Genomic DNA, 60,948 nt, shown 5'->3' with positions numbered 1-60,948 from the left:
ACGACTAGTACGAGCAAACAGCGACAGAGCTCTGCAGCAGGAGAGTATTTAAAAGAAAATAACTTTTGTTATTATCACTCATCCTGACCCAAAGAAGCCCTGCCGAAATTCACAGAGCCTTTAAAAGACGGGGAAAAACTGTGATGGTTCTTAACTTTACTGCTTCCTTAAATTCAAGCAGTATTCAGAGCCTTTGTAGGTAGAGAATGCATTTGTGTTCCTTTTAACCAAGACCACCAACCCGAGACCGCTGGGAGGAAAACATCCAAATGAGACTTGAAGTGTTGACGATCTTTCTACTTTCCTTACAACCTTTTGTATTCACTGAACTAGCTGAACAGACATTCAACTGCCTACTTTAATGGGTTTAGATTTGAGTGTTTTCCTGCACTTTGCTGGATGAGGTTTTATTTTGTTCAATTAAAACTGTATTGTTCTTATTTATATCAAATTAAAACTGAACAACTGATTCAAATGCTGATTTTTTTTTAATTAAATTGAATCCAATTGTACAAATAACTAAGAACCAGCTTAAAAACAATTGTTAACTATATATTACATGCTTCCAAAATACATACAAATGTTCTATAAAAGGTGGAACCAGTGTATTTACAAAATCAATATTTACACATAGCGTCATTCTCTTCAGAGAAATAGTGAGCACCAGTCCATGACTTCCAGCATGGATGAAATAATCGCGTAAAAAAAGCAAACAAAAAAAAACAAAGCAAACATGGATTTTCTTTCTTCCTGCAGTAACTGATCAGATGTGGCACTGATATACAAGTTAATGACTTCAGGAAATACTCAGTTGGTGTGGCAGAAGTATTTGGCTCAATCTGCCAGTGAGATAGACTGAATACTTGACAAACAAAAGTAAATCAAGCACTGTTGTGGCTATAAACAATACTTTGATAAAACTTGATCTGGTGACTTCAGGCGGTCATTGTAACTCATTATTTTAAATGAGTTCAGTCCTTCATTTTGATAAAGTCTTTATCAATCTTTTTTTTTTTTCAATCCTTCATGGTTACAGTGTTCATACATTTGTGAGGCAGTCAGAACGAGCCGTTTTGTTCATTGATGCTCAGTATCCTCTTACAGTGGCAATCCTTGTCCTTGGTTTGAGAAGTCTGCATCTCCATGAAGAGACACTGCTGGGTTAAGTCCACATTCCCTTTGGTGATACCACACAGTCCACAGCATGTCCTTATATAGTTTAAGTGCACAAGTACCATCACCCCAAACACTTGCAATCCAGACCTGTAGACGCTCATGTGGGGTTTTGTTATCCTGTAAAAACTGTTTTGTGATTTCCTTCTAGCGAACAGAAAATGAGAGGACTACATTCCCCTCACATGCTGCATTCCACAGAAGTTATGATACTTCATTCTTTGGATCATCTTGTACACAAAAACAGGTAAGTGCAGTTTAAGGCATAGTGACAACTTGTCAAGGTGAAAAATACTGCACAATGACAGATAGGCAGCTACACTATTGTTCCCGGTTTTGAGTCTTCTTTCCAGCAAATTTGGTCGTCTGGCTCCAGGTTACTTTCCATTTGGTTGACATCTATGTAAGATCTGTGAAAACACAAGAATTTTACCCATTAGACAGGTAGCAGAAGACTGTAGTTTTTGAATGGTTAAAAATAACTGGAATGAAGTAACCCTGGGCTTTCAACAACATCCTGCAATATTTTAGCCACTTAGTAGGAACTCAATTGAAACAACAAGGATTGAAATCATTTGTTTGCTTAGTTACCAAATGCCATTTAAATAGGTTAATAAAAATGTATACAAAGAAAAACCCAGGGTCATACATTCTCACCCAACAAAGCAGCAGATGCACAAATACATTATGCACACACAAAGCCTTCAAATGTGACATACAGGAGTCACCTTTGTTCCTCTGCCACACAAGCACTCTCCCACAACCACAAGACACCAAGAAGAAAAAGCAGGAGCAGTACTAATAAATGATGAGGAACCCTCTATCCATCTCTGCCATATATAGAAACACACATCACCATCACCATGATAACCAAGTGGGAAGTTTACAGTCTTGTCTCTCACCCTTTCTTCTGTGCTGTGACTTTGATAAGTGAGGGGGGAGGGATTTAATTTTCCTGGCCAATAGCATAGGAAACAGCACCACACTTCTCTAAAGGCCCCACAGGGCATGCCATCCTATCAAAGCTCTGCCACTCAAACTCTGGGGGACATCTGCGCATAAGAAGGGGCAAAGTCAAAGGTGAATAGAAGCACATGGGCAGGAAGCCTCTGCATATGCAAGAAAATATTAAAATGGGACGGAAACAAAACATTTTCTGAGGAGTGAAAGCACACTGCAGAGAAATCTGGTCAGGAGATGACAGTATGCTCTAAGAATAACTGGGGCAGGCAAGCTTTTTTAAAGCCATGCAGTTACCTTTTACTAAAATGCAAGCTCACTTCAAAACATCAACAAGCAGACTATAAAATCACGATGCAGACAAACTGAACGACGCAGAAGCACAGGCTCTAGCCATTTCTGTTTACTTACTATGAACTACCTTTCACAAAGGGCCCCTTACTGAGCCTGTGGACTCTGGAGGATTTTGTCTGTGCAGGGCTGGAGGCCACCTGTCTAACCAGACAGCCAGGAGAGTAGGAGGAAGAGGGAAAGGAGGAGGTGGAAGCTGAGGAGGAAGAACTGGCAGGGTGAAAAGCACAGTGCCGTTGGCCATCAGGGCTGTGCCATGAGCCCTTAAAAAGCTGGGAGGCACCGTATCTATAAGAAAGCAGGGGCCAGTAGACAGTTAAGGAGGGAGTAGAACTAGTCGGAAGCTCTGAGGAAGAAAACGTGGCTGCTGGCTGCAACGATCCTATAATCCTCCTGCTGGACTAAGATGTCATGTGAGGTAGATACATTATTTTTGTGTTCTAACTTAAGTCTGAGTTTGAAGACACAGTAACATTGGCTAAGCAGCAGACCACGGTATTGTTGTGTGTCAGGAATTGCAAACCAAACAGCAGCTAATATTTTCTGTGACCAGCCATTCAAGGCAATTAAAAAGCAGTGCTTAGCACTAGGGATAAGTAGGATCAAGGAGTGACTTATTGGATAAGAAGTTGAGTTGAGGCAAAGTTTTTTTTTCTTACCTGCTGTGGGCGGAGTGGCTGTAGGGTGCTGTACTGTAAGAGTAGGACTGCGGTGCATGCATGGGCATGTCATATTCCGACATACCACTAACACTCATGTTGCTGTGCCAGTTTGCACTTGAGGGCACTGAGGACACTGAAGAAAAACAAAGGTATAAGTCAGTACATGATCAACCAACATGAAATATTAGGGTCTACAACATAAAGCAGTAGAGACTTGTAATATAGGATGCAGTGATCCAACCTGTTGAGTAGGACATGTTACTGCTGTGGCTGTAGGGCGCAGGCATAGTCTGATAGCCCAAGCTCTGCTGGGAGCCTCTGTCGTAGTCTTGGTTGAACGGTGGCTTGTGTGCAGCGTTGCGGTGGTACCAGCCTCTCAAATGTTCGGCAACCAAAGCCTTTTGGATGTTCTTGCCGACGTGCTCGTTACTACGGGTCCCTGGACGGTTCCTAGGTGGCCTCAGTGTGGCGTAGGGGTTCTGTGACAAGCCGTCTATCTCATCAGTACCATAGTTACTGTGCATGACATGGCTGTGGTAAGCTGTTGGGGTTGCATGGTAGGCAGGGTTGACATTATAGTGTCCCTCCATCTCATTGTCGTACATGTAGGCACCATTTGAGTAAGGCTCTGGTTCTGTATAGCTGGGGTAGCCTGTGACGTAGTAGGCTGTTGTGGTAGGACGGGCTCGCGGCTGGTAGGCGTGGCAGCGGGTGTCTGGCTGTGCCAGATTGGGCATGCTACCAGTGTTGGCGTAAATGTCTTTTCTGTGTCGGCCACGAGCTCTGCGTCTGTGTACGTGGTTGCCTGGGATGGTGTACTCTACGCTGGACTGGCTTGTGTAGGAAGAGCCATCATCAAGGACCTCAGTGCTGTTGCTGCGCCGTTCTTGGGAGAAGGGGAATGCTTGCGCAGGCGGTTCGGCCTCCGTCAGGAACTGAGACTGGGACTCAAGACTACCACTGCGCTGCCGGAAATGTTGAGGGGCATCCTCTGACCTAAAGATGAAAAATATTTAATTGAAGCTGTAATTTGACTTACTTCCACACAGCAGATATTCAAGAAAAGAGAGGGAAACATTTTCCGAAATACATGTTGACTCTTTGAGGACCTACCGGAGGTGGGTGCTGCTGTAGGCATTGCGGGTGAGGATGGGGGTGGGTGGCATGCTCCGAGCATCACGTGGCTGCCTGGAAGCTGGTTTAAACAGGCTGTTGTTGCTTGATAAGGCATCACGGTGACTGAAGTGGAGTGGTTCATGGACTTGGTTGTAATTTAATCTAGAACAAAGATAACACATTTTCAGAGAGTTTGCCTCCTTAGGGCAGAACATTTTGTATCAGATGAAGACATTTACTTTCTGTGTACTTGCTCTCAAGACTGTAGGGGAAAAAAACTCTATAAATGCTTAAATTAATCACTTTTGTCATTACTTACACCATGAAGGCTGTGTTTACAAAGTCAGTGAATCTTTCTGTCATGCAACAGTGAGCATGGTGTTGCTTTGAATGAGATTTAAAAGTTTTAGCCTAGGGTAAAAAAAATCACACATTTAACTTGTACACAGTTGTTTAGTTTTCAGAATCACTTTCCACTTTCCCTCTCCCTTTCAGCTTAGAAGTGTCGTCTGCTTCTCCACATGCAGCTACATGTTCTGTTCCATCTATTTTTAAAGCCAGTGCATAGAATTGATAAGAGGTAGGATATTATAGAGGCCGGGGAAAAAAGTAGGAGGAGACTGGCAGGAATGTAGGTCTGGATCTACACTACAGGTCTCTACTAGCTCCATGCTTAGGGCCTCTTAAAACAACTCTCACACAAATACAGAAAATTGAATATGTCTTTCATGGGTGTAAGCAGGAGCTGTATACCTGCAGTCTGCATACTGGTCACTGGCAGAAGGCCGTCTGTCATTGTTATAATGGATGTCCAGAGTTTCTGCATGGTGTGGTCTTGGGGAATACTGAACTGATCGGGACTGCTGCCTCTGGGAAACTAGCTCATCATCTGGAAGATAAAAGTTATTGCCTGGTTAAAAATGATTTGAAATGCTGTGAAAGGAGAAGGAGTAAACACATGCACCCCGGGGGCGTGGCTACGCCTAGGCACTTACCATCATCCAGAGTGAGGCTGTCAGATAGAGAGCTGAGATCTGAAGGGTTGACATCATCTGATAACAGAACAGAGACAAGGGTCCTTAGAGACACCAACAATATTCCACTTTTTAAACTAAATGAAAACTGTTCATACTAATTATCTATCAATTATCATTTCAAGCTCACTGCTATAATCTGTGACATATACCTGCTAAGATTAGTGAGGCTCTCTGCGTCGGTTTCTGTCCTTTCCTTATCCTGTAGTTGTTTATATCACTCTCAATTTCCTCCAGCTTCCTCATTGCATCAAGACAGTTATTTCTTCTCTTCTTCTTCACTGTCTTGCAGAGGTCATCTTCATTTGATAACTTAAGTGCCGCTTCAACGATCTTCTGCTGCAAGGCGACCCTGCTCTCAAGGTTCCTCAGATATGGATCCTACAGAGCAACAAAAAAATCGAGCACAGTTTACAGCAACAGCAGTAGTTTGGAGAAAAAAAAGGACTTAACACATCTCACACTTCAAAGAAAAAATACTGGAAACTAAATCAATATATTTTCTTCAGTGTGCCAACATGTTCATATAGAAATGTTTATTGGGCATTATGCAATGTAAGTCTCAGAACACGTCAATCTCATCTGCCTTATCTCAAAAAGTCAAGTCAAGTCATGATATCCAGGCAAAAACAGTTGTGTTGGATATATATCACAACAAAAACACACAACAACAGCTATACCAACCTCATCGTAGGGGAAAAGGTCATCCAGCTTGAAGGCTGTCCCAACACGACGCCGCACATGTGGAGCCTTCTCACCTAATGCCAAGGGATACTCTTCAGGCAGTTTGCCTGTAAGCTCCTGCAATAAGAGTGATAACAGTTAGCTGGCAGTGTGGGTTTTACCACTGGAAAATTGCTGAATGAGAATGGCACTTACAGCTTCTCTCAAGCAGATCTTTTTCAATTCCTCAAGTTTCTGTGTCAGTGTGTCTTGAAGGTTCTTTTCTTTCTTCTTCAGCTCAGCGATCTTCTCTTTCTTCTGTTCCTCATTGACTTCTGAGTCTGCAGAACCTGGAATATACAAATGTCAAGTTCTAGTAATAATTGTTGTTAATCATTTAATGATATCACATTATGTGTCAACCTGATGTGGAAACGAAACAATGAGCTAATTAACTGTCTGTTTACCGGCTGAGATAAGGCTTCCATTGCTCGCCATGATAAGCTGATCTTTGCAGGAAAGTTTGCTGATCCGCGGAGCGCAGATTTCTGTGAGGTCGACAGCGATGTCGACTGAACTCCTGGTCGTGGTCATCTTTGACTGGAGGGGTGAGAAGAGACGGTGAGGAGGAGGAAACTGGGATGAGGATGTGGGAAAGGAGTAGTGAAGAAGGTATTGTATGCATTTCATTTTAATGATAGCGCACTGCAGTAGAGACAGCTCCATTTGCATGCTCTCATCAATCAGTGTAGGCTCTATTCCTGGATGAACACTGACACACCATCTGCCTTTGAGGCACACGGTGGCTGAATAACCTCATTTGACTACAGCTACACATACTCATCCATCTCTCTCGCGAAATGCAGATCAGACACCACTCATAATACATTATAATAATACAATAGTCTTAATGCTCAGCAAATATGCATCATCAGCAAACATATGGACCACTGTGTTAACCCTCAGACAAATGACAGCTCTACTACAACTACTGTTATGTTATTGTGCCTTCTGTATGGGAAAGTCTTTCTTCAGAGGATATTCATGTTTTTATCCATTCGAATTATAGCTTTTCAAGTTCCTGTAGTTTAGAGTGAACTGAGTACAGAGATTCTATTCCCATTCAAGAAAGTTTGCCATATATTTCCCAAAATAGGTCTGACCATTAGGGGACACTGAAACTAGAGGCATGTGATATCTGTTTGCGAAGCTATTTAAACAAGTCGTAATCCAAGAACAGACAGTGCATCACATGACAAACAGTCACTGTTACAGCAGGCTGTAACACTACAGTAAAATAAAAAGGCCACATTCAAACAAAGGAGAATGATGGGCACTCCCAAAGCTCAGACCTAAGAAAGTGTGTTTGTTATATTTCTAGTACAAAAAAATGTAATAATCATTATTCTAGGCAAGAAAAACTGCCCATGGGGCAAGTACCTTTTGTTTGTTATTTCTTTAAATTAGATATTTTTGTTAAATTAGTCAGTATATAACATTCCATGATTGCGTCATAGTCATATTTTCTTTAACTTCCTACAAGCAATTTTGGGCCTTGCTTTTTGCTTTTTATAATAAGTGTAATGAGATTTTGACTAGAAATTAGACAAATAAACTTCCTTAGATTTGAGTTCCTGAGTGTGAGCACAGATCAACGATATTTTTAATACTAAAAGTTTGAAATAGTATCAACCAGAATTACGTTTCTAGAGGGTCTAATTATTTGACAAACTGTCCAATGAAAAACAAAATTACACTTATCAACCAGTCATTCAGTCCTCAAGCATCTGTCTTTCACAATGTGACCTCACCTACACCAACACCTGACATGGATCTGGAGGTTGGTTAGTTATACAGGACAAACAACATGAGTCTAGTTCTCATCACAGGTCAAGCATAGTGTAAAAATAATTATTAGTCTGTCTCAAACTAAACCTGAGGCAGGAAATGTGTGAACAACGTAAAGGTGAGAAGAAAACCGATACTCACTTTGCTTTGCTTCCTGTCCAAGTAGAATTGGTGCTGACTAATGGCCATCACCCAAATGGTTTTAATCAGAGAATGGCTTGCATACCATGTGTGAATAACAAGACCAGTCTGTCCAAAAGTCCGCTTTGTCACTGTTCTGCTTTGGGAGATAAAAGACACACACTCAGTTCTTGTGCTGATAGAAGAGGCATATCTGTATACATTCTCTAAATAATTAATGGTACATTAATTGTAAAAGAACTTGGACTTGTATAGCGCTTTTCTAGTGTTCTCACCACTCAAAGCATGTTACACTGAGTGTCACATTCATCCATTCACACAACTTTCACACACTGATGGCAGTACTATTCCATTCACATGCCGCTGGCATAGCAGTGGGAGTAAATCGGGGTCTTGCCAAAGGACATTTCGACATGTGACTGCAGGATATGGGACTTGAACCCCCAGTCTTTCAGTTTGAGAGACCACAGCGCCACAGCCACCCCCAAAGTAAGGAGGACAATTAAAAAGAGGACAATTAAAAATCTTTATCCAATTGTGTATGTAATAATAATAAAGAGGAGTCGAACAGGGAGATCAAACTCATTCTCAAACAGATAGTAAGTGTTAATAACAGAGTTGGAAGCAATCAAAATAATAAAATGACATTTGAAAAAGCAGGAGAACAATCATTTAACACACTGGTTACAACTTATAATGTGTGTTTTAATTTGGCCACTGGCTGCAGATACCCTTCATAGTGTGTCCGTTGTAGGTTAAGGGCAGAGAAAGCAAGAGAGCAGCAGCTAAAATGGGAACTTTCAAAAACAGGTAATGGTCCTATTAAAATGAGAAAAATGAAAATAGATTAAGAGGTCTGCCTCCTCTGACCTGTGTGGGTCGTTCACTTCCACAGCAAATTTCTTCTCACGGAAATACAAATTTTCCAACTGTTTCCACTGAAACAACTGCAGAGAGAGAGAGAGAGAGAGAGAGAGAATTGGGGGAGGGAAGGTAGAGAGAGACATCACACTTAGTACACAAGCCGACACATGAAAATTGATTGCGAAGAGACAAAACTGTATCGAAGCAGAAAGATCATTTAATACAGGTGGTAAGAGACAAATTAAGTCTCAAAACAAGAAGACACAATATGGAGGCAGGTATTAAAACAACCTGCAGTTTGTATTACACAGTTCTTTTCTCATCACCTTGCAACAATGGCATAAACTACAAAACATCAGAAGCGATAAACGGTGTTCATCAGGCCAGTCAGAGATACGTTCAGGCTAACACAGTAGCATTTATAACACTTGTTTAACTGTAGGGGGCAACATTTTGCCAGCTTCTCATGTCATTCTGATGTGGAGGAAAACAGAGACAGAGAGTTTGTGTCAGTATCAAACCTCTGCTCCACTGATACTAGGATCAACAGACAGACATGGAGTCACTTATCTGCGATAACCCCCCCCCCCCCCCGTCATTTTGGGGACAAAAGTGATTCTCCACAACTGAAGAGCTGACAGAAATGAAAGATGTACTTTATTCCAGACATGAGGTGGCTGAAGTAACAAATTGGACAGAGGTGAAGAAATCAACTGGAGAAACATTTCCCTTTTCCCCCCAAGAAACATATTTGTTATGCAATTCTTACAAAATGAACCCATTTCTGTTCTTCCCTTACGGTTTCATTTGTAAGGAAGTGCAAGGATCTAACAGCGAAAGAGTAAAACACCACAATTAAGGGAAATTTAAACAATAAAACAGGAAGGTAATCTATCTATATAAGCTGAACAGGTAATATAGGCTTACCGTAAGGTTTTTTTTTCCCTTGTCAAATCCTCTCCTGGATTCTCTTGGGTTTGTATTGAATCCTTTGACTTTGAGTTTCCCACAGGGCTAGGGCTTCCTCAAACAATACTCTCTCTTGTCTATCTGGAGGCAAATAGGTGTTGCAAGACTTTCAGCTATACTGGCCACACCCCTTAAAGGCCCTCCTTCTCTGACATCACAGATACCTGCTGTCTTCAAGGCTCTTCACCCCCCTCTCTCCCACGTCAGCTCACTTTCATGTAAATCAGACCAGATCAGAAGTTTTTTCTTGGTAGTGTTTTTTTCCTTGTTTGAAGACATTTCATCTCTTCTCCACTTCTCTTCACAAACAATAAAATGATCAGTCCAACATAAAGTTTGAATAATCAGCTTCAATCTGGAATGTTTTCAGCTTTTTCATCTAAAAAAAAAAAAAAACATCACACAAAAGCACCGTTGTATAGCCAAATCTACTACACCCATCTAGCCTCCTAGGGAAAACATGTTTGGAATTTGTCACTTTTGTCTAATCATTAATAGCAGCGGCTCTCTTTGCTTTCATGTGCCATGGGAACACTCAGTTCGGCCACTTAAGACAAAAGGAAACACTATGTGTTGACAAAAACACTAGCCAACAAAAGTGAAACCTGAGTGTGTCAAGCTGAAAGTTTAATTTGGGTTTTAATGCATTCAGAGGAAGATCAAACTTTTAGGGTTGAATTTTAAATACTTTCATTGTGATTGTGGGCATGGTTGACCAATAGTATCATACAGTGAGCCTATCACTGATATAAAGACAGTGGTACTTTATAAACAATGACATCCAGCTGGTAAGACATTTCCAAATAGCTGACCCCATTGTAAAGGGAAGATATGGCAAGAAAACAGACCCTTGTTGCTATCAGTAGCAACATTTACATTTTAACAAAAGTCTGGGAAGAAACACTCACTTCTTCCAAATCATCCCCCAGTAAGAGAAACTTCACACCTTTGTGCCAACTCATAGATAAAACTAACTTGCTACTCTCCTGAGACTGATGCGCATGTCACACCCTAAATATTTGAAGGATGTGACACTCCTCAATCTCTACTTTACAGGATGAGTAGTTTTCATAAAGAGGAAACACTTGATAAAATGTATTCAACACAAAAGCCACTTCACATGAGTGACTCATCATTACTCCTTCAAAGTAAACAAAAAAAGTGACAACAATGATTGAAACTAACTAACTACTCTCCTTAGACTGCTGCATAATGCTTGATAGTCGATATCTTTAGTATTTATATCTCTCTATTTTGAAAAAAATATTATTCATAGCAGGTGGAAGAGATCCAGAAATGCCTGTGGTTTTAGATGAGCTCAGACTGTTCAGATCCAGCTCACACCCACAACTCAAGGACCCCCAGGGCCAGGAGTCTGCAAGATTATACTCAAATGAAAATCTGTCAAAGCACTGACTCACACGCCTATACAAAAAAAGATCTGCCCCACCCTTTACACAACATGTGATGCACCAGCACTGACTGGCAGGCAGCTCTGTGTGTTTAAAGCACACACACACACAAGGTTGAAATATGACGACAAGACTTTCTAGGTAGACTATGCAACGATCTATTTTGCTTCATGATGGAGGGAATTTGACTGAAAAAGGGGGCTGGAGATAGGATCGTTTCAGTCATAATTTCTATGTGTTTAACTTAATTGCCAAGACACTTTTTTATCTATTTTTGATCTCTCATATCTTGTCATTATAAGCCAAAGGCTGACACTGTCACCAATAAAAATTTGAAGAAAAAATGTGGTTCTGCTGGCTCCTCATTTATGTGGAACAGCACATGTCTCTCAGCGTTCCCAATACCCAACAGAATGAGGACAAAAGTAATTTCTCCTGATTTCATTCATAATTCATAATGAAAGTGGTCTTTTTTTAGCACTTTTCACAAATTAAGTTGTAACATTTTCTAGAAAATTTCAGGACATGCAGGCCCTGATACTGTACGGCACTTGCCTTTCACACATTAGTAGTGTCAGATGCACTCTCACAATCTTGAAAATCTCTGTTTGTTTGAAGTTTGGAGGGGGGTTACTTGCAGCATGAGGAGGAGGACTCCTTTGACTAGTTATGAGGAGTGCATTGCATTTGTGAAACAGACTTTAAATTGACAGGGCAGAAATGAAGGAGGCATGGGTTGGGTTTAAAACAGGGCTGTGAACTAAAGAAGTATGATGCTATTTGTCATATCTAGAGATCTAGAAGTATTTTTATTTTATTGCAGAAAATTCCGGAGGGATGCTAATGTTACTGTCGTCTTGTGTGAAGTAGGTGAGGGTAAAAAAAAAAAATGGTATTGAGCCCTCTCAGCACCCCAACAAGCTCACTGTCCAACAACTCGAAACATACAGCAACCCACCCGACTGGCAAAAGGCCAACCACAATCACAGAGGCCTGCTGCCTCCCACAGAGAACCATAATTACACTTTCCAATAGGAGGGTTGGTGAGACGCTGTGGCTGTTAGTGGCTCAGTGGAAAAGCACATCCTGCTATGTCAACAGGTTACTACCATAGATAAAAAGGGACTGGGGAGAAACACTTTGATGGGACACATAACAAACACCTCAGAAGCACTGGGCCTTGGTATAAAACAAGGATCACACAAGGATTTTTTTAGTCAAAGTATTTTTCACAGACACGTCATAACATGCAGTGTCAACCCTCTCAGACCAGATATATAGGTTAATATCAAACCTCCCATTACTGATTGATTCTTTAAAAAATGGATTTAATTCACATGTAGAGCTTGTTTCCCCAATGATATTAATTCTAACAATAAAAAGGGTCAATGCCTCACATGTTATTTGTTTTTTGTACATTTTCTCCTTACAAGCTTGTCAGTTTAACAGCTGTGTAATCATGATGACAATACATTCAACTGAGGCTAGTGCTGTATTCTATTTGCTCTTGCAGCTACGGCCTTGACTGCACACAGCACTGACTGATAAAGAAAAATATAGTTCCTATTTGTCTTCCTCTCTCCTGATTGGCATGGGAATCAGGGTCTAAATTCACTTATTTACAGTGTGGATGGATAATTAACCAACTAACAAGAGGCATGATGATGAAATCTGTTATAAGCAAGACATTTAAATGAAAAGATACATGTTATACGCTTGAGAATAATATGATAAAGAGGTAAAGAGGTGCACCTACTTTTCTTGGTTTGAGTTTGTCCTGCAAATCGTACTGTCCAATGCCTTTGTAGCTGACTCCTAGCCACCAGGGTATCCCTTGCTTGTCCTGATGAAAGAACACACACAACATCACATTAACCTTTAGTAGCTTTAATGTTTGGGGAAAAAAAACTAAAAACTAAATAGGCCTCTTGCCAAATTCATTTTGACTTTAGGGCTCCTATAATAACTCAAGAAGAAATCAAGTACATTAAAGTCATTGGATCTGGTCAGACCACTTTGACCAGGTTTACACCTATCAACATCCTTCCTGAGTGATCAGATCACAAGCGGACAGCTAAAGCACAGCTAAAAATGTATCATGAGGCTGGATTGAGATCTGATAACTCAGGCCACACATGCAGGAGGTCTGGGATGCATTTGTCCTCATTAGGGATATAATAATAAACTCAGCTCAAATACCAATACATATCACAATACTGGGTTCACAATATGATTTTAATCACACTTTTTTACGACTTTCGAGTTTTTATAAACACATAGATAAGTTTTCATTCGCAATTTTGTTGGATCATTGCAACTGGCTCTAATGTATTAACCATTAGCCCAATGCGTCCTGGTCGACATGAAAGACCACCCAATCTCCCCATACCCATGGCAATGATCACATGGATTAATAGACCACTCTTATCTCAAAAATGACAGATATATATTTGTCCACTTGTGAAACTTTTTTTTTTCAACATGTGAAGGTGTAGTTTATGCAGTAGAGCCAGGTCTGCATGAAATACAGGATATTGGTTTCCATATGTTTAAATAAGGGAGACTGTATTTAATATATTCGGAAAGATTCCATGAAAGACAAGGTAGAGGAGAGACTTGATCAACGAGGGGCCTATAGCTTCCAACTGTTTATATTATAATGCATAAACTTTGACTGACACAAGCCTAAGAGATAAGTCACAATATGTTAATCAGTTTATAATAGAGCAGTGTGTGTGTGTGTGTTATGTTAGACTCCACTTGCTGTGAATAAAGCTATCTCAACATGTGACCCGCAAGCAGTGCATCAGAGCAGTTCATAAGCACAATAAGGAGACGGCTGTTTCATAACGTGGATATGTGATCTTGTTGTCTGTTTTCACTGTAAACAGAGACTTCATTCTGCAGTGTATTTCTTTTAATTCACTTATAATCACTAAACTGCAGAGGAACATCATCAAACAAAGTTTTAGGTCCCATCATCACTTAAGACCGTATAATGACACACTCCTGTGCACATAAGCACATCTCTTCCCCCACCTGTGTGCTGCGCTTATGCATCACCTTTTTTCTATCATAACGTGTTTTTTAAAAGCTTAAGGAAGGGAAATAAGGCGCCGTATTAATTTCCAGGCATAGCAGAAAAGTCTGATCTGATCACAAGTGGTCTATGGCGACACATTTGGCGAGCATGATCTAGCCAGACTCTTACTGAGAGCTGTCCATGTGTGATCCCATCAGCCAGACCACATTGCTAATACCAGGTGTAAATTCCCCCCCATGATTGAATTTGGTTCGGTCGGTAAATAGAATTAATTACAGAATGGAAAATTACAGGAATTAACAGAAGTAAACATGCCTTAATAGCTTACTAGATTAGAAGTATTTATGGTGTAATTCTTCTACTAGATCTCGTGAGTGTTCCTACAGTAACTAACTAATAATGCGTATGTGTTTATAAAGAGGAAAAGACCTCATGATTTAAGTGTCAAAGCATTGCACGTAGTTAAAGTTAGTTAAATGTCTAAGATTTTAAGCAAAACTAGTATGAAGATATCAAGTCGACAGAAGCTTGTTTAAAGGTTAAGCTTCTGAATAGCTTAGGACAACACTCTTACCTTCACTGGGTAATAATGGACTCCATATGCCGGCAGGGATTCCACCAATGCCAGATATCTTCAGAGAGACAAACAAGTTAGCAGGAGTTCAGATACTTTCACTTGATCACTGTCAATCACTGGCTGTTGTACAACAGATGGAGTTCTATTTAAGCTATAGTCATTGAGAGCTACAGTCATTTGCAGTGGCAGGCTTATCGATTTTCTTCAGGGCCATGACAGATGAAGGGACAGTCAATTGATCAGTTCAAGGGCATCAGTTCAAGAGGAGGACTGGTATCCTGGAAAGGCCCACTGGTTGCCTATTTTCAGAAATACTCCTCTAATATATTAGTGCTTTCACACTTGCACAAAACTCCTGAAGTTTTCAGGGTGAGCCGCATGCGTCAACGCAAACAGCTGAATTGTTCACTGTGACTGCCACACCCTAGTATTATTCCACAGTAAGTCAGAGTGAGCTGATGTGAGAATGCAGCAGATTATAATCAGGAGAATTCAACTCAAACAAGTGGGAGGGGGTGGTGACATTTATTCCCTTAGATCGGTACACAACTATAGATTGAATGCACATGACCGATGATCTTCTCGAATGTATAGTTTAACTGCAGCATTACGTTTTCTGTTTGCTAGTTTGCTTTTCTCTGCTATTCTGTTGGTATTTTGAGTCAGTCTAAACACAGCATTGATATAAAGGTAAATAATATTATTACTATAGCGTCATGAAGCAGACTCTGTTGCTTCATCTCCCGCTATGAGTTGCATTTGTGAACAACCAGATCAGGCTTATTAAGGGACATTCCTCAGTAGTGCGTAATCATATGTGAAAACGGCTTTTAATTAACATACTGGCTTTTGACAGCCATCTCTTAAAAAAAGATTCTACAGTACAGATACTGTATGTGAGGTGGATGATGAGATTCTGGTGTAGGGGCTAGAGTACTGTCGCATCAAAGAAAAGTAGTGCATAAGGCACACTGACCCTAATTTTCAAACTCATTTTAATTATAGGATATATTTGTTGTTTTCAACTTACTGCACAATGGCTTGTCCTCTGGTCAGTCCCTTCAGTTTCTTGTAATGTTCTATCACCTTGTCCTCACTGCAAATGGATAAATACAACATTTAATGAATATTCCATCAAGTGTTACACATTCCATCCACAGTGTTGGTGAGAGGGCCCTTTTCTTTGACACATATTCAGCCTGCTCATGCAGAAAACGTAATCTGGCCTACTGATGACTCTCATCTAACTCTTCAGTAAAAGCATCCAATTTACTTCTCACTCTAAGCATCCCTCTTATAAGCATAGCACGATGGAAAATACAATGCAACTGAACAGACAGAAAGGGACTGAGCGAGACAGAATTGGTTGAACGCACTCATTCACCATAAAACAATAATATTAATTTTAATTAGGATTTTTTTTTTACTGATGTATCAGAAGCAGAGACTGCAGAAACATCAGAGGGCCATTAGCAAGACAAAAAAAGGGATTAAAAAAGGAGTGAAAACAGCAGCGTGGCTGTCTAAAGGATAGTGTTCCCTTCTATATGATTTTTCAAAGCTAATGGGCAAATGTAATTAAAGTAAAAAACTGTCCTCCAAGAATCAAGTAGGTCTAAAGACACTTAAACACTCACATATGTTCTTTTGGGAACATCCCTGATCAGTATAACCAGGTACAACCAGGTGTTTCTTACCTTTGAGGCCACCTGACAGCTGAATTGTTTGTGTGTACTGCAGAGGAAGTCCTTTTGTAATGATCACCACAATATCTATAATTCTCTGTGTGATCGTCCCAATCCCTCACCCTCAATCATTTTTTTAAATTCAAAAAACTTACCAGTATTTAAGAGATGGGTGCTCCCTTAATACGCTGGTGGGCAAAGCTGGGAGCTGTTTGAGGTCTGATCTGGCAGTCTCTGAACTGAAAAAAGAAAAGAAAAGTGTCTTCAATCTTTGTGCTTTCACAGTGTGGTTTCTAGTTCTTTCTTAAGGCATGACTGTAATAGTTGGCTTGCTTCATTTAAGTGAAAGTGCTCTGTCAGGATATTGATTTTACATTTCTTATCTGTGTGATATTTAAGTGATAAATAAATATTAAAGACTGCATATTTGCTATGACTTACAGTCTTAAAGTGTATCCCCTGTTTGGTTTCACAATAACTTTTAGCAACATGTTTCCTACTGAATCCAAAATGAAAACCAAAAGCAGTTTTTTTCTTCACTACTAAATTGGTACTAATTAATCTAAGTGTAGCTTAAACTTCATCAGACTGCAGTGAAATGGTGTAAAAGCAGGGCAAATATACACAGATTCCCATCCAATATTTAAAATATATGCAGGCTGAGTTAGAAAGCATTGCATGCTTACAATAAGAGTTGTATCACGATAAATTCAGACTTCTGCAATGTGTTTTTTGCAATTGCAATTAATTGTGCAGCCCTACTCTACAGTATAACGAGTTTTACTGTTTGGCAAGACTAAATGTGAGCTTCACTCATGTCTTGCCAGACTTAATTACAAAAGTCTGGCAAGACATGTGTCTGAAAGCACATAAAGATCCTTTAAGTCATAGGGAGCCTTTAGAAGGGCTTTGTGAAAAATCTATTTTCAGCATTTCATGCTTGTTTCAAAACAAAAATCATTAAGCTGTCATTTACTCTTGATAAACAACATTATAACAAGTCAAGTGTACACTATAGAAAATGATCACACCTTGAAACAGGTAACTGCAAGAGTTGGCCTTATTCACAAACGGCTCTAAGAAAGTTTGGTAATCTTGTGCATTCTGACTATTTTTTTAGGTTCATCACTGTCAAGGTCTATGATTGTGATCCCTGATCCATTCCAACATCATGTAGGAGGAAGTACTACGTAGTTTCTACTAGCTGGAAAAGCAGGGCTCTTGCTTGGTGGGCCATGCAGTCCAATGCAGACAGGAACAAAAGCCATTCCAAAACACTTGGCAGCGACTCCCTGTGCTAAGGAGTATTGTACAAGCCCTGATGCCGTTTCAAAACAGTCTGTGACTGCTGACACAGAACTCTAATGTGCAAGACAGATCCTATCTTAAATAAAAAATGCTCAAGAAATATACCAGCTATACCAGTCATCTCATCATGACTCAGGTAGTGGCCATATGATCTTAAGAAACTTTCCTGGGGATCAGTTTAAGTCTCTGTCGGATAAAAAAAGATAAAATAAAAAAAACTAGCAGCTGCTGACATTGTGGGACAGAAGCTTAGCAATCCAGTTATGTGAAACAGCTTACTATACAAAAAACAAGAGTGAGCCATTGCAAAGGTAGAGGCACTTGAATCACTCTTCACCGTAGCTACATCTCTTAGGTTGACTGCCTTTTGCTGCCATGGCACTTTGCTGCATGTTTGACGGTATATACTTTATTGGGAGCTGGAGCCTGGCGTTGTCGAGGTGATCTACTCTGCAGCCGTGCTGCTCTGTCAGCAATCTGGAATACATTACTTTCATTACTACGTCTGTTATCTCCCCACAGCTTGCGGCATAGGGGCAATTCCTACACCCTGTACAGACCAGCCCAGCCCAGTGCAGCCTACCCAGTGTGGGGGAGATAATACTCATGTCAGCAATTCCACTGGGCTGCAACGTGGTTACTGTAAAGGGAGTACAATGAGAGAGCCTGTTGCTGTGAATGAACCACTAACTACAAGCTACACCTGCAAATAGAACTTGTGACTACTACTGTCTGGGTGTAATACTGGTCCATGTGGACATAAAGACAAGAGAATAGACATATAGCTGTGCATATAGAGGCAGAGAGATTTAAAGTGGCTTGCAGACAATGTCTGCAAAAATGTATTTAAGTTCAAGAAGATCCCTGCTTCCAGAAACTGTTAAGCAACAATGCGAAAATCTATTAGATGATTTCCCATGTTTTCGTAATCTTTTCTATTAACTCCCAGAAGAAGAGTTTTACATTGTTGAATTGATCATTGGTTATAGCTGTAGCTGATCACCAATAACACTATCGTGTGAATAAGTTTGATCAGAGCAAGATACAATGTAAGATGTCACACAATTACTGACATAGCAAAGGGAACTCCCATACAAGTAACCCTAATGATTGTGCATTCAATCAATTCACAGCAGGGGGTGGCCCATAACACCATAATACCATGACTACAGTGAGTCCTCCTGCCGCCAAGTTGTCTACCATTGGACAGTTTGTAAGGCTCATCCGTCTTAAGGCAACTGACTGTAGTAGGAGGAGGAATCCCTAACTCCTCCACAGCTAATCTCACTGCTCCAGGGCCCTTTGTTGATACAGTGTAGAGAAAAGGCGTTTACACTGTATATGGCTTATGGGGGGACAATAATGAGAAATAGTCCCACAAGAAAGCAGGGGGTTCCTCAGTACAAATAAAGTGTTCGTACTTAAGTTACGGCAAGGTTCAAGTTTCAGAACAACTACTATTGCCATTAACGCATTTCTCCAAAGAAGAAAATTGGCAATAATATTGTGTTTTTAAAAACGTGAAAAATAATATCTAATAATCGAAACAGGCAGGGAAAAGCACTGTCTTGGCAGATAAAAGAAAATGACTGCTTGATTTGGAAACACTCCCACCATTGCTGATTGTATCAGATTTGTTGGCAGGTTGTCTTTAGTTGTGCTTTCAGAGTAAGGACAAAGTACAGCCCATCCCCACACCCACATGAGCACTCTGTAGACTGCACTCTAAGGTTTTAAATCAAAACACTGAGGTAAAAAGACAAAAATAAATTACTTGTATCCGGTCATTCAGGGCTGTAAGAAGTTAAGTGTGTAATACACACAATAAGATAAACACTCAAACTGTGTGTTTTTTTTTGTTTTTTGCAGTAGAACAAAGGGAATAGTTTGGCATGAGGTTGACCTGCATTTTAAGCATTGCTTGTATTGCTGGTCAAACCATACATGCACAATCTTTGTGTTCACATAAAGGACAGAGAGGCCCTTAGAGGCAAAGTACAGGGGAAGCATACAGGTTGTGCTGCTTCAACCTGCTCAGTTACTCACTCAGACATAGCAGTGTTTACTTATCACAACCAAGGAACTTTACTTCCATTGCAAAAACAACACACCTTCTCATAAGGTCAAGCCAGAGAGCACCGAAAATAAGATCAATGTGGAAGAAGTTATGGAGATTTTTTTACAGCGTCCAACCAGTGTCATCACCTGGGCCTAAATGCTTTGTCAATGTGAAAGTGTTTAACAGGACTCGTTTTTTCAGGATATTTGACCTTTAGTTAGAGGAGATGTAACATCTGCAAAAATAACTTGCTAGAATTGTGTTACATTTTAGGAGACCTTGAATTGATGCAACTTCCTTCAACGGGCAACAGTGTGATAGAAAAAAGTATTTTGATTTAATAGAAAGGTTTGGATCATACATATGGCAATGTGACACTGGGGGGTCCGATGTAATATCACAAGAACAAATCAAGGTAATCATTAACGTAAGAATGTCAAGGGAAAAAAATCAAATCTGAGCAAGTACTCTTAAACATTAACTGACTACAAAGGCATTATTTATACACTGAAGACTGACCAAACAACCTGAAAACCAGAATATGGTTTCTTGACACAGTACAGAAAAACCCAATACATAGTTTGGGTCAGGAGTACCAACTGGACACGTTAGTATTTGACAGGGCTGGTTGATATATCTACCAAACCAAACATATAAAGTCCATGGTACCAGTACACCGAAGATATCAACATTTCAGTTCATAACTTAACTAAACTATTATAAACCTTGTTTTGCTCGCACAAAAAAAACATTTAAATGTGAGTCAAACTTAACATGAAAACACGTCTATATCAATTTAAGTAAACATTTAGAATTTATTTTTTTATTCTTACCTGCTGTAATCTCCTTTGGCCTCCTTTAAAGGAAAGAAAAATACAAGTTAGTACTATAAGAATTAGAAATTGCAAAATTTACTGAATTACCCAGTATGCATTGTTAGCTTCGTGCATTATTTTCACATCCACCAAAATGCAGTTTACTTGTATTATGTTCCTCAAATTAGTCAAGTGTTACTTTACAGATAAACATTAGATTGTATGAAAGGGCAATAATAGTTAAAAAAGGGGTCAGTTTATTTAACAATGGCTCCGAGCAGAGCAACCTCAAGAGGCAACTGTCTGTTTTCAAACGGAGCCTACTCGACACACTTCATTAACATTAACAGTGACTGACACATTTTCAATCACATATTCTGCGACAAACTCTTTCTTACCTGCAATGCGAATGCGGTTAACCTGAACACATTTTCACTCTCCACTTCGATGATCTCCTATGGTTTAAAAAAAAAAAAAAATCAATATTAGCTGGGGTTTTCGAAAAACACGCACACACAAAGTGCAGGCTGTCCCAACACTTGACTTAGATCTGTGAAAAAAATGTTCCCGTCCCGTACCTCGGTCCCACCGTTACCGACTGAACCACTACGGGCAATACGGTATTTACTGTTTTCCGTGAAGCGTTAATAATACTGTCTTTCTGCACCTGAGTTATTATGACATTTTCCATAGGCAACAAAAAACACACGCTGGTACATAGAGAGCTCAGTTGAAAGTCCTGCCTAAGGCAACTACCCCCATCGGCAAAGTGGTACGGTCCGAAAGCAGGTTGAACTGTCTCCCATGGTGACTAGTCTGCTCTCCCCGCGAAAAAAAAAAAAAAACTTCACTGCTGCGTTTGGTCATACGTTGCTTTCAATTGCTGCTCGGAAATTTTCCTATAACATAGGCTACCTCTTTGCACCCCTGCCTGTGCATTTTCATGGTTTATGCACTACTAATTATTGTTAATTATGTTCTAACACGGATATTCAAGATGTATGTTTTAATAGAGGTACACCAGTAGAGTTTATTTTTCATTTGACATTCACTTAAAGGTCAGATTAATAAAGCAATAGACCTTCAGAGTTGGCCTTTACGATTATTTAAAAACACTTTTTAAATCCTAACACGTCCTACAATTCTGTTATAACTAAATGTATGCCTGAAGGTTTAGATATTTGTACTGCTGTAGGTACTGGTGTGTAAGGTGTTTGAATGACACGGTAAAAAGTTACTTTTATCAAATTAAGGATTTTCAACAGCAATTGAAAGCAGCACTCAAATTAACATCTTAGTATTTTAAAACAGTATACAGTTGAGTGAAATGATGCATGTAAAATGTTTCAGAGGAATAATTAAGACATTTATTCTTCAAATAGCATATATGGAAATGTTTTACAACTATTCTGAATAAAGATAACATAGAGTCGAGTATAGTCCTATGAAGTCTTAAAGAAATAAACCATGTTTGAAGAAAATAGCTTATCAATTATTGCCATAGCCATTGTTAATTCGACAATCAACCCCAGGCTAAATGAGCATAGCCTACTCATAACAAAAGAATGATAGCATATCAATACTCGCAATAGTCTTTTCATAAGGCAATCGATTGTTAAGAGCAGTGATTTAAGCAGGCTGAAATTCTCGAAACAAAAATTATAACTAAAACACTTTTTCGGTTCATCAATAATAATTTAAAAAAAAACTTACATTAAATACTAAAGATTTAGCATTTAAGAAGAACAGCTCCACCGTCGTGTTCTCTTTCAAGAAGGTGATCTTCTCAATATAAAACCTGGAAAGAATAGGTTGGGTAACTTACTGAAAAATATCATGTCAATGCCCTTTTTTTCAGTGCTTTAGCAGGCGATAAGACTTCATCATGTTCATAAAGTCTAGTCTGGCTTAGATTAGAAACACTTAAACATCACTGCCACCTGCTGGCCAAGACAAGGCTGTGAGGTCCTCAGTACACTGCCTTGCCACATATCGGGTCTCATTCATACACAGTTAACTCAAAAATGTAAAACACTGAGGTTTTCTTATTGATGGGGACTGATCATTCTGATAAAGCACAGGATTATTCTACATTTTGCAAGCTTTTACTGACAGAACTACTCACCTCACAAGGAACTTGAGTTCCAAAGGCCCTGATGTCTTGGAGAAGTCATGATCAAGGACTTTACGATCCAACTGAAGCCACTTATTCTGGCCACTAGTCACATATGAAAGAATAAATTATTTCTTGTGATTGAATAATGCCATTTTCAATGCATGCTATTATTTGTATACCCTCTTATGGTTTCTTTAAACAAGAATTCTAAGTCAACCCACGGGTTAAATTACAACACAAACACATGGCTAAAAACACTGTTCATCATGTAGCCTTATTGTCTATAAAAGGAAATGTAGCCTACTTACGTGTCATCTATAAAGCACAATCCAAAGTAATCCTTCTCCTTCAGGTTAAAATGTGAGGCCACCAAATCTAACAGCTCAAGGGACAACAGCTTGGGCTGTTGAGATAATCATAAAATACATAAGGTTTGTTTAATTTCTTGAAATGTTAACTCAAAATCAATCCAAAAATGTCAGTGAAAACTTGACATACAGATACAGACAGAACAATTTCACAAATAAAACGCAAAATAGTTCTCAACTGAAATATTCAAAAGGCTTAATCAAATGCATGGGGATAACTGTTAAGGGGGCTTAGCATCATTTGTGCATTAGAAATCAAGCAGAAAGAGTCAACTACCTGAACCAGCAGCTCCAGCTTTCTGCCATCAAGGAGGTGAACCTGGCACAGACGGCCCTCTGTCATCTGTAGAAGGAGAAATAACATGAGTCATGACAATTCCTGCAAGAAGAACACGGTAGGCTTACTTGCAAAAGTTTAGTCTCCACCTCCACTTGGGCCTCTCCACTCAAAAAACATATTCCACTTTCTGGCAAAAGAATAGCTGCTGCTCTTTCCTGAATGAACAGTTACTCACCTCTATATTAGTATTTGTGCTGACTGAGTAGTTTAAAGGCACCATTGGTTTATTTCCATTTGGCATGCTCCAAATCACAGTCAGAGAAAAATACTGTTCCTCGTTTAAAGTGAAAAACTAACAGAACTGCAATGATATTTAAGCCATATATCAAAAGAGCAAAATGACTCATATAGTTTCTACTTGCCATTAAAACCTCTGCACATGCTATTGTCTTTCTCACCGCACATGTCATTTCTCTGCAAGAAAACTAGTTAGTCAAACCACTGAAAAATTAACATGCCATGTTTTTTTCTGCTGTTCAGAAACACAAGCAAAACACAATGAAGCCCTGGTGCAAAGTTTAATTGAATCCCAAGCACATTGTTAAAGGATAATGGTTTTTAGATTAATTCTGCTGCAGTCAGCACAACTGCCTTTCAGTGCAGGACAGCGTAGATATGATAACATAGCAATGAAGACTCTTAACACATGAGTCTTCCATTGTTATTGCATATTATTTTGTATAATAGTTATAGGCTAATCAGGCTGTAGATTTTTTTTTATTTGAGTTGAGTGATTTAAGAGCAGGTGAGTTTACTTTTTCAACTCGGGGACAATGAGCAGAACTTCAATGCAAAAACAATGTTTTGCTCCCCAGCATTTTGACCAGGACACCTTTTATTACTTTGAGTAAAAAACATATGGCACCCAACTGCTTGGCCTCTTGTGGAAAGTGTTGGTCATGGTGACACCCAGTGAGGCTGCAGGGCTTGAGGTCTCTTTCTGGCATGGTATTAATCTTCAGTCTACCATGAAAAATGTTCTTTGCACCACAACAGAGCTATCATCTCATTTTTATATTGTTTCAGTCACTTTCAATGACCTAACCGAAACCCAAGTGAGATTAACAGCTCTGTGGCTAAAAATGTACTTCTCAACAAAGGTTTTCACAGTAACTTGCTTGCTTTTATGCAAATTTCAGATTGAAACACATTACTCATTACTTTAACTGTTTGATGTGAGCAGCAGTTAATTTTCATACTCCATTACTCAGTGGTCCAGAGGATGTCAGCATCTTTTTTTACTGACTTGAAAAAGAAGAACACTAAAAATCAACTAAATCTCAATAAACCTCAATTAAAAAAAAAAGCTCTTCTTTGTGATATGTGCTGATAGGAATATATTAGCGGTTGTAAAAAAACATCACATTCCATAGTTGAATCTGCAACTTATCACTATAACCCTTTCATGAATAGTTGTTGCTGTCCATTGCACAATCCTTTCAAAGGCCCATCTATCAGTGTGGCATTGTTTCAGGGCAGTGACATCCACATTTTGACAAAGGCCTTTGACACAGGCTCATATAAAGCCCAGTCAGCCATTGAATTTCAGATTCATCTTCAAAATCTGTCAAAGTTATACCAAATCTAAGTCTTTTATTCCAATCGAATCTATGCAGGCAATTAAAAACTATTCTGAAGTAGTTTAGCAAAGCAGTCCCTACCTAGCAAAGCAGCCTGTATCAAAAGGAGGACCTGACATTATTTTTGTGGTCTCTGACAACAACAACAACAAAAAAGGTCAAATCTGTGTTAGGGAGGTCCAACCCTGGCAACCCTTTCTTTAAAGGCAGAGAGCCCTGATGGTGCTCTTTTGACCCTTAGCCATACTGACCTGCTCAGACTGAGTTTGGCAACATGCCTTGATCACCTTCCTTATGTAACTATTTGTAGAGTGACAAATAACACTGGCATATACTTTGGTAAAAAGCAACCATTAAATGTTTCAAATGCTGTAAAAAAAAATATTTTTCTGCTACTTCAACTTTGATACCCACTATAATTTCCCTTAGCGTTATATTACTCTTATTCTTATATTTTCAATTTTCACATTATTATGACTCCATTATCTTAGCTTGCACTTTGAGTGCAACAACATATGCTAAATTGCAGAATTGATATCTCAGCTAGCTAGTAAGTGTTAGACAAATGAAGTAGCCACTGAATGCAAAAGACATTTTTTAATGGCACTATGTTTTTCGAGGGCTAAAAGATGAACCAAAAAACGTTTCAGGTTTACACAGAACTAATGCAAGAAGGATGTGTTAACCACACCGACAGTCTTCAGGTGTTCAGCAACAAAGCATTTCAAAGACAACTTTGAACGTTCTCCTCCTCAGCCAGACAGAGAGATCAAACGGCCGGTCATGCCGCTTTCTAATGACTGCCATATGTGCCTGAGCCCTTGTTAAAAACAGGCTTTGTGCCTCACTGAGAAACAGCCTTTGCCTTCTAACATTGAAACAAATAAAACACATGCATATGTTAATGAGCCAGATGAAAAAAAAAACTGGACTCACTTCACTTAAAAAAGTTGAAGGGAGAGTCTAGGTAATATAAGCCATAAAACTCAATGGGTAGTCAGAAAAAACTATCTGGCAGCCTTCTTGTAATCCTAAACATATGCTGCGCAAACATTTCATAAAACCTGACAACTATGCTCTTTTTTCTACAACGTATTTACCAACATCATTTACACCATTATTGCTGGAGGAGCTGTCCTACCTGGTAGCATTTTCCAATCATGAACCAGGCTTCAAGAAAGCGTCTGCTCGGCATCAGCCCATTATTGTACCACCTCCTCAAGGTCTGCTGTGCCAGGCTCCAAACAAGCTGGCTGCCTGATGCCACCAGGTCTTCCATTCCACGGATGATTCTTACAGCCATAGTAAACTGATTTATCTTCCTGTCCGGCTAGGTTCTGCCCCTCATGATGACATCTCACAGTTTCAGAACCAAGAGAAAAGAGCACTTAATTTGGCTTCAGCACAACAAGCTGAATGGAGGATCCACACTGCAGACACACATCTACTTTGTGTCTACTATATGTCTCCAGCTGATGTAATGTCAGTGAGAGTCGGCGCTCTGGAGGGACTGGTGTGGAGGAGCTTGCCTCAGGCTTGGTCCTGGGACCAGGTCCAAAACACTGCCTCATTGAGTGCAGGGGAGGGCAGGGCAGAAACACAGGGCCTCCATCTCCAATCAAAATAAACACACTTGTGTAAAAACAAGACAGAGATGGAGACAATGTCTGTCTGGACAATAGGCCTACATAATCATAAACACTTTACTTGGTGACTCACAGTAAAAATGTTTGATTTGTTGGTCCAATCTGTGACCTTTCGACACTCAAATAATGAAGACAAAATTAAGTTCCTTTTTTTTTTTTTTGCTTAACAAAGTGAAATGACTTCATTGAATTGTAAATCTGAGCCTGAATTTCAATGTCTGCGAACAGGAGTGCGTATGCTCTATCACTTTGTCTGGGATGTGGGAGCTATTTCCTGACCAGACACATCCACCCATAATATCCTGCAAAAAACCCTAAAAATAATTGGTTTCTTGTTTTGGATCAACAGGAATGGTGGAACTGAAAAGGCTGAACTAAAATGAAACTGCAGGAAAAACATTTAGAACCATAGAACCGTATGAATGAAAAAAAAGTACAAACTGATGTCATTGGCCTGCAAATGTCACAAACAAGCTGTGCACCCAGCTCACATAAACAAGTCACAAAATGTTGAGAGACAGCAATACATGGATCAGCTCCCGGCAGTGAATTTATCTAAATAATCAAGAAACAAAACACTGCTGCTTGTTTTTGTGACCATTGTTTCTGAGATCTCTTTAAGTGTCTGATGGAAACGTGTTTGAAAATAGATGAGCATCATTTTCTCATATGTGCTGTAACCTTCACTATTCTACAGTAATACACAAAAACGATGTAAGGCTTATGAAGCGGACCAGTCACTTTAATTGTAATAATTCACCAAATGTCAAAGAAGTCAATAAGTGTTTTCCACCTCTAAACTAGTACTCAGAAAGCAGGGAGCTTCTCTGACAGTGGCAAATAGTTTAAACAGGTAGTTTCAAGTTACAGCCTTCTCTACACAAAAAGACAATAAACAGAATATTAGCTCTGCTGCTGATCAGCGATGCATCTGACTGCCTCAGCAGGCAGTAATGCAGTAAATTGTAAAACAGCTCTGAAGCATATGTTGGATATGAACATTTATATTACCACTCAGGCATGCAGGTTATTCTTAGCCATGGAGGGCAGCGGTTACTTTGGAGCTTTTATAATAAACAAAATGAGAATTTCTGAGAAACAACATGAATATAAAAATCTTGTTCGGACACACAATTATCTGTATACTTGCCATGGGTTGAATAATAAGACCAAGACCAACAGTTTCACAGCAATATCTACTAAATACCAAAAGTACCACCGTCATATAAACTTGCCATGTATGTTGTGTGTGCAGGGATTTTCTGCCAAACTGTATTCACTCAAGACAACAGCTTTCACAACAATGATAAAAAAAATTAAAGGCAGCTTTAGTTTTTGCAATACTATAACTAATGGAGAGTAGGAAGGATAAAGGTAAAATATTGAGCCATATATGTCTAGAAGATGCAGACAAAATACCCTGTATGTTTAGCAGTTCAGTTTAATATCACAGCAGTCTTTAAGCCATAAATTAAATATACGTTTCCAGTTCTATTCTTTTGTTCTATTGTTTTTAACAGTATTAAAAACTATGATTCTAAAACAACTATTGCAAAAACTGTATGGATCTGTTTTTACAGGGCAGTATTCATTATTTATTTATTTTGACTTATATACGTTAATCATATTCAGTTAACCATGATAAATAAGGGCAGATGTGTGAAGCATCAGCTGCCTAACATATGCTGGAACGAGCGGCTGTTGATCACTCACATAATCGCCATGAGTGCATTGGAGAGCAACAAATTCGGGCCCACATAATGTCAATAAAAGAAGGATTTCTGATGGAACACAGTTTGTTTTGATTAAAAAATATAGATTTAGCACCCTCTGCTTGTGTGATGATTATATGAAGACAAGAAAGTTGAACAGAAATGTACAATTAACAATTTAATAAACAACAGCATTTTAGGAATACAAAATACATAACATTATATGACCATATGGTTTATCTATGCAGAAGAAAATGAAAAAATACCAAGAGTGGTTGAATTTCATTGTAAGTTTCATGTAGATAATGATTTCTACAAAACCATAAACACTTACTGTAAACACACACATACATTCACACACACACGTGCCAAATGCCTGCAGGCAGCAGATAATCCCAGTTGATTTCAGCACTCTAAACTGGACTCTTGGGAAGATGAAGATGAAGAAAGGGCAAAATCTCAGCTAGAATCAATCAGTGGAAGTCTGCCCTCGGAGAGGGAATCCTGCAGGGACAAGTGCAAATTAAGTATTTGTGATCATTCTGGGAGACGGAGAATAAGCAGTTAAGTTGTTTGCCTGCTTGTGTCCATGTCCTTGCAAAACACATTATTTTGCTGCTTCTGTAAAAGCAAAATATTACAAAATATTGTAAAGAATGAACTAGTAACTAACTTGACCTTAAAACCAACCTATGTAGTGACAGATGCTAAAATGATCATGAACTGCAAAGTCAAGAGATAATTCTCAGCTGTTAACACACAATGTTTATCAAACCACATGCACTAATTTGATGCCATGTAATTATTCAATTATTGAAGAAAGCTGCTTTGAGCTTTTTGTATCAGTTTATCAGACATTAGACAAACCTCGAAATGATCAAATAAGGATGTTTTAATCTTGAACATTTCACATTGTGTGTGTAAACATATATGACAATGATAAAGTGTATTTTTGAGTAATATGAGACATTACCCTACTACCCCAGTATTCATTGTTGATGTCCACGGCCTGACACCATGGCTGTAAACACCATGACCTCACTTCACAGTCTGTCATCCTCTCTGATGTCACTATAGTGTCACTCCATTTCTCTAAGCAGGTCATGTGCTGCTCACAACACAATACTCAGTTAAGGCCTCATTCTTCTGTCAGCTTTTGTGATGCCCCCCCACCACACACCCCACACCCCTGATGGAATACAATCAATTGTTGTGCAAACTGAGCAGTCACTGACAGAACTTTCAGGCTGCAGTATGCCTTTACAACCAGCAGGTGGGGGAAATGAAATGTCTCTCACACAATCCCAGAACATAAGCGCTAAAAAATGTTAGTTACCTCTCCAAGTTATCTTCAAACTTGTCGTGTTGTTCCTCCTAAATATAAAGACCTTGTTGAGTGATAAGTGTCTGGATTAAATGCTCAATGAGATATACAGACAGGCTGCATGTTATGATTTAGCTCTATGCTTTGCTCAGTCCAAGATATTTATTATAAATAGGCCTGGAACTCTTGAGAATACAAGAAAGGGCAGGACAGGGGCAACCCTATGACAAGATCATCCTTGTTCCCTAAAGGCATTTTAACATTGGATGGCAATTACCATGTACGGTAAGAGGTTGATTAATTGCCAAATAGGGGGAGGCCACTGAGTGAAAACAACAAAGCCTGAGCAGGCAGGGAAACAACTGTCATCCACAAGGGCCAACAGCTGACGAGCTATGCCACATACTGAGACTGCATCTGACACAATGAATGGAAGACATTCTGTGCAGTGTGCCTAACACATGGCATGGCATGACACTCTCACACAAACACACACACACACACACACACACGCACACACAAGAACTTTTCAACCCCACGTTATTATTATCATTGCCCCACAGGACCCTACTTGCATGCTTTTCCACTTTCCTGTCACTTGCAGTTAGAAATGGGGAAAGTGGACACAGCTGTCAGATGACATGATACCCAATGGGTGGATGATTTGTAATCATACATCATATATGAAGAGATTAAGCTCATGAAACATAAAAGCGGTCTATCTCTGGTAGAAAACAGAAACTGTTCCCCCCAGCTTTTTATTAAGAGCCTAATGCATGCATATTGAGAAAATACATTTAAGATAAAATATGCTGCTTAAAGGCTTAAACTTCCGTTGTGGCTATGTGCATTCACGTTATGCCATTTGCGACCACGTTGTATTGTTTTAATTTGTGTTGTCATGTTCGCATTCACGTTGTGGCCCTTGTGTTTGTCATTTCTTTTAATGGGGTAGAGTTTGGACATGCCATTTTTCTGGGACTTCTGGGACACCGTATTAAAGAACATTTATGTAAAACGAAATCAACTTTTGGGTGAAGTTAGGTGACACAGTCAAGCCCAGCTTTGTGGCCTAGCAGGGGTTAGCAAAAGAAAAGAAGGCATGTAATGATGCGAGGACCCAAGGCCTTTAAGCTTCCACTATCCATCTATTAACTTGTCTGTTGTGTCTGGGGATTTGGGGCCAGCTTCTCTTGCTGTATGGTACATTGCTCAGGGGATCACTGGAGGCCACAGGCCATGATAAACCTGGTGTGTGTATGAAGCAGATGCTGTGGAGGAGGAGGAGGAGGTCAGGGGGAGGGCGTTTAAGGCAGCAGTCCATGGTGTAAGCAAGCAGCCCCACACTTTCTGCTGTGACAAAATGTTGCCCTGAGGGATTGTGGGTGACCAGATTTGCTCAGACATTTCTCATCAGGAGCACAAAGAGCCTGTGTCAGTAGCTTTCAATATCATAACCCAGTAACAGAAAATATAAATGCCCACTGTTGACTTCTCTACAGGCGTCCAAAGGAAACAAATGGAAGAGAGATAAAGCAGATAAGGGGGGCGGAAGGAGACAACATATGAGCCCTGAGGAAGTGGAAAGTGTGAAGTGAACTAGCCGAGAACAAAAATAACTAAATAATTCTAAATTGTTTGGCTTCTGAAGTGTAATATTATTATGTATACGCAAGGGGGAACTCATCTCTAAAAAACACAGCTCAAGCTAATGGGTATCGGGTATGTCATTAGTTGTGCAGATATTTATGCATAAACCTTAATCTGAGCCACCAAACGATTGTGCTATATAAAACAATACATTCGAAAAATTGTTAACAACTCATTCTCTTTTGGATGTCAGTTTTATTTTTTTTCATGCAATGGAAAAAGCAGGAAAAACCAACCTTGTCAATCTGAAAGCTACTTAAAAAAAAGAAAGTGGCAGAGAGCTACTTGCATCTCATTCTTTATGAACCAACTGCCTACTTTCAGCACTTGGAAATCTACTGTATATGGTTTGAGTGTTATCAGCCAATTAAATGCATTATAAGTTATAAAGAGCAAGAGCATATGAGTTGGTAGGGACCTTTTGTATCCTCAATTGATTAAGTAGCCCATTATATCTGTTGGGATGTTTCATATTTAAATAAAGGCACCACTACCTAATGGCTGTAGTTTTTATGATTGGAGTACGTCATAGAAGGAAGTGAGGTGATAGAGCGAGCAGGAAAGCCCTGATCTGGAGCTAGTTTGGGTAGATGTGGGTCAAACAAACACAGGATACAAGGGTTGGAGTCCCATTTGAGACCCAAGGTTTAACAACTTGTGTTTTTTACAAATGGCATTTGGACAACATAAACCACTTTACTTATGCTGCCAAGTTGGGAGGCTAAAAGTTTCTTTTAAAATGTCTTACTTAAAACGTATATGTTAAATAGGCCTTGTTCAGGTTTTTCACCATTCACCACTATGAAACAGTTTGTTTCAACCAAGTAACTTGATTGGACTTGAGACAGTCCAGGAGTGATACAAAATAGTGAAACAGCAAAATATTTGGTAAAATCATGTGGTATCAGTAACTCTATTTGACTAATTCTCACAGTCAGTAATGGACAGAGTTATTGTGGAAAAAATGAATATTTTAGATTTCTCCAATACCATATAATCTTCTCAAAACTGAATTAAATTTGTGACATGAAAGGATAATGTATTGAATTTGCTTCATAATGTAGTATAATATGAAAAGTACATAAGGAAGATAGTACATGTAAATGTCTCTCTGAGTCACCACTCTCTACGATGAGTGAGAAGTGCGAGTCCCACTGACTGTGTTGTTGTTGGAGCCAGGCTTCGATCAGGTTTACATGCACGGCCGTGCCTATAAAAGCTGCTTGAGTCAAGGACTATAAAAAAGAATAATAACGGCCTACGCTTATTGTCACAAAAGCGTTTTTAGATCACGGTCATTCCGTGTCAATTAAAATGCAATGTGAAGCTACGAGCTAACTAAATTGTGCTAACATTAGCCTGCTAACACAACAATGCAGGCCACTAACCTTAGGTGAAAGTAAGGTGTTCTCCAAAAATGTACATTTGTTAAATTAAAACCATTTAAAACTTAGAAAAGCACAAAATGCCCATATTAGTGAAGTATAATAGATGGTAATCTTGTTGCTTGTGAAATTAAATTAATTTCTCCAAACATTTCACTGCAATTTTTCTTTCACTACTCATCAATACAGGTAAGTTGTAGTTTGAGCACTGCTAAGTAAACATTTTAAACGCAGTCTGGTCTGAAGGGATGGATATAAACAAAAATAAGACGGCCATCCATATACTGCCTTCCCCTGGTGACACAGTATTATCTCCACTGCCTGTGTTCTTGACAACTGTTAGAACTAAATTCTGCACATCAACTCCATGTCAGCTGTCAACCAAATTCTGTCAACAGCATCATTAAACACCCTAACCCTCCTGACGCATTTCATTTCCGAAGACTGAATATGGAATGTCCAACTTTAATTGTCAATAAATGTAGAGTGCAGCAGATAAAAAGGTATAAACAAATTCATAGAGGAGACCCTTTTTTAATATAAGTTAACAAGCCTTATACCAGCACAATGAAACATTCAAATTTCCTCTAGAATGAGCAAAGCTTTTACTGAACTACCTGTGATAATGTTACCCCTTAGACCACACACCTCCTTCCTCTGGGTTCTTGCTAACACGCAACTTTTTTTTCCACACCCCTGTTTCCTTCTCACAAAGCTCACAGTGGCCCGTCTGATGCTCGGTTACAGTCCACAGGATGGTGATAATGACTTCCCTACCTGCTTGTCCTCCTCCCCCTCATTCCAAGCTGCAGTTATGAAGGTGACTACAGCTGGATGATTTTGTTCTTTAACTGCAGGGGATATGATTTGGAGGTTGGGTATCTACTGTGTGTGTGTGTGTCAGTATTGGTCTAGGGGGGGGTGTTGGTTTCCACCAGTATTAACCCTGCAAAATGAAGGCATACATAAAACACCATGAGATTAATGCTAAGATCAGGTGGTACCTATACAGCCTCCATTTCTATTATCTACAACACTACACCCTGCTGACATACACAGTATAAATTCACCCCAGACACAACCAAAACAAAATTAACTCATTTAGGCAAGGCTTTAATAAAGACAAATCCAGCTCAACCCATCAGGAAATTACTATTGGGGGGATTGGGGGCAGGGGGAGGGGGGGGGGGACTCGTATCAGACATTCACTGAAGTCTCCAGTGATTCTCCCTACCATGCCTCCATCCCTTCTGGCAGTAAACATTTGAAACACTCACACAATGTTTTAGGTATTGAGCACTATCGATCTCTGAAGATCTGAGGCTGGGGGGTACATCTGCTTTCAGAGCATGCTTGTTTTTTTTCCAGACTCGACACCATGTACCTTTCTATATGTGCCTGAGAGGGTAATAATAGCAGCTCAGGCCCTTCTCCAACCCCTCCTCATTTACCTTACACACACCCAGAGTGTCGGGAGTCCCATTCTGGTCATAACCATTGAGGCTTTCAAACGCCCCCTCAACAAGGCCTCCAAGCTCTCCTTTGTTTGTGTGTGTGTGTGTGTGTGTGTGTGTGTGTGTGTGTGTGTGTGTGTGTGTGTGTGTGCGTGTGAGTGTGTGTGTGTGTGTGTGTGTGTGTGTGTGTGTGTGTGCGTGCGTGTGTGTTTGTGTCTATGTCTATATGTCTTTGTCTGTGTCTACCTGATCTATAAAGTGTGTTTAAGAGGAAAATAGAAAGAACTGGAGAGTAAAAACAATAGATTACAGGAGAAAAAAACGCCCCTATCCCTCTGTCTGAAACCTCATTGCAAGCCGGCAGCAGCAAATACAGAGGAAGCAATTTTTGCTTTGTTCTAAATTTTCAATGTCTTAGCCTCATAGAAATGTCATCCCAGTGTGATATAAATATGAGAAGTAGGAAGAGGTGAACAATACAAAAAGGAGGTTTCCTGCACTGGTTTGGTACTGGAAAGATCTGTTGCGTTCAAGGCTACCTCCTCTGCTTGTGGTCGTTGATGACCTCACGTGGAGACAGGTCACCTGTTTGGTAGCAGATAACACCTCCCCATCTATGCAACAGTAAACAGTGTTTTAACAGAGGTCTAGATGGGGATCATCGGGAGGTACAGAACAACGATTTCAGAACGATTTCAGAAGTAGAGCCTCCAAATGGTCAGTCTGTGTGACAAGGCAAAGGTATTTATATCTTCAACAAGATGACATTCTATAGACCAAAAGTCTCTGATAAACAGCATATGGCGGGATCTATTGAAAAATGTTGGTTAGCACAACATTTACCTATACGGGAAAAATATGTATATTGGTAACTGTTTCTCATTTATTTGCACAAACCTTATCCCCTACATGTTACTTTTATTTATGTAACTTTTACATTTGAACATAACTAAGTTATTTACATCTTAATAATCCTATATTTGTCTGTCCTTTCCCCCCTTATTTAAAAAAAACAGTTAACTTTGTCATGCTAAATGATGATGTATCACCAGCCTATTAAAGTATTAAGTTCTTGCACTTGCATTTGCCACATACAGTTGGAGTTGTAATTAATTTGTGCAAACATTCCCCCTGGAAAAAGAGCTTTTTTCCACTAAAGTGCTTGAGTCAATAACTACTTAAACACATGGGTAACCTTTAATTCATCCCTGTGTCTCTTCTTTTAATTATTTATAAGGAGGTTGGGTTGAGTCCTGGAGTTTGTGGGGAATGTGTTCACAAACTGCAAGTGTCTGTCCTTAAACAGAATAATTAATTAATGAAATCTTGTTCATCTTAATCATATGTAAACAAGATCCCAGTGGAATTACCGGCCAGCTAAGAACCACTCTCCAGGCAACCCGGTATCATGCCAAAGCGTGTAATAGACACGTTGGTCCACTAGAGGATGCGTGTCAGTGTCATGCATTGCCTGTCTTCAGCGTCAAATGTACACCCCTGTGATCTGTGCCGTACCAGCAGGGGGCGATAATATACTCAATGCCAACATCCATCGCGGACAAAAGAGAAGCGTTTCAGTGTAATCCAAACCTCCTTCCTGTCAGGTAAGAGTAATTACCCGGGATTAATATTTATTATTAACTTATTATTAACCTAAGTTTGAATATTTGAGGTTGCCTATGACTGTTTTTCATGCTAAATACATGTCGTTTGGTGGTAGAGAGTCAAGGTTATTAACATGAGAGGAAAGTGAAGTGGTAACGTAATGAAAATGCATTTAGCAATAGCATTTAGCTGCCCAGCTAGTTTAAAGACTATCTCTACATTAACGTTTTCTCAAATTAAACCTGATAAACTTGGGCTAATATTATATCTAGCTAAGGTTGAAGCATTATATCCCCCAGTACTAGATAGCTCAGTATTTGGACCTGTTTCTGTGTAAACAGTGATCGTGTTAACTGGCGGTGTTACGGTGTTACGGTGTGACTAGTGACCGTGTCATCTGATGGCTTACAGCCTAATGCGGCCGTGCTCTTCGCGGTAACCGCAGCTGATAAACACGAAAGGTTTCCACGCAAATGCTTCAAAATGCACTCTTTAGATACGTCTGTAAATGAATGATTTAACAAAAGAGGCTCTATCCGTTTCAGCGTCCGTTGTGTGCAGGACACCAACAGACGCGTTTGGCTGAGAGTCTCCAGTTAACGCGGTCACTCTCTCACTCTCGCTTTTTATCTTTTGTACACAAAGGGCCATTTAATAAATCCTAACTTTTGTCAGGCCTCCCTCTAACATGAAGGAAGGGGAGGTATTTTGTCTGGTCAGTATGGGAGGACTATTGAATAACTGGTTATATCAGTAAATGACATCAATGATTCTGACATTTGTCTCCAGATTAGTAATAGTAATAGTGTCTATTACACACTTTGGCATGATACCGGGTTGCAACAGGGCTGTTTCCTATTTTAATCTGAAGGGGAACTAATACAAACCCAGCCCTCAACAGCAACATCTTTTAGAAATAATACAAAAAACAGAAGTATATTTGTCACATTTTTGTATGACGTATTCTTGTATAGAAGAATTGTACATTTTGATAGTCATTAACTGATTTGCTCATAAAACTAAGGGCCAGACTCTTAATTTGACCCAGGAAGTCCTGTCTGACTAAACAAAGCAGCCATGAAAAAAATGATAAAAAGGAAGAGTCTGCTCACTGCTGAGTTGGTTTGTGGCCAATGAGGAACATAGTTATGTTGACACAACTTTTGGTGAGCCAAACATGCAGGCATTATGGCAGAAGGCTAAAAGCACAGAGAACATTTACAGCGAAAAGGTGGAGCGTTTAGACATTGATGTGAATACTTTTTGGAAATACTCTTAAAGCAAGGTCTTGTGGTCTCTACTCAGACAACCACTCTACACTGGTGATGTGAATTGATTTCCACTGCTAAGCCTATAGATTAGTGTTGACCTACAAAACAGTGACTAGAAATCAGTCCAGTGCCTGACCTCGAATAAGGCTTCAAGCTACAATCCTGTTTACATTACTGTATATAAAGAAGCCAATAATACACAATATCCATGTTTACAATTTGACAACAGCTAGCACTCCTTTATCTGGTGTTTTTGCTTCTAATCTCAGACGTGATCCTATTTAACGTTTAAAAGTAGAAATGGCACAGTTGTCCCTTTCACAAATAAAAAAGAAGTAGTAGGCTATAAGAAAATGAAACTTCTCAATTTGAAAACATTTTTTAATGCTTTTTAATGGGATATAATAATATAAATATCCTGGCAAAGTCTTTCTTTTTGGTGGGCTCTTTTTTTGTTATGTGACTAGCATCAATGATTCAAGTATTACAAATGGTGTTGACCAGATTCTTTTCTGCATTCATATGAAAAAAAACAACAACTGTTGTTTATAGAGAATAATCAAAAATGTGTTTCCGGGATTGTGTTCAGGCCAATGCATTCTACTCTTCACTCTTTTTCCCTACTGACTTTTTCCCTGCATGACGCTGAAGGCTCCTCAACAATGATTGGTCAACAACATACAAACTGAAAACGAGCTTTAGCCAGGTCATGTTTGACACCATAAAACCTGTCTCTTAACTAAAGTAAGTGAAAAAGTACAGGCTCTGAAATGTATTCACAGAAAGAAGCCCCTTTGTCATACTCCGACGTGTTTACACTACATACTAAGTTAAACTGAAAGCACTGACACTCTAAATAAAACTTTAAACCAAAAAACAGTTTATGCTTGAATGTGCTTATCAGTTGGATAATGTCCTGCTATTATGAGTCAGCTCTGAAGTTGTTGACTGTGCTTGCTCACTTTCATTCATGTTTCTGCTCACTTCTCCCTGTCTGACACACATACCATATTCATATTATCACTTCTTGTTGTCTCTCACATGAGGAATTGTCTTTTGTACTTTTGATTTTGGGAAGGCCAGGCACAAAAATGCAATTAAAGTATAGATAACAGAAAACCCTACTTCCCATTACTGTGACAAATAGTTTTTGCAACAGGCTGTTGTAAAAATAAACCTGTTTTATTGTCTTGTTTTGAAAGTGCACAATCAGATTTGCCAGATGAAGGTGGGACCCTGGTATGCCTAGCTTGCAATGTGTGACACCCAAAGGCAGAATGGTTGGGTGAAGTTGTGTATGCATGCCTGAGTGTGTGTGTATGCGAAACTCCTGTTGTGTATTCACACGCCGTGCCTGTTGAGCTTCCGCAATGCTGTAATGCAATGTCAATTCACACACAGGGACACCAATAATTTGCCTTTTTGGATGCCTTGTGTAAGGGGCTACATTACACATCCAATCAGTTGACCATAAGGTGTCTTAATCAGCATGTGAAAAGAGTTGAGTAATGTTTGGGGGGAAAGCTCCAAGCTTCTACTTAGATTATATTATTTACTTTTTAAATGTTGGCGTTGGTGAGTTTCCCAACCGATACAAAGTCGAACACTACTTAACTAATGCATCACTTTAAGGGGTTTACGGTAATGTTATTCAGTTCAACAGTCTTCTCTTTTGGTTTTGGAAATCCTGCCAGACTTGATCCAATAAAAGATCTACCAGAAACCAATAAGACGTCCCTGGCCTGGTTGATTTCATTTATAGACGGATCTTTTTATATACAGACTCATACAATTACTCTAAAAAAAAAAAAAAAATAGCAACGGTTAAGGTGGATTCATTTAAGATCCCATTACCATTCACATGTTCACTATCACATGCCAGTCTCTGGTAAAGGGTTCTTTAAGGGGATAAAATCTGTTGTCAGAACCAGTTTGGCAGGAACTTATTTTCTACCAAAAGTGCTGAGTTGTGTGAACCTGTGTGACGACAGTATCAAATGGCCTGGATGACAAAAGCTCTCTTGCAAGTTTCCCATTGGACGTTAAAATAAAGATGTGTGGGAAAGAAAAAAGAAAATGATGATGAACAACTTTTCACACAACGGGTCTTTAAGGGGAGTTGGGAACACATACGCAGCTAATTTCAAACTCTCCGGGCTGACTGAATCTGCTGTTTAGTTTTGTTTACCCATTCAAAGGTAAATGGGACCTGATTGGCATATAACTCTTATTTGTGCCGAGCTTAGCTGTGGCATTGGAATATTCTCTGGCTGTTAATAGCTTTATTGAATTGGAAGTGCTGACCCCAATAAAATCAGCTGAATATCCTAGACTAAAGTCAACACAAAGCAGCGCTGCCTTTGCAGTTTGTCTGCCTGTGTGTGAGAGTGTGTGTGTGTGTGTGTGTGTGTGTGTGTGTGTGTGTGTGTGTGTGTGTGTGTGTGTGTCCTTGTATCAGAGAGAGAGGGACAACATATGTTGCACTCATGAGGCACAAATTCAATACTGTCACCGATGTTGTTGTTTTTTGTTCCACTTATGCCACTCATATTGCTGTTTTTTTAAACAAGCTCTACTGAGTTCAAATCAATAAACTACAATGAAAAAATAACACTGACAAATAAAATGGTCATCCTGTTTTTAAAAAAACTCAGCACCACAAGCTCTTGTTTATTTAGGTCTGCAATGACACAAGACCCATACAGGATATCATATGGTTTCCATGCCGGCCTGCCCATTGTTTGCTTTGTCCAGGAAACAGGATATTCACAAAGAGGAGTGCAAACCAGCAGACCACAGTTTGGGGCCAGCAAGAAACGGGAAGGGGCATAGGAGCAGTTATTTCCCTATCGTCAGTGATGGCTGAACCACAGGTATCAAGGTGTTGTCCACAATACAGGTCATTGTTGTCCAAATAACAACTGTCTGTCCAAATAACATTTACAACTTCAAAAGCCCACATATTCTTATTGGCTCCTCACTTTTGTTTAGATGTCAACAGTTCCACACCAGGTTGACAGTCACAGGAAAAGTAAAGTAAAAGACCTTATAGATTTGTATGCCAGTTCACAGGAGACATGGATTAATTAACACCTAAACAGAACAAGGGAGCGGTGTTTTGGATTCATGCGGTGGGTGTTAGGCAAATAAAAGATGTTTCAACTAAGAAATAACAATAGAACATTTAAAGCTGAAAATTATATTGATTAGTCTCATGAGCAAAGTAGCAAATAAGAGCGAAGTTAAGGAGTTATTGACAATGTAACATAGACCTTCAAACCCGAGCGCTTTACAGATGAAAGAATAGGGTAATATAATCCAATATCTTTCTAGGATTTAAAAAGAAATGCCACGAGCGCGAGCTTCCAGTTTTGGTGTAAAACAGAACGTTTCTCACCTTGTGTCTTTTGTTGTGATCGGATCTTTCCTTGTTATTGTCTGAGCGCGGAGCGTCTCAGCCACCCGGCACCGCTAAATCAAATACATCCACCTCTTTCTTCAAAAGAACGAGTCTTCCTCAAAAAGTGATTAGTTGGAATGAAAAAAAGAGGTTGTTCAGCAGATTTCACGAGAGAAAAGTCCAGGAAGGGAAGCTGTTGCCTGTCCGGCACATAACCCTGTCTCGCACTGTCAGCCCCCATCCATTCACACTCCCCGCCTCTTCCTCCTCTCCCTCCTCTCCACTCTCTTCCACAGATTCAGGATGGGACATGAGGTCTCCTCGTGCGTCGCCACAGCGCACATTTGTCTTGAAACGGAGCAGCGCTCTCTGCTGCGTCAACGCTCTATGACAGTGCAAATGAAATATGTGACATTAAATAAGTCATTTGTTTAGTATTTGTAAATTAAACATAATAAGAAAAAAAAACATTTTGATTGTTCATTTTTGTTATAGATTGCATTCATGCAGGCCTAAATTGTCAATGCAATTCCAGTTCATGTGATTGTGGAATAATAAGTATCCTACATTTGTCATTTTTAAGGCTATTCCACTTCTAACCGTCAGCCTGTCGTTTTACCTTTGTTATCCATTGGCTAGCCTTGTCTCTTGAAGGCCCATTTGAGATAACTCTGTCAAAAGTGGCACCATATTTTTTTCTAATTTTCAAAATAAGGAAACATGTATAAGAATAGCCTATCAGTTTGATGAGTAATTTAGGTAGGACAACTGGCATATACGGCCAGTACAACCTCCTCATCTAAAGATGAGTAGGCCTATAATAAAGAATGATTATCTGTCATCAATCAATCAATCAATCAATCAATCAATCAATCAATCAATCAATCAGTCAATTGTTTTATCCTTTAACTATTATTTTAAGCTCAGTGATTTATTTTCTGTTTGTAACTTTAATGTCTTGGATCACCCTGTACACATTCATCAGTGTCATTTCCAACAGCAGACAGCTGCATTTTTCACTCACAAAAAAATCACTCTGATAAACCCAGTGTTGCTATACCTGCTAAGCACTAAACATCACAGACAAAGCCAGTGAACACAGCTGGTAAGCGAAGTAGCATTACAGCTAAAGAGACACATGTTTAAAAATATCAAAACAAAACAAACCAAAACAGGCAAAGTACACTATATTGGACTGCATTAGCCAGTTGACCCCAAAAATAATGAGTTTACAGGTTTGCTAGAGCATCATTTATTTAATGTTTCCAGGGTCTTTTGGTGACTACACTGACTGAGAGATCAAATGACCACAACACTGCTGTGGCTCCTGCAGGCTGAACAATGGGATACAGAGAAACTGCAGCTTCAGGGAAATGGGAGTGATCAGACTATCCTGTTTATTATGAACCAGTGGAACAAGTGTCAGGGCGGTTACCCTCAGCTGTGCATGCACATGTAAGAGAGAATAAGAAAATATATTCCTCTTCATGTCTACTTGGAGCCCAGCTGCACAAGTCTTGCAAAATGCTTTCTTCGAAATCTAAATGAGTCACCCTAGAGACAGGCCCCACCCCCCTTCCCATTTGTGAGGATTTCTGCAAGCCGGTGATTAGGCTCACCCTGGTGCCATGTGTGCCCCAAGTACCCCCCCTCCCACACACATGCACGTTAAATCTCTGCTTGGCCTCACTCCCATTAAGATCAGCCCACTAGCTATTGTTCTAGACACTTACACTCTCTTTATGAAAATGCAATACAATGTAAGTACTGAATTACTTTTTGCTTATGTAGAATATACAGTGTGTGGATTATAACACATTTTTTAACCTAAACAAAATGTTTCTTCTTAAATTAAGGCTAAATGAAAAATAAACAACATAGCAAGTTAATAAATACAGAAAAATATGCAGGAACATTTTTATTTACATGTGAAAATCTTTTTGAGGGGATAATTAGGAAATGTGAAAAGTGTTTTATTTGATTAAATTGACTAATTAGTAGAGATTTACTGCCCAGGTTAAACAGCTGAAATAACAGAGAATGACATCAGTCAACTTTAAGGGGTCTTTGTTTGTGCTAGGAGAGGAAGCTGAATTTTAAGTACAAGGGGATTATATTGTGCTCGTGGGACAGATGTTAACATGGAGAGGTCTACTCGGCCCATGATTCACATGCTGTCCCACAGTCATTGGCCTATTGTCAATGTGCATCCTGTCTTTTGAGTCTTCAGTTGCAGATTGCCCCCACCCCCTCCAGGATAGATTAATACTGCTCCCCTGCTATCAGCCTTGACCTTGATGGACTGGTAATGTCATTTTCTTTTGTGCTTTGACAGACATTCACTCCATGCTTCCCTTTAAAGAAAACCTGAACCATTTCGTGAATAGCTTGAGATAAACAAAAGATGGCTGACAATAAGTATCATTAACAATAAGAGAGCACTGACCCCTCCATCCCCTGTCATCCTCTTATCAGACCTCTAAGCAGGTCAGCTGTTGTGCTGTTATCCTCATGCCACCAGTCTTCATTCTTCCTGATAGCTTGGTCATTTTAATGTGTCTTTAGTATTTTCCAGGTCAGGTTGAATGAATGAAGTCATTCTTCATTGTGTATTGTTACCCCTCTACAACATCTTTATGAGAAGTTATGACCATTTTTTTAAAAAACTGGGTGCCGAAATAGACTCAATGGTAAGTTCTGACCAGCTTGTGTGTGTGTTGTATACTGCTGTAAGTTCTGTATTAACAGAAGGTTTTTCTTTTCTTAATGATGCACTAGGTGTGTTTTTCTGTTGTGTTCGGTGCTGTGTATATTTATATTATTTTTAAGTTTATTTTATTTCTTGTGTTGTGTTGCTATTTCAAAAAGATTAATCAGTTTTTTCCCACTTTACAATCAAATGGAAGTCACATTATATTCACATTGAAACAGTATAGTCTAGACCTCTACATTTTAAGTGTCAGGATAAACCTTCTGTTTTAATTTGGTGAAATACAAATAAAATGACTTGGCATCTTTGCTCGTCTTTTGGATTGCCCCCTGGGGACAAATACATTTCTTTTAATTGAATTGTCCAAATGTAATTGAAAACCTTGCACTCTTCAAAACAGCATCTGAAGTGTTTGATTCCCTTAAGGCAGTGGACAACACACCAGACACTTTTTTTCCTTGGACCTGAGATACATAATATCTGTCAGTAAGCCAGTTGGAATAACAGCAGTCCAGTACAGTAGTCTTAAAGTGCCACTGAAAAAAAAATTGAATTCATTGACCTATAAATGTAAATATGATCATCAACAAGAATACTAACTATTTTGTGAATTAATATCATGCATGTATGGTGCAGTATCATAAAATGGGAAGAAATAAGAAAATTGCAATGGTGTCTGTGTAAACAGCTGCCAAGACAGAAGTCCTCAGTGTGTGCATTTGAAGGATGCCCTGTTTGTTTGAAAATTATGCCAGTTTGAAAGCTGTGTAAAATCATACAATTGGCCAGCAACATGACTGCACTGGTTGTTCCCGTGTAAAACTATAAACACTGAGTAACAGCAAAGCTTTCTAACAGCACTCCTCTGTGATCTCTGTCTCAAAAGTGCAAAGCGGCAGCATTAACATATGGATAATGGTGTGTACAACTGAGGCTTTGCACAACAAAACAATAATCAGCATTCCAGCAGGTCCTGGTCATATCCCCATTATACAAATATTCTCAATGAGTGAGGCAATATTAAACCGAATCTACTAAAAAATCATACAGATCCTAACTTTTAGTGTTAATCCAGAGATTAGCCTGAAGGGTCATTGTCAGACCTATCTGGTTGTGGACATCAGAAGCTCTAGTACTGTTTGAGTTTTCTACAGAATGTTTTTTCAAATCAGAGCTCTTCAACTTGACTTGGGTTCCTAACGGACAGTTTAGAAAAAAACAGGCACAATAAAAAGGTTATAATATTTCATGATGTCAATGATAGTGGTAGTAATATATTATCTTAAACACAATTCTTATGAGGTGAAAGTCAAATGTGCTGCACAGAGTATAGACTTATAGGCAAAATTAAAGGAGCCACATATGTGTATAATACATGATATAAACCATTTAGGAAGAAAGGACTAAATAGAAAAAAACAATCGAAACAGAAGAATAACAAATATTTAGGATCAGCAATCGCCCACTAGAATAAATAAGATATGTAATAGATATATACTGTGTGTGCAGATGAAACCAAATAACCTAAAATTATACTTTTATTTAAAAAACAATTTAACATAAAAAAAAATATATATATCACAGGTGAGTTAGACCTTACTGTATTTAATTGGAGGTCCAGCATCTTGGAACATAAAGGCTCAATGAAGCTTCACCAATTTTTGAAGAGCCATGTGGTAACAAGACGGACAGAACGACAGGACCCGAGGGGTCTTACTTGTTCAAAGCTCACAACTGATGAAAATTGATGATTGTTGAAATCTGAGATGCACTTGAAGAAAATGTAACTTCAGCTTCAGGTTTTTTTTTTTTGTGTTTGAACACCCGTTTTGTTGAAATTCTAGTGGCCATATTGGAGTTGCAGCAGTCAGTAGAGAATTTGTTTTGTGCTACCTTAAATATGCTTGAAATATGGTTATGTAACGTGTGTCACAATCCTAGATGATGTCACATTTATTTCAGTTTTTGACCCTGTGACACTATATGTGCAGTTTTGTCGTTTGTTGTTTGTTGTTGTTTGTTTGTATTGATAAACAACTGTTTATTTTTACTCTAAACTGCAAACAATGGATAGACATGCACTTATCAATATCCTCAGTGTACTGTAACAGTGCATTTGACTCAGACCATCGAGGACAGGTAAAATTGTGTTTTCACTTCCAAGATCATTCACTAAAAGTTCACCCTTTGAGGTATGACCGCTGACCAATAGGCTTATTCCCTCCTTATGTTTGAAAGAGTCATATGCCACATTCTTCACCCCAATCCTCAAACTTGTGGTCATAGAGATATTATAATACTAAGGAGGGCTAAGACTTTGAGGGCATTCAAGGTAAATTATCTTGTAAATTGTCTCCTTATGAGACACACCATCCCATCCGGAGTGAAAGTACAGGCTTCAAAATTAAGTCAGTATTAGCATTTATTTAATAGTTTTGGAATGATTTTTTTAATTATTATTTTTTGCAAACTATTGCTGACTTATTTTTGGGATCAATTTTTTTTTTCAAGTGATGCGGGTAAAATTAAGTCTGTCAGAAAATAATTAAGGTATGAACAACTACAAACAGCTCATGATGTTATTGCACATATTGCTTCTTGTAACTTCATTACATTTTCTCGAGAGCCTTAAACAAAGTATCTGTTCATCTATTGTTCTCACCATTAGTTAAAGGTATTAAGAGTACCAAGGATTGTAAAAGAATCCAATGAGATATTTCAAGCATATGTGCGGCCTCCCATCTTAGAACAAACAAACTTTTGGAAACAGGCAAGCCTAAAAGTTGACAACACCGATAAATGGACTTTATCTTGTAAATGGTAAATGGTAAATGGACTTACTTATATATCGCTTTTCTAGTCTTCTAGCGACTCATAGGGCTTTTACAAAGCAGGTCACACCTACACATTAACACCCATCCACACACTGAGACTGCTATGTAAAGTCTCCATCATTATTAAGTTAACTAATCCAACACATTCAAATTCCGCCCAAATGAAGAAGTGGGATCATCTAGGGGTTAAGTGTCTTGGCCAAGGACACATCCAACATGTAGCTGCAGGAGCTGAGGATCCAAACATCGACTTTCTGGTTAAGAGACTACCGACTCTACCACTGAGCCACAGCCGCCCCGGAATGGGAATACTTGTTCTAATAAGATCATGTGATACTTTTACAACTACATGTAATTTGTGATAGTCCCACATTAGACCTGTTATAAACAACTGAAGGGATTATTCGTGGTAAACTTCAAAAAGTGGGGGATGGTTTGGATAGAAAAAGTCATGTTCAAATGATTTTTGAACAACATTTCAAAATTCAAAATGTTGTTACATTATTTGATCCTATAGTTGTTGTATGTTGTAAGTTAGTATGTTTTGGCAATGAAAACATTTGTCCGATCTCCTGAAGAGGTCATGGGTGTCATTGCCTGTGTCATTTTGCCTTGTGTAGCTGCTGAGAGGACATTGAGTCGGTGTCCTCGAGTGTCCTGACTCCTTCTGTTGTTTTTGTGTAATTACTTTATCTGGCAGTGAGAGCCAAAGGTCATGACTGCACGGGACTGGGATGTCTATTTTCTGTGTAATCAAGTCTCATGACTTTGACTTTTCTTTTGGCTGCTCACATCAAAACAGTATGTGATCACATCGTGAGAGAAGGGAAACCTTTTGAATGTTTTGAAATTACTGCACACAACAAAAAAGTTGAGTAAGGATACATGGCCTGTGGAGCTGAACACAGACATTTTAATTTTCATTCAATAAAGGCTATAATATGATTCTATTACTTGACTTTTTTGACTCTTAAATGTTCTCTATGTTCTCAACAGGGTACGAGGGATGCTTGTCAATGGTAGGTTAAAGTGCCTTTACAAGCTGTGAGAGTACCACCATGTGGAGAAGATGGATTGTGCATCTAAAGCTGCTAAACTTCACTGAGCTTCTACTTATCATACAAGAGAGAGAGAGAGAGAAACAGATTTGATGTATTTGTTCTTACAAAGCATTGTTCGCATTTATACTCTTAATCACGAAGCTTGTTTTCCTTAATATCATTAGCAATATAAAAAAAATCGAAATCCTGATTGAAAAGTAAAGTAGTAACATTTCTTTGGCGCCCTCTAGAAAAAAAATGTTCAGGTTTAGCAATGGCCACAAAAAGCAGCCCAAGAAAATCATACAGTGATTGAATTCTTGAACTCCTACTCAAGACACATAAAAGGCTTGGATAACTTGTTCCAGGCTGGATATGCAGTTTCAAGAGAAATGTGAATGAACATGCTCATTTAATGTGTTTCAAAAATCAGATACTTAGACTGATAACACTTTGTCATTGTGTAAATGAGAGGTAGACTTCATAGCTCAGAGTAGACTGAAAGTATTCCAATTCCTTCAAATCCTTTTCATTATTTTTGTTTAAATGTTAAATGCATTTCTTAGCATTTTGTTGTTGAACAGGCAAAATTAAATTAACTTAACTATACTTGGCCTACTGACTTCCCAGACTGTTGCGGTCACAATAAAGCTGCCCAAATGCAAAAAGATGGAAGATGGATGAGCTGTGGTTCAGTATTGGCTCATTCAAGGGGAACAATAACAATCCAAATAAAACATGTTTACCTTTTGTGGTGTTTTAAATAATATTAAATGAAATAAAAAAGACTAGCTGTTTCCCCCTTGGTGTGGATTATCTGAATATCATACAGTGATGGGGTTAGAGGTCATTTGGAAAAGGAAGTAAATCTGTACTATCCTGCATTAAATCCTGCAAATATCTCATTATCCTTGGGAAAGAACACACAATACTGCTTTGAATTGTCCTTTGTAAGCAGACAACTGGGCTTGTAATGAGTTGTATCCTTGCACATTAACCATCAGAATGAATTTTTATGCTCCAGTCAGTCATGGAGCACAGAGACAAAGGGGGAGTCTCTTCTATGAGTCCTGTAAAAAGCTAAACACATTTAAGAAACCATGTTTGCTTACTTCACACACTATGTGCCATTAATTACTTTCTGATGTGTTCAATGGATATTCATTTCACCGTAGGCCAATGTGAACAATTTCTTTTTAACTGAAAATCTAATTTAGGCAGAGAACCCAACTAAATATTCTGCCCCTTGAAAATACAAAATAATTTCTCTGTACTAAAACAAGACTCTTAATCCTTATTGCATGTTGTTCAGCAGGATGGTAAACATTTAAAACAATTAGAAAAGTCAAATAAATTAGTTGATTAACATCCAAAACAAAGTTTCAGGACTTCTGCTATTATATCAAATATTTGATTTCATCAGTCTGACAAATCAAGTAGTTGGAGGAAGATCGCGTACAGTGAAAGCTCTCTTTTTAGAGCAAGGATTCTGCATGGAAATGGTTTAGTTACAACCTATGTTTCCTGCTTCAGTGGCTGCAATAGCGATTACTCTTTATTACCATTTAATGTCGAAAAATCCAAATTTCATGAGGACACACAAATAACTTCTTATAGTCACAATATGAATAAGTTCAACATTCAGTTGCATTTATTTTAGCTTGGTTTAAATGTGTTGTTTACATTAAAGACATTATCAATATAGCCTTGCTACCCTTAAACATTCTAACATAACATTATTAAATAAGGGTGACTAATTGAAATAATAAATTATAGTCCAAATTTATATACTGTACATACCAAGATGAGCAAGCTAAAAGCTAGAATAAGACAAGGCTTTCTTTTGAAAATGAGGCAAATGAGGACACTGACCCTGTGGAAGAAATGTCTCGGTGCATTACATGGCTCAGAGCTGGTATCACCACTGGGAAACAGACCAGTGTGTTAAAGTTCAGCAGACACAGAAGCACATCCATTGATTCTTTTTTATTGTTCTTCCTATTTTTATTGCATTACAGAAGAGAGAGTTGTGGATGTTGCTCACAGGAATTAAGCTTTATGTGATTTGTATCATCATTAAAAAAAAACCAAAGATTTCAAGGGGACATATTATGAAAAATCCACTTTCACAGTGGTTTTGAACATATATTTGAGTAACCTGAGCGCTACTGACCAACAAAATGTGAAATAAATCCATCCAGTCCTTTGTTTGTGTTCTGCATAAGTCTTACAACACAGAGAATCTCACAGATATCTCTCACGGGTATCTCCACCCATGGACTCCATCCCCAGCCTAGAACAAAACTTTTGTGCAGGTCTGCCATTTTTAGTCTCGCTATAGAGGATTGATTTCTACCTCAACTCATTGCATTTAAAGAGACACACATACCGAAACGGAGCGTTCTGAGAGAGCTGGTTTATGGGTCACAAACCTCCTCTGGTACTTGATTCCTGTTATATTTTGACCAAAGCACAGCACAGATGTTTCATTTAGACCACAGGGGACTGGTTGAAAAGGTCTATAAAGGGTAATAATATGTCCTCTTGAATCAAAAAAGCAAACATAAAAGCGTACTTTTCCTGGATGTCCAAAACTCAGACTCATACAATGTCCAACATAAAATCCATACACGGAAAAACTGTGCAAAAAAAAATCACACGGAAATCTCAAAAGGTCACAAAGAAAGACTGAGAGGGAAAGCGTAGCAAAGAAACACAGGTAGTCTGATGTATGAAGGGAAGGAACACTGAGACGAAATAGACACTAATAAGGCACAGGTGAGAAGGTAAAGAAAATCAGGGCAATCAAAATGGAGGGAAAACAGACAAAGAAAAGTAGTAAGACAAGACAAGAACTACAAAATAAAGCAGGAAACATTACACACTGGTCTCAGATACACAACTGTACATGGGCAAGGGCAACAGGTTAAACAAGAAATGACACAAAATGCAATACTATGACAAAAATAAACAGGAAACAGTAGTAACTAAGACACATTTCTGTACAGCACTGTTCAATGAGCTCTATCAGCAACAGTGAATGGAGATAGTATGCTGCCCCTCCTTCTTTAAACAGATATGTTGAATTTAACACTATAAGTCAGGTTTTAAGTGGACCCAAAAGCAAGACCGGAAAACAGGGTGGTGGGTAAAGGGGTATTTATTGAAGTGAGGCTGGTGAAGGATGGTGAGGCTTGAATGAGAGGCTGGGTGGTGAGGCACTGGGGAAAAAAGAAGACAAGGGAATAATTAGTCCCAGGTAATTCCAAACCACAAAACGTCTTACTGATTCTGAAAAGCCGCTCTACCACGGTGTAGGTGGAAATAATCTGGCAGATTGGGAGAGGTGAACCAGGGCCTAAAAGCTGCAGCTGGTGATTACAGATGACGAAAAGGTGAGTGATTGCAGACAGCTCCAGCAGCCACACCCAGCCTCTGAAAGAAAAAACACAAGCACCAACCAAAAGCAGACCAGGAAAAATATACAAAAAAATGTCCAATCACCACAGAGTCATCATTGTGCCACATTACGTGTGCAATCCAACATTTAAAATGGCCCTAATTACTCTGAAGTGGAGATCCTTAAATCACAGATAGTCATGCAAACAAAAGGGTAAGAAACAACCTTTTATTCAGATGAATATAGTCATGTGTTTAATGTGTATCAACGTATAGGTCAAAGATGGTTCATGGTTTCTTGTATACCTACTTTCATATCTAACTGGAGGAAGTATGCTTGAGCATTAACCATATCCTAAAATCTGGCGAGACACATGCAAGCAAATCAATTTTAGTGGCCTTATTTAAATGCCAACTGTAAAAAATCAACTATCTGGTTTCACAGAATACACTGACCCTGCTTGCAGACATCAGGGCCAACTTGATTTCAAAACAAAAAATAATTGGGCTGATCTTTTCTTGATGTCACAATGTTTTTACTTATTGAAGCAAAGCATTTTAACCCTTAATGCTTGGGTATGATTTGAACCGTTTTGGCACTTGACAGTAGTTAAAACACTGAATGTCATTATTTTAGCCTATAACAAAAGGACTTTCCTAACGTGACCCAAAATCCATACAACAAAGTGTGTATTGTGCTAAAAAATACAACAGGCGTGTGTGTTTTGAGATAAAATAGTCTAACTAAAGTTATCACATCGAATTTAAAAGACACCTACAAGTCCGTTTTGCTTGCCCCTTTGGCAGATTTTAAAACTCATTGCCAGAGAGGTAATAAGTTGAGCTGAGTTTTGCATTGTGGTGGTTTTTATGGAACCTTAAAACTTTGAAACTGTACATGCAATGTTTGTATGTATTTTTATCAGACAGTAGGGACAGAGGTCAAGGTGGACCTTGACACCATCACCAGAACAGCCTGCGTTCCCATCACATGTGCCCAGGTTTCTGCAAAGACAGGCACCTGTGGTCGTTGGAAACAACCACTTCCTGAGCACTGCCGAGGTGCCCTTGAGCAAGGCACCAGACTCCCCCACCAGCTCAGGACCGCTCGCTGTGGGCAGCCCCCTCACTCCGACACCTCTCCAACAATGCGTGTCCATAGGATTCTGTTTGTGCATGTGTGTATTTCAGCCTGTGTGTGTGAAGCATGTTTAAAATATATTACAGAGTGTAAACTTGAATTTCCCCTTGCGGGATCAGTAAAGTATACATTATTATTATACTCGAAAATATATTTCAATAAATATGGCTGTTGTTGTGTTTTCATGTCTTAGGTTAAGTAGGACATGATATTGTGTTATAGTACGTATTGTTCCCAAAAACAATTAGCGTAAAACCTAGAAATAACACTCTCCCTGCCCTCTGAATCATTAAATTAGAATTGATCATCATTGATCATCATTATTTATGTCAGACAGGCTAATTATACATTATAAATAGATCTTTAGTTCAAAATGACTACGAAGAACAGTTAATTAGGGTTAAGATGGATTTGACATGGCTTACGTGGTTATTGAGTCAAGGCCTTATTGTTTGCTCACAAATGCCAATTGATGCAACTTATCTGTGTTCTGATTGTTCCGAAAAACATTAACATTAAACTGTCAACTTCAATCTGCTGAGTCATAGCTGAAGCTTTCAAACTTGTGAAATGCAAATTTGACTTTGATTTAGACATTCTATGCATATTTTACCTTCTAACTGACTACCATTAAAGCTGGGAGGCACCAATTAACCACAGTGGATACAAATTCATCAACCATTGATTATAGTAATTCATTGATAATTATTAATCAACTGCGAATAAACGGACAATACCAAGAGTCATGCATCTGAAATGTTTGGTGCAACACAAAAAGTCAAGGATGACATTTTTATTTCTAAACTCTCTAAAATCATTACCTATTCTTAATTCACGAGCCTGCATCCATCTCAATAAAACAAACAAACCCTCTTCTGTGAGGGTATTGTTAGATGTGACTGGTGTTTCATATAAAGTGTCTTGTAAACTATTGGTACCTTTTAATTCACTCAGAATCAATAAAGACTCTTTTTATTTATCCATCCATTTACCTATCTTACAATGTATCTATACATTTCCTTGATTTTTTTGGTGTCATATAAACTCTTTAGCTATTAGTTCTGGTATTTATGATATATGTATTTTGTTAGTTTAATGGTATACATAAGACTACCTTGTTAAAAAAAGAGTTGACACTTGAATCACTTTTTTAATGAACTCCACAAAAGTGGATATAAGTGGACTCATGGATATGAGTCTATCAGCTATGTTTATTTACTTAATTGGGAAAAAACATGTATAAGGCATATGTCATACATGTCAAACTTAGAAACTTCTATAGTGATGACTTATGATATAATGAATCACATACTCAGGGTTTCTGTTCTTCTGTACAATATCTATTCATTTAGACCTTAAAGAATCTTCACAATGTTTTTTATTTATAATCATAATACATATTCACACAAAAATAAAGATTATTGAGTTTCTCTACAAGTACTCTAGGCTTTGCACCATTTTTGATGGTAAAGCAATACCTGCAGACCAAGGCAAATTTGACATGCCAACCTAATTAGTGCGATTATCACACAGCTGCACAGGCTGAGAGGATTTGAAGTGGTTTCATCAAAAGGATCATTTTCCTAGGGAATGCTTAATCCTGACAGCGTATGCACCACCAGACCTGTCTCAGTTTAGGATGTGCATGGCCTGTCTGCTCAAATATATGACTGATGTGAAAGAATCAGCTCATAGTTGACAAGAAGAGAGTAGTGGAAGCACCACACTGAGTTGTTACTCAGTGAACTGTTGTACATGGGTAAAACTACGAAGTGATTAGAGTCAGATTGTGTTTCGCAATGGACAGAGTTACTGCCACAATCCTCGAAACAGACCAGTTATTGCAACTCTGGTGGCACAAAATCAAACCGCTCACACCCAATGTTACCCTTAACTGGCAGAGCATAGAGGATCAACCAAAATTAGGCCTTAATAACCTTACCAAACAGATTTGGCTGCAGCTGGTTGGCTAATTAAGAGAATTAAAAATTGGTGTAATGCCTCAGTTCAGCTAAGGATTTGAATAACCTGCCAAATAAAGGCTATATTTGTAGTAAAGACATAAATCCACTGTATAAAACCTGAAAACTGCTAATGAACATATCTTTCTCTCTCTCTCTTTCTCTCTCAGGTGTTGTTTGACACCAAGTAATGAGTTGTTAAGAGTCATCTTTGTAAGGTAAACACAAGCATGACATGAATTGTATTTTCTTTTTTTGAAAGTGTGAATACGCAACTGTCTTTTTATTCCGCAAATAAATATTTTTTACAACAATATTTTTAAGATAATCAACAAAGCCTCTTGTATCATGTTGCACAACATTCTCGAAAACATGTGCATTCTCATTCAGAGAACAATAACATATTCTCAGTCGAGTATCTCTGGCCTCTCTCTCACTCAATCATCATATTGTACTACAAATGACCTCATATTGCTAACTGGCTCATGATGGCTCAGAAAAATGTCACTGCTCTTGCACACATGCACCAGCATGTTATTTAACCTGGTCTGTTGAACTACTCCCTCCCTTATTCACCCTTGGGTGGGCTTGGTGTTTGCACCCCAGCCTGTCTGGCCTCTACAATCGCCAGAGTTCCCACCCTCTGCCAGTCGTGAAGTTACAAGCCCACTCTGAGATCAGACGGCGTTTGCCCATCCCTGGGATCAAGAGCGAAGGGACCCCTCACAGACGAAGACCTAGGACCCTCTGACACAGGGCACTTAACACACCTCCACTGACAGTGTCAAGCCTCTAAACAAATGAAGGGAGCCACATGGAAGTCCTCAAGGTAAGATGCCAAATCGTTGGTATACCCACGAGATGAAGCAGTGATGTGAATATTGACCATGTTCTTTAGGTGATATAGTAGAGGGATAATCTTTTACATTCTTGAGCCCACATATTCTCAACCGGATTGTATATTTTGCGTGTCTTCAATCACAAATTCAACTTGATCATTGACTTTAGTGTCAGAAATTCCTATGTCTGTGTCAGCTCCTGAGACACTGTGTAAAATCCAAAGGGAGGATTAGCTCGTGACAGAATTCCGTTTTCCAGACATTTGGCATACAACACATTTAATCCTATTTGCTCCGCTACACAGGCATACTTTCATTCATTTCATTCCTAAGATCAAATTGACCCTATAAATTGGATAGCATACGGTTAAAAAAATTGAAAGAAAGAAAACAAATGCTACAAATTTCCTGAAAATAAGTGAGTTCAAAACTACATACATTAATATAAAAGTTAGATTTCAGATCAGGCCTTTCTTTTGACTTGTTAACAACATAGACTGTACAACTGTAACAAAACATCTGTTATAAGGGGATTCCAACTGTCAGATACATGGCCGACACTTTTCTGCTTTTGGTTAATTGTTTTTCATGCCCTCGAATGAAAAACAAACAATTTATTTCAGATAATTATAACAGATAAGAATGGGATATTATGAAGTCCCATCAATTCTGCAAGATGAGAGTGGCCTTTTAGCCTGGTGTGATGGAGAAATAGTTATGTAGAGGTCAAGAATAACATGAGATTTTGACTTTTGTGATGAGGGTTTGATTTATGATTAAGAGTAACTTTGTTTAGGTCAAGTTTTTTTCCGTGCTACCATCATTTAAGTGGCGTCGGCTTCGCCTTTTGTCTTGGCCAAAAATTTGCACTAGAATACACCGCGAAGACTGCAGCCGACGGCCAACCACCACGTACGATCTACGCATGCGTGAGGGGAAATAACTCTCCAAGGGGAAACCGGAAAAGGACGAGGAAGAACGTGGATCGCTGCTGTCGTGATACGAGAAGACAATTTTCTCACCGATGTCGCTCAACACTCGTAGTATTGGCTAGGTACTTCTAATGTACAATAATGTCTGATAAAAAGTTGAAAATGGCACTGGCAGTCCTTGTTCTTTTATTAGTGGAACAAGAATAGAAGAGGCACTACCGTATTTCTTCACGTGCACTGGCTCTCCTGTTTCGCTTAGATGAACATCAGAGAAATTCCAACCCCCAACCGCGCCGGTGACGGCTGCTCCGATTCAACATGTAGAGTCGGCTAAAAAAGGGCCAAATGGAGCCGACTGGTAGCGACGGAGCTGGACACACTGCAAAAACTATGGGACGACCGCTCACCGACGCACGACGGTGTCCTTGGTGTGTCAGGGCCTTTAAATAGACCAATACCCCAAGGTGCTCCTGCTTCTTCATCAGCAACGTTTGTATGAATGAAAGTTCATACTGATGGACTCTGAACATAGCAACCTCTGTAGCTTAGAAGTACCAGGTGGACCTGCTGGACCGTGAGAGAGAAAACTAAAAGCTCAGATGAGGTTGTCCAAAAGGGGAGGGGGCTTTTAATGAGCCAGGTTCCCTCTGACCCCTATGAGAATGGAAAGATAAAAAGAACTGCTCACCATTTTGACAAAGGAAGGCTTTCTTTCGTCACAGCCAACTTTTAAACAAGCACAAGATCAACAGTAAAAAGGTTTAATGTATTAAATAACTTTGTTTCTCTTAGTTATGAACCTTTTAACTGAAACTAAAGACAAAGGTATTTTCCCATTTTTTTGGACAACTCATTTGGCAACGGCTTGAATGTTATACTTGTTCATTTGTATGTTAAAATCCCTGCACTTGAGCTTTAAGACCAGTTAGATATTAACATTTTAAATAATGGCAAACCAGATAGTACATGCAGCAAAGGACTGAGGATCAGCATCGGTGCTGTATGGGCAGAAAAGGTTAGGATGATTCTAAGGGCCCATGATTGACAGGGGCCCTAAAATATATATTGTAATTTTAAGGTCATGTCAACAAGTGTAACACAAAGTGTGGCTTAATCCAAAACAATCTAACCAATGAAATAACATTTAAACTGAAAAAGATGCCTTAAAGGAAGGATATTAGTCTTGCTTTTATATAGCACTGAATGCATGAATTTCTATATGTCTATATGTTAAAATGTTATAGAGTCATAGACTGTAACAAGTTCTAAAGTAAAATACATTTATGGCCTTAAAGATTTTGAAACCTGGCAAAGGGTTAGAGGATCATAAATTCATGAGGACTGATTAAATAAAAAATACTATTCTGTTACAGGCAAACACCACGCCAGAAAAGTGCTAATATTACATAGTTTCATTAATCATTTATAGTTTAAATAGACTGCATAGAGTTTATATTTTTCCTCCACTTGTTTTAAGCTGTTTTATTGTCTTCAAACAGAATAACTCGACATGCCTACATGTCAAGAGTGAAGAGTGATAAAGTGGTCTGTTAACATGTGTTAGTTATTCAAGCCTCTCATGCTATTTTTTGTCATAATGGAGATGTGATTAAAGCAATCGTGTAGGGTCAGTTTGGGAAGTGGTAGTGGGGCCCTTTGTGATCATTTTTCATGAAGCCAACAATTCCATGCAGCGTCCATGGTAATAAGATAATGACTGAAGAAAAGCTGAAACTCAACTATGCTAACAGTCTCTATGGAGAAAGTTGATAAGAACCGACAATGGCCAAAAAAGTTGTTTCAACTTCAAACCGATATGGATGAAGTGGATTTTGAAGGTCTTGTGCTTGAATCGGATGTTCGTGGCTATCTCTACGAGCCGCAATATAGCGATATAGGCATAGGTGGCGGTGAGGACGAGGAGTCTGGGCTTGAGTGGTGGTGTCGGTGCTCTCACTGTTTGCCTGTTAACTTCAGTGGGAGTGGCCTGCGGTGCTGTGCATTCTGGGAGTTGTTGTCTTTCATCCACATGAGCCAAAAATACACTTTCTGCCTTTTCTCAGTCAAGAAGGCACCAACTTAATTTCTACTACATATATGACCAATGTCAATACAGATTCATGTTTCAACGGGTGAAGTGTCCCTTTAATGGTTGAGTATCTGTTAATGTTGATAGCTGGAAGGAGGGAGAAAGAACTAATTGTTGATGTGTGAGCGATTGACTTTTAAAGAAAGAGAGGTCGGCGCTCTGTCTGCTTTTAAAACAGAATAGAGACACACCAGACAGGGACGTTGGCACTACTTTCTGTCTTTCCTATGTTGTTTTGTAGATTTGTCTCTGCTGAGCTATGAAAATAGACTCTCACAAGCTGTGGCAGTCACTGTGGATGAAATGGATGAGGGAAAGGTGGACATACATCCTTGAGAAATGTACTGACTTTTACCTGGGTGGAAGTTAAGTTCCTGTCATTCACATGTTTCCCCATTGATCGAACCCGCTGCCCTGCAAGGTGCCACCTGCTGCTCAGCAAAGTCACATCACATGCGATTGAGCGTGACGCGCTAGTTTTACAAGCTCGGGTAGTGTAAACTTTTGTAAATATTTTAAAAGGGGAAACTATATTTTTGGTGTTATATTGCATTCATATATCAAATATGAATCTATAAAAGTATAAGGAAAGTCCCTGTTCTCTCAGTAATTAGAGTAGGTCAACACTCAAGTGGGTGGGCCCATGCACTAAAGGCCCACCCATAACATCGTGCCTGCCCATAGCCTCAGTGATGACACCCACTGGTATCTGAAGAAACTGACAAAGCCAAAGATTAGTTGCAATCATAAAAAAAATGTTTATTTTACAGCAACAAAAACTGAATCAGTTGAACAAGGTGTGGGTGAGGATTGGACAAGGTGGTTGTGCCACATAAATAAACCCAATCTAACTTACTTCTCTAGAAATACTCAAAGAGAAAAATACACAAGTGGCACAAACCACACTAACCTTGTGTTTCTAACAAATTCTGCTAAGTATGTGCATCAAATGTAGGGGTTCCCCAACTTACCTAGACCAACCTCCAACAAACCTTTCGACACAATGATCAACAGCAAGACTGGCAGAGAACTTTCATTGCAGAACTGGTGTGTCCTTTTATGGAGCCTCTCAGCTTCTGATCATCCAGTGGCTGGCTGAAACAGGTAAAGTTGTTTAGGCGATTGACCTACAGAGGAACAAATCATTGAACGATAGCTGTCCCTGAGTGTTGCACGACTCTAGACTCAGACTCCCGCATTGATGCATTCGGACTCTGAGGATCAAGAGGAGGACTCTGACTTATTTAATGATAATGGCTGGGTTAATGCTTCCTTTTGAGGGTTTTATAGGCCTGTGCGAATTATGCTGTTTCGAAAAAAGGCTGGTATGTGCATTCACCTGCATGAACGTTCTTCTTGCTCAGCAACATTTCAAGCTAGTGATGATACATGAATTGCAGTCATATAACAGGGTTGGGCAAAAGGCATCATAACATTTTAAATTTTGATTAATATCGGTATAGGGTTGCAGGTATTTTTGAGTGCAGTGATCCCACTGCAGCAGAAATGATTGTGGTGCCTCCCAAAAGGGAAATGGGTTGCATTTATTGAGGTACAGTATAAACATGACAACTCACAGATAATAGAGTTAAAACTCTGACTTTTAAAAATCATCAGATTCAACTCCACGTGCAGACATTCGTGGTTTCTACACTGGCCTTTTCCTCAAACTCCAGGCACTTTAAGCCGGATAATGCTACATCTTTGTGCTCATTGATTTCCAGGGCAGACACTGAGGTCTCAAGTCAGCAGAGGCCAAGCTAAGAGGGGCCTTTTGTTCATGAAACCTATCAGAATACACCTAGAGGTCTGTTACCAGCCAGTAGATTTTTCAGGATAAGTTCTTTTTTTAAAGAAAGACATGCCTGTATCAATCCACAACTGTTCCAGTAGACTGTTCATTTATATATTTTAGTATGCTAACACTTTTAAAATGATAAAACAGGTACACTTAATTTCTTGCCATTGCTGCTTGTTTCAAAAAAGGAAACTTCTTGTTTGAATCCTGTTGCTGTTTTACTCAGTTTTAGCTGATGGCATAGCCTCTCACAAGGAATGTTAAGGCTCTGTGTGTCCAGCTAAATTCAGATTCATTGTTTGTCACTTAAGCAAGTGCATTATTCTTCATCCTGCAGACTGGATAATGTGTCTCATTCGTGGAAGAGGATGTTACATGCCCAATAATGTTAACCTGTAGCCAAAGGGTAAAAAGCAGAGAAGGCATCTCTTTGTCCCAAGCTCCTCCTCTTGATGAAGTAGTCTGTCTCTGCTGTTACTGCCAGATCTCGTACATAATTGTCACTTAGGGCATTAGGCAAGAGAGCAAGATCTATTTCCTTGAGGCAATAGGAGAATTCAAGTAGTTGTCTAACTCAAAATCTCTGGTATAATCATATTCTCCAGTCACGTGTAGACAACCAGCTCATGGATCAGTCTCTGTATTCCTACTGCTCCTTGCCTCATGGATTCAATGAGAAAAATAGAAGTGCTTGTGAATGCTGGCATTTCCATTCGCTGGTACATTATGTGCCTCCTTCCGATTCAAGCACATCCTGTAACACCAATGATAACAAGAGAACAGACATACTGAACACCTCTATTTAGCTGAAGCTGCAGAGAATGATAAGGCTAGCAAGGTTACCAAAAGTTTCCCTCTTCACGTGTCCCCTCCTCGTCTCATCTTTATGGAAGTATTTGACTACATGTTTGAAACTGCTTCAAGCAACATCATGTTGGACAGTTTGGTGCGCCTCACGCTTTGGCAACACGCTGAGTGAATCTGCACTATTTTATAACACATATATTGTGTTGTTGCTCCCCCTCATTCAAGTAGTAGACAACCTGCATTTGTTGAAAAGCAGAGGGGGACAAAGCCAGTATAGACGTTGTGAGAAGCAACCATGTCGACTAACAAGGTCCAGTGATATTACCTTTAAATCCTTTTGCACATTTCTAACTATGCTTGCATAGCATAAATTTTTTTTTTGGGTTTACTACCTCCACACCAAAGATTTTTTTAGTTTATTGTATAACTACCATTCTAGGTTTTCTACACAAATGTGACCTAAGTGCACTGTGAACGGCTGTTCTTTGTGGGGAAGTGTGCTTTGGGCATTGACCTTAGAGGGGACATGTGATGTGATTTCCTTGTATTTGGCACTGGTGTTTGAGGTGGGATCTCATTACAATAGCCGTTTTCACATATGCACTCCGGATAATATCTAGATATTTACAAGAGGACTTCTCCGGAGATTCTCCAGACCTAGCTGTTCACATATGCTCCTCACAGCTGGAGACTATCCCCGTCAGAGGGGAGGGGGCGCGGGGGGATTTCGCGGAAGTAGCGGAAGTAGCGGCCGAAGCAGCAGAGTCCGCTACACGACGTTATAATGAGAATATTTGCCTTAGTATCAATGCTATGTGTAATCCAATGGAATGACAACATCCACAAAAGAGAGGAGAACAACATACT

At 39.1% G+C, this 60,948-nt stretch overlaps 1 protein-coding gene across 7 annotated transcripts; it reads right to left on the bottom strand.

Moving 5' to 3' along the window:
• Positions 1–469: 469 nt before the first annotated feature.
• On the bottom strand, positions 470–40,771 carry frmd4ba (FERM domain containing 4Ba). 7 transcript variants are annotated; one of them, XM_020633795.3, is made up of 24 exons: positions 40,529–40,771; positions 23,442–23,507; positions 23,105–23,199; positions 22,806–22,898; positions 22,394–22,478; positions 21,079–21,135; positions 20,699–20,721; positions 16,654–16,737; positions 15,844–15,909; positions 14,811–14,868; positions 12,950–13,036; positions 8,819–8,895; positions 7,949–8,087; positions 6,427–6,559; positions 6,176–6,309; positions 5,981–6,097; positions 5,449–5,677; positions 5,258–5,314; positions 5,016–5,151; positions 4,260–4,424; positions 3,388–4,142; positions 3,144–3,279; positions 2,545–2,772; positions 470–1,583 (listed from the first exon to the last, which is right to left on the bottom strand). In XM_020633795.3, coding segments are annotated over exons 2-24 (3,021 nt in total). In that variant the 5' UTR covers positions 40,529–40,771; the 3' UTR covers positions 470–1,582. The 7 variants fall into 7 exon arrangements, with proteins under 7 accessions (XP_020489451.2, XP_020489447.2, XP_065811049.1 ...); XM_020633791.3 differs by lacking the exon at positions 40,529–40,771 and adding an exon at positions 26,226–26,556; XM_065954977.1 differs by lacking the exons at positions 2,545–2,772; positions 40,529–40,771 and adding exons at positions 2,076–2,225; positions 26,226–26,555.
• Between the last annotated feature and the right edge of the window lie 20,177 nt (positions 40,772–60,948).

Source organism: Labrus bergylta, chromosome 5 (assembly GCF_963930695.1).
Source record: "Labrus bergylta chromosome 5, fLabBer1.1, whole genome shotgun sequence".
Classification (NCBI taxonomy): Eukaryota; Metazoa; Chordata; class Actinopteri; order Labriformes; family Labridae; genus Labrus; species Labrus bergylta.
The sequence above is the reverse complement of the archived record's forward strand: the minus strand, read 5'-3'. Positions and strand labels throughout refer to the sequence as shown.

Bases quoted from the DNA above. Each gene is read 5' to 3' on its own strand.
- frmd4ba (XM_020633791.3), bottom strand. From the start codon at position 26,387: ATGGCTGTAAGAATCATCCGTGGAATGGAAGACCTGGTGGCATCAGGC. The intron at 23,508-26,225 runs GTAGGACAGCTC...CTCCTTCTACAG, and splicing joins TGATTGGAAAATGCTACCAG to ATGACAGAGGGCCGTCTGTG. The intron at 4,425-5,015 runs GTATACAGCTCC...TCTTTGTTCTAG, and splicing joins GACCAGTATGCAGACTGCAG to ATTAAATTACAACCAAGTCC.